Here is a 72,089-nt window from a genome sequence, read left to right as displayed (position 1 = left end):
GTTCAGCTCTGTAACTGAATAATTTCTCTATGGACGTTTAAATTTTCACATCCTTGTACATACATTTACCTGAGAAGACGCCATCTGTCAATTCCCTTCTTTGTGGATCCTTTCCATCTTAATGTTTTACCTTCCTGATACGGTTCTGTGTGTAAGGAAAAGGCACCTACATTCCATGCTACCACACTCTGATTCTGGAAAGCAGCTTAAAGAAAATATCTTTAGTTCATTACTTCTACATAGCAGAGATGCAAAAAACATGAAATTTTACAGAATGACCACCCTTAGCTTTTCCTTTCCTGTATTCGGAGGATCTGTTATTCTAGCAGATGGTGTTTATATCTACAACCTGAGTTTGTGTCTGCAGCACTATGCTTTAGGCTTTACACAGGTATTTTAAATTGAGTCTCATCCTTATTTAAAACAAAACTGATACCTACACATTTGAAACCGTGGCATCTGAGGAGTAGCCCCAGCTGAAAGCAATTCTCACACTGGGTAAGTATTATGCTTCCTACAGCAATGGTACAGTGGGATACGGATGCCTCAGCAATGTCTCAAAAGAGAATTCCCTTGAGTTTCCATACTGCAACATCTACTTCCACCATTTTACAGTTTTGCAGTTATAGAAAAACTACATTCTCTCATGTTTATTTTGAACAGTAAAAATGCATCTTTCAAAATACTGACTAATTCTGGCTTCTTGGATTAGGGGTTTGTGAGGGCCTTCTATAGCTTTTGCCTTATTTGAATTTCTGAATCCCGAGGCAATCTTTAATAAATGATAAACAAAGTATCAGCATACTAACTAATGGTTTTGAACCATGGTTCCCAAACGAGATACCCTTTGCATAAGAAGGTGTGGCCTTCCTGTAGTAGCTGTGGAGTATTTTGAGTTGGTTTTCTCTGCTTGTAAGCATTGAATTTTCAGATGCCCATGGCAGCCTCATGGTCTCTCTCTGTCTCTGTCTCTGTCTCTGTCTCTGTCTCTGTCTTTCTCTGTGTGTGTCTCTGTGTCTCTGTCTCTGTGTCTCTCTCTCTGTCTCTCTCTGTCTCTCTCTGTCTCTCTCTGTCTCTCTCTGTCTCTCTCTGTCTCTCTCTCTCTCTCTCTCTCTCTCTCTCTCTCTCCATGCTCCCCATGAATCATAGGTCTCCTTTCAGTGACATCTCTGACACATGACAAGCCTTGTTGTTTTCCTGGTTCATGGAAGAATGTTACTTAATGCCTTTCCTCTATCCTTGACTGTAAAATGATAACCAGGATGCTAAAGACTCTGCTTGCTGGAACTTAAACTTAGCCTTTTCATTCAATTACATCCTCACCAGATTCCTGTTTTCCATGGTTTCCTTCAAGGCCAAAAGTTGGCTGTACTGGAATTTACACTGCACATCTGATGGATATCAAACTCAGAGTTCCACCTACCTCTGATCTGCAGTGCTCTCATTAAAAGCATTCACCACCATGCCAATCTCTATTCTGTTCTTTAATTTGTTTTCACAACTTGGAATCTACTCTGTGTGATCTTGACCCAAGGTTAGCATACACTTTATTCCACCTCATTTATCTCCGGGAACCCCGTACTCAGTTTCATTCTACTTGTTGGTGCTACTTTTCTCCTCAAAGTGTACATTTTATATTTATTTTGCTCATCTGGCTCCTTTTCTTATTAATCTTTATTGGACTGAACAGTAGATAATAAATAACAGTGTTTGTACAGACTGTTTTGAGATTTCATTTGCTTATGGAATTAATCCAAAATTCTTCAATTTGGTATCACACAAACTCTTCAGACAAATAAAAAACTGTCTACTTCCTCCAAAAAATATCGCATGTTTATATCTAAGCCACATCCTAAAATTATTTTCCTGATATTTCTTCAGCCAGGTCCCAGAGTTAAAAATCTTCCAGTCTTTTAATATTATGACTGATATAGCAATACTTAAAGCATTCCACTGCTTTCCTAACCCAAAATACTAAAATCCTCCAAACCAAAACGTGTTCATGACTGTCTTGATGTTTCTCTTGCTGTGAGATGACACTGTGACCATTGCAACTCATCTAAAGGACAATATTTAATTGGGTAACACAACCTGAGAAAGCAACTGGAAGTGAAGTGTGACACTGGCATGGATTGAGCATTTTTGAAACAACAAACCTCCACAATAACACACTTCCTCAAACAACTCCATGTCTATTCCTACAAAGGAGAACTTTTTAATACTTCCAATCTTTTTTTCCAGCCATTTTCTTTGAAACTGCCCTACCTCCCTGAAGAAGCCTACAACACAGAATAGCAAATGGTCTGGTGTAATATTCTCATTGTCACTACAATGAGCAGAATATCTTAAGTTAATCCACTTGCAAGCTGAAATTCTGACCCACTTCAGAAAGTTTCTCTCATTATGGAAAACACTAACTGGGCCATATAACCAATGAAGTAGATCCTGGCCCCTATGCAGGCCGCTAATTCTTTTACTATGATAAATGGAAAACTTATTAAACAGCTACATGAATGGAAATCTTTCCAGGCATAAATTATTGCTAAAATATATTCTTCAGTTTTATATATATATATATATATATATTTTATATTGATATTTTTTATTAGAAGCAATCTCCTCTACATGAAAATCCCTGTTCCCTCTCCCTTGTCCCCAACCACCCAACATCCCAACCCCTTTCTGCTCCCCACTGAGGGCGAGCCCATCCATGGTGTATCTTCCAAATCTGTCATATCATTTGGAGCAAGGCTTCAAAACTCCCCTGTGTGTCTAGGCTGAGAGAGTATTCCTCTATGTGGATGGGCCTCCCAAAGGCCGAACCAGTCCTAGTGGCCCCATAGATTGCCTCACAGCAACACTCCGGTCCAGGAGCAAGTCCTTGTTCAGGTCAGCTGCCTCTATGGGTTTATCCAGTCTTGTCCTAGCCCCTTTGCTCAAGACTCCTCCCTCTCTGAAACTGGTTTCCAGAACATCGCTCAGTGTTTACCTGTGGTTGTTCACCTCTGTTTCTGTCAGCTACTAGAAGAAGGTTCTAGGATGGCATATGAGTTAGTCATCAATTTCATTATTGGAGAAGTGCATTAAAGTTATCCTCTCAACCACTGCTTAGATTGTTATTTGGGGGACACACTCTAAGATCTCTGGACATTTACCTAGTGCCAGAATTCTCTTTAAACCTATAATGACTCCCTGTATTACTATATCTCTTTTCTAGATCTCCTCAATTCTTCCCCTGACTAAAACATCCCACAGTCTCATGTCCTCCTCTGGCCACTCTTCTCCCCCTCTCTTTCACCTAGGTTGCTCTCCCCTCCCCCATGCTTCCAATCAGCTCAGGAGATCTTGTCCCTTTCCCTTCTTTGGGGGACCATGCATGTCCCACTTGGGGCCCTCATTGTTTCCTTTCTTCTCTGGTGATGTGGATTGTAGGCCTTTATTGCTTTGATCTATGTCTAAAATCCATATATGAGTGGATACATATGTTTTTTGTCTTTATGCGACTTGGTTACCTCAGTCAGGATGGTTTTGTATAGTTCCATCCATTTTCCAGTGAATTTCAATAATTCCTTGTTTTTTTTATTTTTTCCCATGAAGAGTAGTACTCCATTGTGTAAATGGAGTACCATAATTTTCCTTCCATTCATCAGTTGAGGGACATCTAGGTTGCTTTCAGGTTCTGGCTGTTACAAATAATACTGCTATATACATGGTGGAGCAGATATCCATTTTCTATGACTGTGCATCATTTGGGTATATGCCTAAGAGGGGATGGATGGATCTTGTGATAGACTGATCTTCATTTTCCTTAGGAATCACCAAAATGATTTCCAAAGTGGCTGTACAAGTTGGCACTCCCACCAGCAGTGAAAGAGTATTTCCCTTTCTCCACATCCTCTACAGCATAAGCTACTATTGATATTTTTGATTTTAGCCATTTTGAACCGAGTAATGTGGTGTCTCCAAATTGTTTTGATTTGCATTTCCCTAATGGCTATGTTTCTTTCAGCCATTTTTGATTCCTCTATTGAGAATTCACTATTTAGCTTAGTACCCCATTCTTAATTTAGTTGGTGTTTTGGTGACTAGTTTCTTGTGCTTTTGTATGTTTTGGAAAGTAGCCCTCTGAATAGATTAATAACTACAATAGAATATACACAGAGAGACATATATGGAAACATACTACACACATGTAACCTTATATTTGGCTTTTACAAGCATCTTCAGTGATATTTTTCCCTTCCCTTATATCCTCTAACATATCCTCATATAATTCCTAATTCAATTTAGTGGTGTACAGCTTATTGAAAAGTTTAAATATATTAGGACTTCTATATTTGTGGGATTACATACACACACACACACACACACACACACACACACACACACACACACACAGCCATATATATCCTTGTTTGTTCTGTGTTGATATTCTTAACTTGATCATGGTAAATATTATTTATTTCCTCATGTTTAAAAATGAATTTTGAAGTTAGGTATTCTCTGACTCTTTTTCTCCTCTCTTTTTATTTAAATTAGAAACAATTTTGCTTTACATGTTAATTCAAGTTCCCTCTTACTCCCCACCAGCCTATTAATACTTCTTTTTTCTGTTCTCCAGGAAGCATGAGCCCTCCCATGGGGTAATCTTCAAACTCTGTCATATTATTTTGATCAGCAAGTAGGAACTCCTTCTGATATCTAGGCTAAGAGAGTATTTCTCTATGTGTAATGGGCTCTGAAATTCCATTTTCAAACTAGGGATAATTACAGTTCCACTATCACAGGCTCCATAGACAGCCCAGGTCTCCTCACTGACACCCAAGTTCAGGGCATCTGGTCAGTCCTATGCTGTTTTCCCAGCTATCATTCTGGGATCCCATGTTCAGATTAGCTGCTGTTGTGGATATCTCTAGCATGCTCTTGACCCCTTTACTCATCATTCCACCCACTCTACAACTGGATTCCAGGAGTTAATCTCAATATTTAACCATGGGTGTCTGCTTCTGCTTCCATTAGCTATGGGATGAAGGCTCTATGATGGCCTACAATTTAGTCATGAAGAAAATGTTTTATCTTTGCACAATGGAGTACTAATTAGCAAGGAAAAACAATGGAACCTTGAAATTTGCACATAAATGGGTAGAAATAGAAGAAAGCATTCTGAGTACATTAACCCAGTCACAAAAAGACAAATATTAGACATAGAGAAAAGGATCACCAGCCTAAAATCCACACTGCTAGAGCATCTTGAAAGCCAGGAGGAAACTAAGAGAGACATACATGTTTTCCTGGAGAAGGTTAAAGGAACAAGATCTCTTGAGTAAATTGAGAGCATGGTGGGTGGTGAGAGGGAGTTAGGAAAAAGAGAAGGGGAGAAGAGGAGGGGAGAGGAGGACATGAAGAAATAGAAAGATTAAGTCAGGAGAAGAATAGAGGAGAGCAAGAAAAGCGATAGTAGTATAGAGTGAGCTACTATAGTTATAAAGAGAAATCTGGCCCTAAGGAATTGTCCAGATATTTATGAGAATGACCGTGTCTAAGAATATAAACACTTTCTGACTTTTTCACCATTTAAAATATGGAATTTTGTTAAAAGATTGATATTTATGTGAAGAGGAATATATATGATGCATGTTAATTTGTTAATACAGATTTGTGAATATTACTTTTCATTGCTGATATAACTGTGAGGGTGGTTCTGAGAGGTTCAACTAAGGACAGAAGAGCCACTGTAAATCAAGGTAATACCATCTCACAGATTGGTGTAGAGTCTTAAAAGAAAGGGCAAATAAAAAAATGAACTGAACAGACATTCTTCTCTTTACTTACTATGAACTCAACAATAACATATACCATATGCTCCTCTCACCACAACTCCATCTGGTAATGACATACTGAGATTTGCTAGGGAATTATTCAGCACTGAATCATCATCTGATGACTTTAAACTTCTTTAACAAAAGTAATGCAAACACCTAGTTTTCTCCCCTAAGTCTGCTTAACATGACATGTACAACATTGTGCTAGTAAGAAAATGAAATCATGAAATCTGATAATGGTTGCTGTCTTCATCCTCCAAACTGCAGTAGGAATCCTGGGCAATTCCTCTGTTCTGCTTTATTATGTAAACCCAGGATTACCTAGAAATGTGCTCATAACCCTGATTGTAAAGCTCACGATTCTCACCAACTCTGTGTCTATTATCTCTAGAGGTATTCCTCAGATAATGGCAAGATTGGGTTGAAGTATTTCCTGTTTGACATTGGGTGTAAACATGCACTTTACCTTTATGGAGTATAGAGAGGGATTTCATTGTATACCACGTGTCTTCTTAGTTGTTTCCAAGCAAACACAGTCACCCCAGCAAGACAAAGTAGGTGCAACTTAAACAGAGAGCCATCAAGTATGTGGGTCCTTCTTCCTCACTCAGCTGGCTTGTGGCATCTGCTTTGAATATCATGACTCCTCTGACCATGACTAGTCCTAGTCACTAGACTAGAAGGAATGCCACTAAGAAAGAAATTTTGGGTATTGATCTGCCTCTGTTTCTGGCACTATTGCAACTGCATTGTATATGTGGTTGCTCATTTTCTCTGATGGTGTGTGTTTGGCTCTCATGTCCTATTCAATGAGTGTGTAACTTTGTAGTCAACTTTCATAAAAGGAGAAGGGTAGAATAAAGAGCAATCAGGGGTGTGTTCAGATACTTGAATCATGAGAGTTATCTTTCTCACCATGAAACTTCTTTATGTGGGTGTATTTATGGCCAAAAGATGAGATAATGTTTCTCACTTAATTCACGAGCTCCTGGATAAACCAGGCTTTGTAAGACATTTGTATGAACCATGTGGATTCTCCCATTCTTTCTCTCATTTTACTTCTGCCTCTCTCGTTTTCTCATTTTCTTTTTCTAAGTCTTGTTATATAGTTGATTTCCCAAGGAGAGAGAAGTACAAAACTACATAAAAATTGAAACGTAACCTATACAGTACAACTACTGAGTCTCTCAAACTGGGTGATTTGTCTTGTTAACTGTTCATGTTGCTTCTTCACATTGTAGAGATGTACATTTTATTGCAGACTACATTTCACAGTAAACAGAAAGCATGTGAGAAGCTCTGCATTCAGATGGACTCTTGATGTTTGATGACATGCTGAGGATTATACTTAATGTTTCTCTGCTGAGGTTATCTGATTATGACCATGAACTTGACATTTTGTCTCTTCAGAAAAATTAATTTAGCTGAGTATATTGGTGCACTCCTTTAATCCATTCAGTCTAGAGGTGGAGGCAAGCAGATTTCTGGGAATTGCACGCCAGTCTGGTCTAGAGTAAATGTCAACCATGAAGGGATAACACAATAAGACACTGTCTCAAAAAGCCAAGTGAAAGATGTGCACTATAGTATCTATGATTTTATTATTTATTTAGAGCTTGTTTGAATAACTGAAATGGCATTGTTTCTTTTGCTACTGTTGTCCCTTTGTGTTATTTCCGTTCACTGGGGAACATTGCTTCTTGCAGCCTCTGAATATCTGACAAAGCATTTTAAAAATGTATTTTTACCAAGGAAAGTTTTATTTTTTCCCCAAGTCCATTGCATAGTTTTGCTGGCTTCTTGAGTTCTTTGTATATTTTGGAAATCAGCCCACTATCAGATGTGGTGTTGGTGAATATCTTTTCCCAGTTTGTGGGCTGCTGTTTTGACTTGCTGACTGTGTCCTTTGTCTTACAGAAGCTTCTCATTTTCTGGAGGTCGCATTTATCTCTATCTTGTTTTGGCTATCTAGGGTCTTTTGTTGTTCCAAATAAAGTTGAGAATTGTTCTTTCAAGGTCTGTGAAGAATTGTGATGAAGTTTTGATGGGGATTGAGCTGAATCTGTAGATTGCTTTTGACAAAATTGCCATTTTTACTATGTTGCTCCTACCTATCTAAGAACATTGGAGACAGGGTTTCTCTGTGTAGCTTTGGATCCTGTCCTTTCACTCATTATATATTTTATGCTGACCAAGAACTCACAGAGATCCACCTACCTCTGCCTCCTAAGTTCTATGATTAAAGCATGCACCACCCCTCCCAACATCTTTTCTTATTCTTTAATGATTACCTTTGCCACTGTGGTAAAAATGGATAAAATCTTGGATTTAAATTGTATATCTCACTGTGTAGTAAACGTGGATGGTTCTGCATCCATAAGTTTGGAAATCAAGAATTTAAATATGGATAAATATCTTTCTCTATAATTTGTCTTTCAGTTTTTGCCCTTCTTAAACCACTGGAAAGTATATTTTGGTAATAATTTATGCATAGAAAGATTTTATTTATGTAGCTTTTTAAAAATGTATCCATTTTTCAGAATAAAAGGATTGCTTTTCTAATAACAATAATCTACTCCTTTGGGGATATATGCATGTGAGTGGTTTCCATCATGAGAACTACTTTCTGAAGTGGGCAGATTTCAAACTTGAAAATAGATTAGTAATGAAATTCGGTTCACTATAGTACTAAGGAGCATATTATATCAGCACAGTTGCTATTCTATGTTGTAGCCTTCTTCAGTTAGGTTGGGTGGTTTCAAAAAATGACTTGCAAAAGGATTGACACTAATAGCAGAAATGGCTTTTTTGGAATATGGATGGTGTCATTGTAGAGGTGGGTTAGTTTTTTTTCATAAATGTTTAATGCATGTCCAGTGTCTCACTTCAATTCCTGTTGCCTTCTCATATTTTATGCCAGACAATTAAATGTCTTTCTTTATAACAGTTGCAGTAGTCAAGGTGTCAACTCATAGCAATACAAAACCCAAGACAGAATTTGGTATCAGCAACTGTGATAATATTTTAGTAGACAAGACAATGTTTTTGTTTGGAGGAATATGGATTTTTGGTATTTTGGGTAAGAGAAGCAGTGCAATATTTTACATGTTGCTAAATTAGCCATAAGCAAAGGAAATCTCAAAACAGCCTTATAAACACTGTTTTTTTTATTGTCTACTGTTCACACATACAAAGATTTACACTGTAAAGGAGCCCGTAGAGTAATGTAAATATTAAGTGTACATTTTGAGAAGAAAAGTACAACAACAAGTAGAATGGAGATAACTCCTGGGTTCAAGGAGATTAATGAGGTTGAGTACAGTATATAGTAATCTCAGGGCAACATCACAAAGAGTAGTTTCTAACTTTACAAAACATATTAAAGAAAAGCTTACAGTTTGGCATGGTGGTGCATGCTTTTAATATCAGCACTCCTGAATCAGAGGCATTTGGAACTCTGAGTTTGATGTCAATCAAATGGAGAGTATAAATTCCATTACACCCAAGCTTATGCATTGAAGGAAATCTTGGAAAATAGAAATCTGGTAAGGATGTAATTGAATAAGAAGGCCATGTTTCAGTTTCGGGAAGCATATTATTTGGCAACCTGGTTCATTCAGGCTTTACAGTCAATGATAGAAGAAAGGCATTATGGAACCTTCTTCCATGACTAAGATAATAGGCCAGTCAAATGTGATAGTTGTCACTGTATGGACTGTTATTCACAGGCACCATGAATAGAGAGAGACCCTGTGGCGGCCATGGGATCTGAAACATCAAAATTTCAAAGGCTACATCCTGAACACAAATCCACAAATAAACAAAAACAAAAACAATAAACCTACACATCTACTACTGGAAGGCCAGGCCTTCTCATCCAAGAGTATATCATTTGGGAACCAAGGGTTCAAAAATATTTCTCTGGTGATATATTTTTATCATTTAATAAAGCTTGACCAGGGATTTAGAAAGAAGTCAAGATAAGATATAAGAAACAAGGTCCATGCCTTTTATGCCAGCAATGATAATCTTGGTGGTAGTGGTACACACTTTTAACTTTGGACTCAGATGCATCGCAGTGCTTCCAAGGCCACCCAGGTCATCACAATAGTAAATCAGTCTAAAAGATAATTATAACTGACACCTTTAATACCTACATTAGGGAAGTATACGATATAGAAGCAAGATCTCTGAGAGGCATCATTATCCAGAGCAAGATGATACTGGCCAGCTGCTCTGCTTTTCTTATACTCAGCATGAAACTTGAATCCCAAAATCAGTCTCTGTGTAATTTTTTTTTTAATATCACACATTAGCCTAAGGGTACTATAGTCCTCAAAACAAAAACATATACCATATGAAATTAAACAATTTTACAAGGAAACAGTGTTTTTATTAATTAATAACCATGCAATGCAAATATGTAGAACTACATAGACAAAAACACATATGGGAACATACATACACTGTAATTTAAAGCAGTAAAATATTTGCTATATTCTAGTCATTGAAATGTCTGTTTGTTAGGTCGTTTTCATCCGTATTCAGGGTAACAAGAGTTGAATGTTTTTAGATAAAAAAATTCTTTCTATTGGAGGCAAGAATGCATAACCAACACATAGATGATAGGACGTGCTAATGTTAAGAACTGAAATCATGCTATGCAGATTGTTTCCTCAGGTTTTTGTTTGTCTAGGGTCAGAATGTTCTTCAGTCTGGTTCAACTTGTGTTTCTATGACAATCTAGACTTTACTAATTTAACACTGTGTGGAGAATCTTTACCACACTCTATTTGTAACTTACATTTCTGATACATCATATCCATGGCAGAAATTAATAATATCTGCATATCTTCAAACCTAGAAAGACAATAGAAACATAGATAATGTGAAATATTCCATATTAAATTTAATTTTGAATTATTACTATGTAATTCTTTAAAAGAATGAAGATATCCTGAAATTGGCAGTGTATGCCTTTAATCCCAGCACTTGGGAGAGAGAGGCAGGTGAGTTAGTGGCCAGCCTGATCTACAGAGCAAGTGGCAGGAGAGGCTCCAAGGCTACACAGAGAGATCTTATCTCCAAATCAAAAAAAAAAGAATCAATAAAGGATACATTTGTAATTCAATGCAATATCACAAAATATGTTCACATGGTATATTTTTGAAAAAAAAATGAACTAATTGAGAACTGTTTGGAAAAGAATGGCTATATTTAGGTGGATTTTGCAAACAATCAAACTTTCAACAAGAAAAACATAGGTGGTTGGAATTGGAGTGTCTTCATTAACAACCAAAACTATTAAATTGGGCACAGGAATGACATGTTTAGGTTTGACTAGACATAGCTTATGACAGTGAATCAAAAAGAGGCTTTTTCACTATACAAAATAAACTTGAGAGACAATCTAAACATTTGTATACCGGCAAACCTGGGAAATAATGGAATTTTTTTTTGAAAATGGAAATGAAAAGGAATGATTATTGGAGACATTAACAAAGCATCAGTTCCCCACTGTGCCTTGCCTGCAAGAAATATATTAATTAATCACCTGTGGCTACCCCTCAAATTCCATTGACTATTTGAAATACATGTGTCAGTTGGGATTCATTTGATCATCAAAGTCAATTGGAAAAGTGTGTGCAAAGTGTAAAGCAGTTTGCTGAATTCCCCAAACCAGGTGGTAGATAACCATTATCTGCTGGAATAATAGATCCTACAAATGCAACAGAGGAAAACCTAAGAGTTGGTCACTCTGTAAAAGTTCGTAATTTTTGCATCTCTGTTGTGGAACAAGTCACAAAGTGAGGATATTTTTTAATCTGCTTTCCAGGCTCTGAGTGTGGTAGCATGGAATGAAGTTCCTTCACCTTACACACAGAATAGTATCAGGAAGGTAAAACTTGAAGATAAATTCATTGAAAATATCCATAAAGAAGGGGATTGAAGATGGCTTGTTCTCAGGTAAACGTATGCACAAGAATGTGACAGGTCTAAAGTCCACAGAGAAATAATGTATTTGCACAGATCAACATTCACTGTAGTTCCTCATTGTAAGAAATCTGTTTTCAGGTTTTATTGTATTTTCAACAGAGATTCTTTATTAGCACTCTCATTTCTATGCTGTATCTCACTTTCCACCCTTCCCTGCCTCTTGTTTCCCAGTATGGCATATCTATATCCATGCATACTCTGAAGGATTTACAAAATTTCTGATACGAGAGATTAATATTGATACCCAATTCCTACTGAGGACAACTTCAGACGATATTTATCATTGAGAAAAGGCACAAAATTGATGAGGATTTTAGATGTTGGGTACTTTGTTCTCTTTTAAAAAGTCACAACATCCTCTCTCATAAGTTATTGATTTGAAAATTTCAGATTAATTACTGTTAGTACAGCAGCTCTTTAGTTAAATAATCTTTCCTGTGGGGAAAATTAAGGTCTTAAACCATCATTATAACGAGAAACAATTTTGATTTCAGAGTCTGTTGACATTCGAGGATGTGGCCATCAATTTCTCTAAGGAGGAATGGGAATGCTTGAATACTTCTCAGAGGGATTTGTACAGATTTGTCATGTTGGAGAATTACAGCAACCTGGTTTCTGTAGGTGAGAATAAATCATTTTCTGATTACTGCTTAACCCTAGGAATGTCTAACTTCCTGTATTATAATTTTAAATTGTTTTCTATGAATAATTACCAGCTCCCAATTATTCCTTGACATTGGTGAGTAAAATATTGGCTATTTTTTCTTATATTATTTTAAATGATCTTTTAATTTAGGCTAACATATAAGTCAATCCCCTATGATAATTTTGCAGTCATTCAGGTGCAGTGAAGTGTGAATACAATTTGAATCCAACAATTATATATTTGAAAATGTTTAATGGAAGGAAAGTTGAAGGTATACAAAATTAAAATTAATTTCTTAAAAGTTTTAAACACCTGTCAACTATGTACTGATAGGACTTCACTTAAGAGTCTTTCTATACATTCCTTTATGATCACTGTGTACAAGCCTGTGTTGTAAACCAAATATTTTCTACATTATGTAAAGAAATTTTCACATGTCTCTTATAATTCATAGGACTTTCTGTATCAAAACCAGAGTTAGTCACCTGTCTTGAATAAAATAAAGAACCCTGGATGGTGAATATAAAGGACTCAGAAGTCCTGGAACCAGGTAAATTGAAAGGGAACAATGGTTCATGTGTGAAATACAAAACAATAAATGTCCAACAACTGCAGTTTGATTAGCCCTGCTTCTTATTTGAAGTTATGTACAAGTATTCAATTCATGATTGTATACTAGGTTCTGGCACACAGAGATTGCTACATTGTTTTCCTTCATTTCATCAGAATAGTCACTCGATAATATTTATTTTTCCCATAGCATTTTGGCAATGTATGTATGGCTTTATTTCATATTCTAATATATATGTGAATTGTTCTGAAATATATCAGTGAACAATGGATTATATTTTCTAGTATTTTTCTATATTTTTGAACATTTTTGCAATATATCTGCATCAATTTTTTTTTCTTTACCTCCTTGCCTACCATCACTTTATTACATGAACCCAGCGTCATTACTTCCCTAACCCATCTTATTTTATTAGCACACGATCAGAAAATACATAAAAAATAGAGGAAAATGTGTTCTGGCCAAGTATTTTGGAAGAAAAGTATTTGAATATATTGCTATATCCTGGATTAAGCAAAAGAAAAACAGATTTTACTACTCCTGGGCATCAGGGACCACATATATGTTCCTATCTATGATTTATGTCTTTAGATCTCCTTTCCATGAAGAAGCTGACATTTTGGTTGTCTTGAGCTTGTGTGGGTTTTGGCCTTTCTGTCACAAACTTGGTAATTGTATGTTCCTGGGTCCTATACTTTTTGTAAGCTTCTGCTTCATTAAGTCATTCATTTACAGTTTCTTTCCTTTATGTTCTCTCTGAATTCATTTATTCATTGGTGCCTGCACCATGTTTGGAGTGGTAGGAAAAAAGAATCCCAGTTATAGCTTAATTTTCCAAAATCTGAATAATAAACTTTTCTAGTGAAGTATGAGAAAGCCAACAATCTATGGGTTCAGCAGTATATTAGTTTGGTGCCATGTTCCTTTAGTGGAATAACAATAGTTTTTATTCTAGTGCCTGAGCCAGTTTGGTCTCAGTTTCTTGGCTCAAATAACAGTGTCAAATACGGTTTCTAATAATGGAGTTGGCAGTAAAATAGTCAAACATTTATTAGTTATTGTGAAAACATCTGTGCCAGTTTTGTATATCTCTTCTAGCCTAGTCAACATCTGTGGCCACGTGGTCCATAACTTGGAAAATTGATGACTATGCTCTCCTTGTGTAGCAAATATAGTACTTTCAAGCACTTGAATGTATCCAGTTGAGTACAAATTTGATATAAATCCATTCAATTTTTTCAATATTCTGGCATCATCATTGAACTCTTGAGCATAAATAATTACAAGGGCAATATCATCTATGTTTGTGTTGTAACAACAGAAAATAATATAGGTCATTACTTATACCAGAGATTTTGTTTGTTGGCACATGATTTTAACTTTGGATATTGTCTACGCTGTAGAGGCAGATGTTCCCTCATCTGTTTTTGATCCTTCTAGACTGTTTTCTCTCTACCAACCATGTCCCTAGAGTCACTTATGAAAGAAAGATTCTGAGTCTTAATAACTAATTATAATTTTTTGTCCACGAGCTTAGTCTTCTTATTTGCTAGGGTTCTTTTCTTGTAAATTAAGCCCTCTATATTAATCGGTAGCTTTGGATTACATAGGTAATGACCTGGAGTCCTGCTTCTTGGCAGCTACTTGGCATCTGTCTTCCTTCTAACTACCTCTTTGTTCAGAATCTCTTCCTCGCTAAATTCTGCCTATATATTGTCCAAAAGTCTTTATTCATAAAACAATAATATATATATATATATATATATATATATATATATATATATATGTGTGTGTGTGTGTGTGTGTGTGTGTGTGTGTGTGTGTGTATGCTAAAGGACATCCTCCATGATCTCCTCTTTTCTGTCTAATTAAAAAGAAAGTTTTAACTTTGTCATAATAAAATTCTTATCAAGTAAGATTTATATTTATAATATTTAGCATATTTACATTTGACAAAATCTAATGTTAACAGTTTGTCATTTATCCTGTCTTTGTGTGTCTAAAATTCTATGTATAATTTATCTTTTATTATATCTAAGGGAAAATCTTAAATTTATGTCTTCAACTCAACTCAACAACTCAACTCCATCAAAGAACCCAGAAGGATATAAAATGATATAAGTAAACAGAGAGTGGGTTGTACTTAACTTTTAAATCTATAGAGTTGTCAGAGACATCTTGCTGCCTGTATAGTCACACAAAGTTCCTCTGTAATGTTGGAGCTTCCATCTTCAGCCTACATACATAGAGTATTCGACGACATTTCAGTGAGGAAGGAAATTTGAAGATCATTTTTTGTCTGATACTGGCAAAGGGCATCAATTGCTTTCTTTTTTGTACTTTTTAAAGCACCATATTTAATTATCTTAAATTACTCTTTAATCTCTGACCCTTACTCTTTTTCTTTTTTTGGTTTTTCGAGATAGGGTTTCTCTGTTGCTTTGGAGGCTGTCCTGGAACTAGCTCTTGTAGACCAGGCTGGTCTTGAACTCACAGAGATCCACCTACCTCTGCCTCCCGAGTGCTGGGATTAAAGCCGTGCACCACCAATGCCTGGCTCTTTACTCTTTTTCTATCAAGTTTATGTACGTCTTTTAAACACTATGTAACATATTTACATTTCTTTTTGTATGAATATGTCCTTATTGGGTATCCACAATTGATTTTATGAAAATGAGTGTTTTTAAGAAAGTAATCCATGCTTGTGTTAACCCTGGATAATGGTTACTTCCCTTTCTCTCTTTCCATATGTCAAAGAAATACCAGCTCTGGGAAGCAGTATGTGGAATGCCATCAAGGTTTTTTTTTGCCATGTTGCATACTGCTTGGCTTGGAAAAGTCTATGTGTACTATGGCATGAATCTGCCATGCTCTGTTCAAGCCTGAATGCCACAGCAGGAAGAAACCATTTCTTAAAAGCGCCTTGCATCTTATCACCAGCAGCAATAGAGTCTATCTGAAAATTTGTGGCTACCAAAAAGGTTTATTTAGGCTTTATGTAGCAATTTTTATCAAATCTTGGTACCTATTTTATTTTTGGTTGTGAGCCTGGCCTTTAATGGCTGAGCTATTCCTCCAGTCCATTGGTACCAGTTGTGGAGGAGACATTTCTCTGTCTGGGAAATGGTCCTACTAGATTACTTTCTCTCTGTATTCTGGGTCCACAATTTGGTTTTGAAATAACCACTATGAGGATTAATCTTTACTTATAATTGTTTGGCTAAGGTCTTAGGCTTCTTATTGGCTAATTCTCTCTAAGAAATTAATCATTTTCTGTTTTTCTTACTTTCCACATAAATTAAATAATTTCACCTTATGTAGAAATCTTATTTCCCTCTCCCTCACCTCCCCTTACTCTCCCTAAATGTGTACCTTCACACCACCTCCATTTAATCCTTAGAGAGGGTTAGGCCTCTCATGGGGAATCATCAACTCTGTCCCATTCCTGGGGGCAGAACACAACCCACCCATGTCTTGGTTGAGAAAGGACACCAATACACCACTATAAGTAATAGGGATAAATATTGATTCAAATGCCACTGGCCCATAGACTGCCCAGTGACCAAAATTGACACCCAATTTCAGAGGCCAAGTTGGGTTTTACTCCGATGTCCTAGATGTCAACTTGCAGTACATGAACTCCCACATGTTAAGGGCAGCTGTTTCTGTGGGTTTCCCCAACATGTTCTTGAACTCTTTGCTCATCTTTCTTACTTTTCCACAAATGGACTCCTGGAGTTCAGCTCAGTGCTTAACATTGAATATCTGCTTTCATCAGCTACTGAATATAAGCTCTCTAATGGAATAAATTAGTCATCAACCTCATTATAGGGGAAGGGCATTTATGGTGGTCTCTACAATATTGCTTGGACACTTAGATGGGGTCATCCTTGTGGATTTCTGGAAATTTCCCTAGTGCTAGTTTATATTTGACACCCATAATAGCTCCCTCTAACAATGTTTCACTATCATGGCTCTCCTTCTCTATTCTTTGCCCAACTCGACCTTCCTGATCCCTCAGATTCTCCGCCATCTCCTCCAAAGCCACTCCTCTCTCTCCTATATCCCAGCTCCATGTGACACTGCTCCCAGTTTATTCAAATATGGACCATTTCTCCTTCTCTGGGGTTCATGTTTGTCTCTCTTATGGTACTCCTTGTTTCCTAGCTTCTTTAAATTATACATTTTAGGCTGGTTATCCTTTCCTTTATCTAATATCCACATATGAAAGAGGGCATATCATGGTTGTATTTTTATGCCTAAGTTACCGGAGGCAGGGCAGTATTTTCTCTTTTTATTCATTTGCTAAGGAATTTCAAGATGTCATTTGTTTTAACCACCAAGCAGTAGTCAACTGTGTATGTGTGTCACATTTTCATTATTTATTCTTCAATTGAGGAGCATATATATTGCTTCCATGTTCTGGCTATTACTCTTAATTCTGGTATTAACATAGTTGAACAGATGTCTTTGTGGTATGAATGTGCATCTTTGGGTATATGCTCAAGAGTGGTATTGCTGTGTCTTGATGTACATCAATTCCAAATTTTCTGATTAACTGCAAAACTGATGTCCAAATGGGCTGCACTATGTTGCACTCCCACCAGCAATGGAAGAATGTTCCCTTCACTCCACATCCTCTCCAGAATAAGCTTTTATTAACATTTTTGACTTTAGCTATTCTGGCAGGTGCAAAATGGTATTTCAGGGTTGTTTTGATTTGCATTTCTCTGATGGCTAAGGATGCTGAGCATTTCCTAAAGTGCCTTTTGGCCATTTTAGATTCCTCTATTAAAAAATCTTTATTTAATTCTGTTCCCCAAATTTTAATTGGATTATTTGGTGTTTTGGTGCCTAGCTTCTTGAGTTCCTTCTATATTTTGGAAATCAGCCTTCTTTCAGATGTGTGTTCGATGAAGCTGTTTTCCAGTTCTGTGGGCTGCTGATTTGTCTTGTTGACTGACTAAGTCATTTGTCTTAAGGAAGCTTCTCATTTTCAAGAGGTACCATTTATTAAATGTAGATCTCAGTGAATGTGCTGCTGACTTTATAGTTAGGACACATTCTCCTCTCCCAAATTGTTCCAGGGTCCTTCCAATTTCTCTCCTAAGAATTTCAGTGTGGCTGGATACAAAATCTTCTATATGTCAGCATTCAGTTATGTGATCAACAATCGTCAAAGATGTTTGTTTTCCAGTGTATAATTTTAGCTTTTTGTCAAAAAATCCAGTGGACATAAGTGGATTGATTATGTCAGAGATTTCAATTAAATTCTATTGTTCTTCCTGTCTTTTTTTGTGCCAATAACAAGCTGTTGTAATTGCTATAGCTCTATAATAGATGATAAAGTCAGAGAGAGTGATGCTCTTAAAGTTCCTTTATTGCACAGGTACTTTGGCTATCCTTGTTTTTTCGTTTTTCCATATAAATTTGAGGATTTTTCTTTCGAGATTTTTGGAGAATTGCACCTGGATTTAAATGGGGATTGCATTGAATATGCAGATTGCTTTTTGTATGATTGCACATCTCCCCATGTTTACCCTAATTACCCAAGAGCATGATAGATCTTTCTATTTTCTGGTATTACTTTTAATTTCTTTCTTAAAAGAATCAAGTTCTTGTCGTACAGGACGTTCATGTTTTTGGTTAGAGAAACCCCAACATATTTTTGGCTGTTTGTTGATATTTTAAAGGGCAATGCTTCTCTGATTTCTTTCTCAGATCATTTATCTTCTTTATATATTAGGGCTACTGATTATTTTTTATTTTATCTTGTATCCTTCCACTTTGTTAAAGGTATTTATCTGATGTAGGTGTTCCCTGAAAGAATTTTTGGGGTTACTTATGTAAACTCACATATCATCTGCAAATATTGAAAGGTTGACTTCTTCCCTTTTGATTTTTAACCATTTGATCTTTTCTTGTCATTGCTCTAGATAGAACAGCAAGAACAATATTTAAGACATATGGAGAGAGTGGACAAACTTGAGTTGTTGCTGATTTTCAAGGAATCACATTGAGTTTCTCTCCAATTTGTTTGATCTTCACTGGTGGCTTGCTGTATGTTGCCTGTATCATGTTTTCTTATGTTAGTGTTATCCATGTTCTCTCCAAGATCTTTACTTTGAAGACGACTGGAATATTTTTCAGAGGCATTTAAAGCATTTAGTGTGATTAACACATGCTTTATTGTCTTTTATAGTATGTTTATATGGTGGATTACATTGATGTATTATTGTATGTTGAATCACCCCTGCATCTCCGGGTGAAACCTACTTGATCATGGTAGAAGATATTTTGATGTGTTCCTGGATTCGACTTGCCAGTATTTTATTGTGTATTTTTACATCAGTTTTCATGAGGGAGATTGTTCTGAAGTTCTCTTTCTTAGTTGTGTGTTTGTGTGGTTTGTGTCCCAAGTTATTTGTTGCTTCATAAACAGAGGTGTAAATGACCCTTCTGCTTCTATTGTGTGGAATAATTTTAGTAATATCAGTTTTAGCTCTTTTTTGAATTTCTGGTAGAATTCTACTATGAAACCCTCTGGCCCTGGGCTATTTTTGTTGGGAGACTATTGATCACTGATACTTTATCATTAAGGGCTATAGGTCCACTTAAATTGATTATCTCTACTTGATTTAAATTTGGTAAGTGATATAAACCCGGATAACTGTTCATTTCCTTTAAAATTTTCCAATTTTTTGGAATACAGGTTTTCTAAGTTCTCACCTGATTATTCTCTGCATTTTCTCGGTGTTTGTTGTTATGTTTGCCTTTTCATTTTGTTAATTTGCATGTTCTCTCTGTGTGATTTGGTTAGATCAATATAGATTTGTCTATCTTACTGATATTCTTGAAGAACCAGCTCTTTGTTTCAGTTGTTTACTATAGTGTTTTCTTTGTTTCTCCTTTATGGGTTTCAGCCTTCAATTTAATTTGCTGATGTCTAATTCTCGTGGATGAGTTTGATTCTTTTCCTTCCAGAGCATTCAGTTGTTCTGCTAAGCCACCAGTGTTGGAGTTCTCCATTTCTTTTATGTATGACTTTAATGCTATGAACTTTCCTTTTAGCATTGCTTTTAATGTTTCCCATACATTAGTGTATGTTGTGTTTCATTGATTTCTATGAAGTCGTTAATTAATTTCTTTGGTTCTTCCTGGACTGAGTGTGATGCAATTGAGCATTTTTCAATTTCTATCATTTTGTAGGCATTCTTCAATTTGTGTTCTTTTTGAATTCTAACTTTAAATAATGGAGATCTAATAAGACAGCATGTTATTCCAATTTTACTTTATTTTTTGAGGTTTGCTTTGTTGCTGACTATGTGGTCAGTTTTAGAGTAGGTTCCATTGGGTACTAAGAAAAAGGTATGCTCTTTTTTGTTTGCATAAAATGTTTTGCAGATGTCTGTCAAAACCATTTGAGTCATATCTTCTGTCAGTTCCTTTATTTCTTTATTAGGGTTTTGTCTGGTTGTCTGGTTCAGTGGTGCGTGTGGGGTGTAAATGTATTTCACTCTTACTCTAGGGGTTTAATGTGTGCCTTCAGGTTTAGTAAGATTTCTCTTTCAAATATATGTATTTGTATTTGGGGCAGAGATATACAGAACTGAGATTTCATCTTGGTCAACTCTTCCCTTGATAAATATGAAATGACCTTCTTCATCTCTTTTAATTGATTTTACTTTGATGTCCAATTTTTTACATATTAGGGTAACTACACCAACTTCTTTCTTAGATCCAATTGATTAGAAAAATTTTCTCAAACTTTTACTCTGAGGTAATTTTATCTTTGCAGTTGAATTGTATTTCTTATATGCAGGAGAAGGATAGATTCTGTGTTCTTGTAAATTCTAATAACCTGTGTCTTTTTATAGGCAAACTGAGACCATTGATATTAATAATTTTTGACAACATTTCACTGTTGATTCGTTTTTATTTTTGGATTTGTTGTTATTTGTGGTATTTTGTCGTGTGTGTGTGTGTGTGTGTGTGTGTGTGTGTGTGTGTGTGTGTTTCCCTTTTTTCGAATTTTGGTAATGTGGTATTATCTATTTTGAATGTTTTTATGGTTGTAGCTAACTTGCTTAGATTGGAGTTTCTCTTCCAGTACTTACTGTAAGGCTGGATATTGGGATAGGTTTTTAAATCTGGTCTTGTCATAAAATTTATGATTCTCTCCCTCTAAAGTAATTGATAGCTTTGAAGGATTAGTCTCTCTAGAACATGTATTGAAATCCTCTGGCTTTCAGATTTTCCATTGAAAAGTCAGGTATAATTGTGATCTGTCTGTTTTTCTATGTTTCTTGGTCTTTTTCCTTTGCAGCCTTTAACATTCTGTATTTATTTTGTATGTTTTGTTTTGATTAATATTTTGGAGGGTAATGTTTTGGGGTCTAGTATATTTGGTTTTCTGTAAGCTTCTTTTCTTTTCATAGGCATTTTATTGATTGGGTTAGAAAAGTGTTTTTCTATAATTTTTTGAATATGTTTTCTTTGACCTGGAGATGGACATCTTCACTTTGTATTATAACTATTATTTTCTGTTTTGTTTTGTTTTTTTTTTTTTTGCAATGTCAAAGATTTTCCTGGATACTTTGTATTAAAAATTTGTTGGATGTTTTGGCTTGTGGGAATGCTGTCCCCAGTTGCCTGGGTCTTAAGGAGATAGGATGGACAGGTGATATATCCCTGGCAACTAGGATCTAGAGGCAAAGGCCACCAGCCAGTGCTCAGGATGAGTGTGTCACTCACCTCTCTAGGTGGAGATGGGGAAAAACGGTTCAATGACAACAGATGTAATGGTGGATGATTTGTTGTGTGGGTAAGCTGCATCCAGGTGTCTGAGGATTCATTGAGCAGGGGTGAGGAGTACCATGTGACCCAGGCAATTAAGGTCAAAAATATAAGGGGCTCCAGTTGGGGCAAAGGCATTCACCTCTCCTGTTGTGGGTGGGGACAAGGCTCCAATGGTGGCAGATGTTGTGTTAGAGGTTTTCCTATGTCACCCATTTATATTAATCTATGGCTTTGGCTTGACTAGGTGATACTGAGGGCTACATGTTGTTTCTTCACAAAGTTTTCCTTCTCCCTGCCTTTTTGTTTGACATTAATGCCTAGCTAAATTCTGCCTTTCCATTGTCCAATAAATTCTTTATTCATCAATTGATAAGAGAAAATATGGATTCCACCCAGAAGAGGAAATACACAAGATCTTCTGGCCTATTTGTGAGTGGCGGGAGAGAAGTGGGTAGTCATAGAGTGAGCAGCAGAGAACAGTAAGAGGGAGGAGAAGATGAGTGATCCGAAATATAAAGATGAGGGAAAGACAGAAATAGAGAAGGAGGAATGCGAAACTTTCTTAATGGGAGGCATTAAAAGGTTGACAAGATATCTAACACTAAGGAAATTCCCAAAAATCCACAAGAGACACCCAAGTGATGAAGCTAAGCAATAATTTAAAGGGTATATTACTGACCTTTCCATAAAATCAAATTGATTACTACCAAATTTAACATCATGAAGCCTTCATCCACTAACTGATGTAACCAGATGCAGAGATCAACATCTAAACATTGTGTTATAGAGAGGCAGGAGTGCTAATATATGCAATGGAGTCATGATCCTGTTGGGGAATCACACAGAAACAGCTGAACCAAGCATGTGGGACCTCAGTGAGTCTAGTCTTGACAGCTGGGGAACCTGCATAACACTGAATCAGCGCCCTGAATGTGGGTGACAGTTAGGAGTTTGGGCAGCTTATTGGGCTGCTGGCATTGGAATCAGTAATTATCACAAGTGTATGAACTGGCTTTTTGGGACCCCACCTAGATACAGAGGGAAAGGCTTTGGACATGCCCCAAATTATGTGGCAGGCTTTGATGATTCCCCATGGAAGGTATCAACCACTCTGAGGATAGGATGTCAGTGGGGTTGAGAGAAGGTGGGGGAGTGATAGTATTCCAGGAAGAGGAAACTGGCACTGGTATATAAAATAACATTGTTTTAACAATAAATAATAGAAAAGAAAAAACAAAGGGAAACATATGGTCACAGCATACAAAAGGGCATGGCCTACCTCTATATCATCTATTTCTAATCACAGTTAAATTATTTTTACACATATACATATTTTAACAAGCATCCACAAAATAGTGTGCCTTATATTTTTCAAAAGATTTGTCATGTGGTCAAGAGGGATAACATACTGTATAAAGATGCTTCCCTTCAAATCCTATAATGACAATTATATTCCCAATACAGACAGTCGAAAAGAAAAGTTTTCAATGTCTGAAGTATGTGACAAGACTTTTACTCAGAGTTCAACATTTTCAATTCATCCAAGGATCCATGATGGAGAAAACCCTTATAAATGTAAAATATGTGGCAAGTCATTTAAGAAAGCCTCAAACCTTAAAGTTCATCAAAGAGTACACACTGGAGAGAAACCTTACAAATGTTCAGATTGTGGAAAGTCCTTTAAAAGAAGCACATGTCTTCAAGTTCACCAAAGAATACACACTGGAGAGAAACCTTACAAATGTTCAGATTGTGGAAAGTCATTTACTGATGGCTCAAATCTTAAAGTTCATCAAAGAATACACACTGGAGAGAAACCTTACAAATCTTCAGATTGTGGAAATTCAGTCACTGTTGACTCAAGTCTTTAAGTTCATCAATGAATACACACTGGAGAGAAACATTACAAATCTTCAGATTGTGGAAATTCCTTTAAAAGGAGCACACATCTTCAATGTCATCAAAGAATACACAATGGGGAAAAACCTTACAAATGTTCTGGTTGTGGAAAGTCCTTTAAAAGGTGACACAACTTCAAGAACATCAAAGAATACACACTGGAGAGAATCCTTACAAATGTTCAGATTGTGGAACATCCTTTAAAAAGAGCATACAACTTCAAGTTCATCAAAAGGTACATACTGGTAAGAACCCTGACAACTGTAATGTATGTGGGAAGTCATGTACAAAAGACTCAAATCTTCAAGCTCATCAAAGAATATACACTGGAGAGAAAACGTAATAATATTCAGATTGTGGAAAGTCCTTTAAACAGAGCTCAAAACTTCAGCTTCCTCAAACAATAAACACTGGAGAGAAACCACATAAGTGTAATGTATGAGACAATTCCTTTAAATAGAGCCCAACACTTCACATTCATCAAAAACTACATACTGGATAGAAGCTTTGAAATTTAAAAGCATGTGGCAAATCATTACTAAGAGCTCACTATATTTCATCAATGAATTTTCTATGAAAAAATGTTAAAATATACAAAGTGTGGCAAGTTGTGTGCCTAATGATTCTCATGTTTAAAAACACAGAACATCCAGAGAAGTCACAATCCTAATATTTCACAAGTCTGTTACATGGTATGTCCTTTTTCCATGACTCATCTGTGCAAAAACTCACTACATCCATATATTATAGAAAGCTTATAAATGTGAAGCACTTGGGAAAACCACTTCTGGGTGCTTAAGTCTTAATGATCATCACAGAATCCATACTAGAAGTACACACACAATATTAAAAATATGGCAAGATTCATGGAGTGCCCAGATAGTCAAACCCAACAGAGCATCGCCAATGGAAAGAAATATAACAAATGTATAGTGTTTTAAATTTTTTAAATGAAACTCAAAATTTAGAGCACATTTGAAAATTCATGAAAGAGACCAACTCAAAAAGGAATTCCTTTCCCCAAAATCATACAAAAATAAGGTTCTTTACATTGTAAGTAGTTCAAGAAACCTTTTATCATATGCTGAAACTTTATTGAGTTAGATGAGTGGCATTATGGAGCCTTAGGATCATTGTCATTTTAAAAGCATTATTCCAAGAAATAAAATAGCTCTTCACAGAAATATTTTGAAAACAATCTACATATGCAGCAATATATCTCTCTGTACTACCATGAAATCATTTATTAAAGTATTATAGGATAAATTTGATAATAGTTGAAATCACAAGTAATTTAAAATGTGAATTGTTATGCCAGTGTAAATTTACTGATAACCATCCAATATGACATCACTGCAGAATCTTGGTTATATTTTATGGAACAGAATATTGAACTCTTATTGATAATAGTTCTCATATAACTATCATTGTATTTCTATTGCTTGCAGTTTTATAGAATGTAATATAGCTTTCTAAAACTTAATGTTTATTACCATTTTCTCAATTATCAATAAATACTATATAGCTTGTGTTCAATTACTGCTGACTAGGATTGGTGAACATTCCTTTTATACTATTGTAGGGTAATAAGAGTCAGGAATTGCTATACAAAAATTGCCAGACATTATGAACTGAAAATACAAAACAAATAACTTCAAGAAAACTATAATAGTTTGCATCATTAGAAGTAAGTGTGTGGGGGAAAGAAGGCTTGGATATGTGAAGACCTGAGTGGGTTTGTGAGCAAAGTTAAGCTGTTTACAGAGTTAGGTCTATAGTGGGAAATTACAAATACGGAGTCAGGTAGAAATATAAGGGTATTTAATAGGGAAAAGCCTTACTTACAGAGCGACCTAGCCAGCCGGTAGCAGCAGCCTGTACAGCAACAAGCAAAAAGAAACCAAAACTGCAAATGCAGTCACACTACATCACTCTGACCACGCCCTCACAAGCGTGGTCAGGCACACCTGTAGCCAGCCCCTAAGATGGCATTGCTATAGCTTCCCCTACATAGGTCCCAAACCAGACACTGAGACACAGCAAAAATGTAAACTAACTGAAAATTATTTTCCCTCATCAAATGAAGCTATGAACATTGTAAATCCTTCTGTGTTTATGTGGGGTTTATGTAAACATTCTCCAGATATTTTCCTATCTTCAGATACTTTTTCCTTAACAGTTGAAGATTATAGAGTCTGAAATTACTGAGATAAGCCAAAAATGCCTACCTGTAAAGGTTTAGATAATAACCCTGCCACTCAAATATAATCAATATGTAATAACTCTTTGAATCTATTTGTATGTAGGTATTACAGGCACAGAGATTACTGGGTGTGGTTGTTTCTATCCAGAGAACTTGGAACACCAGATCACAGCTTTACTTTTGGGCCCTTTTTTATCTTTATGTATTTTCTTCATTCTTACACCACTCCACTTATATATGTCATTGGAGACTTAATGGAGAGAAAAGCAATAGCCTAATAGTCTTTATTCAAAAAGCAATAAGATATTTGAATGTGTGAATTTAATTGTATTCAAAATTTCTCATCCATGTAGAAAACCTCTTGATTATTAAGTACTAAGCAGTCTGAGAGTAAGAATTCCAAATAAAATTTTCTAGATAGTAAAATGAAGAACAACAATTGACAACTCTAACTATTCTTAGAATACTTGCCAGTAAATAACAATGTAGTCAGCAGACAAGAAAACAAGCTGGAACTAATTTTCACAACAGGAAAAAGAACTCAACTAACCAAGAAATTCTTGTTTCCTCAATGTCTTGTATCATACTTTGTGCATATATATATATATATATACATATATAGATAGATAGATAGTTAGATAGATATGTATAGATACATATTCATCTCTTTTTAAACTTGACAGTAATTTAATTTATTTTAGTTAATAGAGTGCATTATAATCATAGATATAATACAAAATCTGTATCTAAAATAGAGAATTCTACATATCACGTATCCTGCCCCAGAATTTGTACCTTATGAAAAATTTATTTTGTATTCTGTATAACTGATGCATCCTAGATGATTATTCTAAAAAAAACCACCTGAATAATTTTTCCTATATTTACTTGCACAGTGCTGGTTCAGCCATATCAAATAGAAATTGAAAAAGTCATAAAGCCATAAGAGCTGCTTAACAATTTCCAATAAAGTTGAGACATATGATGGTTGTCCTGTCATTTTTGGTTTTGATATTTGGATGTTGCACACTTAGGGAAATATAAATACTTGCACAATTTGGAGATATTAGATCATTGAAAATTTTTTATGCATCACTTTTGCCTTCCCGCAGAAGTGCTTCGTCTATATTTAAGGAGATATCCTTCCTTTTCTACATTTTCCTTACAAATTGGAGATTTTGACACATACAGATCCCAAAAGGTTACTTTGTGATACTTCAAACATCTGACTCAGAAGTTACTCAGAAACTAGATAATCAAAGCAAAGTAAGAAAAAGTTCAATCAGATTCAGTTAGCTGCAATTCAGATTGCAAGCCTATTCCCACTGTACAATCAGGTACTTATGTGGCATATAGAACAAGAACGTAAAATTAGCTGAAGACCAGTTGTCTACAGGAAAGCCTGCTCCAAGAGTATAGAAAAAATTCCACAAATTCTTCTAGGACTATATTTTTCTACTTGATGTGAAATAAGGAAATACATATTTTCTGATTGAAATTTTCTCTTTTAATTCATCTGACAAATCTCATTTTGAAAAATCTCTATCTCCACATAGCTACATTTAACAATATAACCACATATCTTCCATTACATAATGCATCTCTCTACTGCAAAGCCTTGAATCTCTGCACAGTCACACCTCTCTTCTGTGTAGCTTAAACTTTCTTGCCTCCACCTAGCTACAAGTAACCACGGAGTTACAGCTTTCACCACACAGCCACATCTCTTCCTCATATAAATCTCTCTAACATACATGTCTCTCTTCTATACAGCACATCTGTCAGATATCTGTAACCACCTAGGTAAATCACTTCATAGTTTTCTTTCACTTCTACTTAACATCTTTAACACTTCTGTCTTCTGTCAAACTTTTCTTTAACAATCAGCTACATCTCCCCTTACAGCCTGCTCATCCCTTTCTCAGGCTTCTATGCACATGTTTCTTGATTTTCTTTGCACACATCTCCTGTCCGGTATTGTGTACAACTCTCTCAACACATAGCTTTCTCTCTTTGTTGCACTCTCTTCTACTTAGAGACACATCTCCTCCCAGAGGAAAAACTCTGAACAAATGGGAATAATATTTTGGGGGTGACAAATTATTTCTTCAGTATACAATAAGGAAGAGTCATGAAAAACCAGTTATACCCAGGCTTGGAATGTCAGAATGGCCAGCCAGGGAGCAACCTTGCATGCAGCTCTAAGTAACAAGTATTCCCGATTGGCAGTAAAATTGAAATTCAGTTTATTATTATGTGTTTTCTCCCTCTCATCAGTCCCAGGTAATTATGTTTTACCACTTTAGAATAGGCTTAGTCCACTGATCCTGTTCACTCCCCCTTAAGCCTTGTGCTGCGGGAGACTTGTCCTCATTGAGGCAAAGTTTTTTCTATGTGGATACTCAACTATTTGAAGCACATAGCTGATTCTCTCCCTCATCATAGTTTTTTCTCATAATGTCCCCATGTTATTCAATACATTTAAAATTACTTTCCCCTGAAAAATAATTTTGTTGCTGTTTTGAGGTACAGTCTTAATCTATAAGGCAGGGTACCTGAAAAGCTTTGTCATTTTCCTTCCTCAGATTTTTTAAATTGATCTTAATGGCGGCTATTATTTAGAATGTATGTACTATGCACTGAGTGCATTTGCAAGCATACATATTCCCCCATAAACAGAATTTTGTTTGTCTTATATGATTTTTGCAGGCACGTGTATGCCTCTTTTTCAACTTACTGGTCCTTTGCAATAAAATAATTCTTAATGTCCCCATTTGCTACTCTTCTAACTTCTGTGTTTACCTTACTTTAAATGAGCAAATTTGAGCTGCAATCACCAGACCAAAGCCTTGTCAGACCTTTCCATCTGATCATTAACAATCTGGTACATTTTTCTATGCAAATTTTGCAATTATTTGTCATATTACATGGAAGATCTTCTGGGACCTTGCTATGTTTGATAGCCTGGTTTAGGGCAGGACTTGATTCTTTCCAAAATCATCTTTCCTCAAGGAAGAACATTGTCATTCCATTAATACTTATCTTTGGCTTTGTTCTGATCACATGATTTTCCTTCTGATTTGACAAAAAATTGATTTACATCAATATATAATTTGTGAAGTTAAATTTGCTTTCTATTTCCCCCTCTTATATGTTATTCTCATCTTCAATGAAGGATTATTTGAAGGGTGGGGAGTTGAGATGATAAGATTTCAGGCTCAACCTGGTAGCCACCAATCAAATATTCATGACGTTGTAATGCAGGAATTCAAATTCCTGTAAAATTGTGGACTCCAGGCATTCAGGTCCAGAAAGATTATTATGGCAGCACAAATATGGTAGATGGAAACTTTTTGTCTATTGATTTTGGGTGATTTTGTGTATATTGCCTATGTGCCTTGACAAGTTTCTCAGTACTAGGAAATACTCAGGAATGACACCTGCAATCTGCATTGAAAGAATCTATTCTTCCAGGAAGATGTAAAGGATATAAACTGCTGGCTTCTATAAATGACATGGCAGCTTAAGAACTCTCTGTAAAATCAATTAAAATATATCATTCAACTTTCCAACATAAGTGGAAAAGAGGAAGACAGAGAAAATGAAGTATAGGGAGCGTGTACACAGCATGGGAACCGGTTGTGATAAAAATTATTTGCATACATGTATGAAATTGTCACAACCAGCTACCAGACAAAATATGTAGATTTTATGAAAGCAAGAAGTCCATTTACTGACAGATTCTCTTTTGTAAAGTTTATGATTTCACATTCTATCGTCTGTGCTGATGCTTGAACCCAGGGCATCATGCAAGCTAGGCAAGTGCCCCACACTGAGTTAAACAGACAGCTGTGGCAGATGTCATTCTCAATAAAGTAAACCCTCAGATATAGTTTCACTTTTACAAAACAGGATGACATTTCCTAGTAATAAACTCACAAACAGAAAATGGTGTCATAAATTTGGTGCAGAAGATATGCTAGAAGCTGAAAACGCCTTTGATAAAATTCAACACCCCTTCATGATAAAAGTCCTGGAGAGATTAGGAATAACAGGGACATACCTAAACAAAATAAAATCAATATACAATAAGCCAACAGCCAATGTCAAACTAAATAGAGAGAAACTTAAAACTATTCCTCTAAACACAGGAACAAGACAATGTGGTCCACACTCTCCATATCTCTTTAATATTGTCCTTGAAGCTCTAGATAGAGCAATAAGTCAACAAAAGGAGATCAAGGCGATACAAATTCGAAAGGAAGAAGTCAAGATTTCACTGTTTGCAGATGATATGATAGTCTATATAAGGGAACTGAAAAACTCTACCAGGGATCTCCTACAACTGATAAAAACCTTCAGCAGAAAGGCAGGTTACAAGATTATCTCAAAAAAAATCTGTAACCCTATTTTATGCATGACAAATGTGCTGAGAAAGAAATCAGAGAAACATCACCCTTTATATTTGCCACAAACAACGTAAAATCCCTTGGGGTAATGCTAACTAAAAAAGTGGAAAACCTATATCATAAGAGTTTCGAGTCTCTAAAGAAAGAAATTAAAGAATATACCAGAAAATGGAAAGATCTCCCATGTTTTAGGATAGGTAGGAGCAACATAGTAAAAATGGCAATCTTGCCAAAAGCAATGTACAGATTAAATGCAATTCCAATCAGAACTCCAACACAAATCTTATCATACCTTGACCAAAAATTCCCCAATTTATATGGAAAAACAAAAGGTACAGGATAGCCAATACAACCTGTACAACACAAGCACTTGCGGAGGCGTCACCATCCCTGATTAGAAACTCTATTATAGAGCTATAGTCCTGAAAACAGCTTGGTTTAGGCACAAAAATAGATAGGTATACCAATAGAATCATGTTGAAAACACTGATATTAACCCACATACCTACGAACACCTGATTAATGACAAAGAAGCTAAAGCTATACAATGGAATAAAGAAAGCATCTTTAACAGATGGTACTGGCCTAACTGGATGTTTGATTGTAGAAGACTGCAGATGCATCCATGTCTATTGCCATGCCCAAAACTTAAGTCCAAATGTATCAAAGACCTCACCATAAATCCAGCACACTGATCTTATTAGAAGCAAAAGTAGGTAACACCCTTGAAGGAATTGATACAGGGGACTGCTATCTGAACATAACACCAGTAGAGCAGAAAGTGAGATAAAAAATTAATAAATGGGACCTCCTGAAACTGAGAAGCTTCTGTAAGGCAAAGGACACAGTCAACAAGACAAAAACGACAGTCCAAAAATTGGCAAAAGCTATAAACCAACCCCAAATCTGACAGAGGGCTGGTCTCTAAAATTTACAAAGAACTCATGAAGCTATCCTCCAAAACACCAAATAATCCAATTAAAAATTTGGGTACAAAACTAAATAGACAATTCTCAATAGAGGAATCTGACAGACACATAATAAAGCTGTCAGGGAAATGCAAATCAAAACAACTCTGAGATACTACCTTTCTCCTGTTAGAATGGTTAAAATCAAAATCCCCAGTGACATTTTATGCTGGAGAGGATGCAGAGAATTAGGAAAAATCCTACACTCCTGCTGTGAGTGCCAACTGGTCCAGCCACTTTGGAAATCAGTAGGGCGATTCCTCAGGAATACAGGAATCAGTCTACCACATTCTCAAAATTTGGCATTCCCAAAATTCCTCTCTTAGGCATATAACCATAAGGTTATATTCAAACAAGGATATCTGTTCAATGATGTTCATGGCAGCATTATTTGTAATAGCCAGTACCTAGAAATAACTTAGATGCCCCTCAACTGAAGAAAGGATAGAGAAAATGTGGTACAGTTACACAATTACTTCTACTCAGTGGGGGGAAAAAACAATGGAATTTTGAAATTCTCAGGCAACTGGATGGAACTAGAAGAATCATTCTGAATGAGGTAACCTAGTCGCAAAAAAGACAAACATGGTATGTATTCAGTCATATGTGGATTCTAGACTTAGAGTAAAGGATTACCAGTCTGCAATCCACACTTCCAGAGTCTCTCATAAACACAGAGGACCCTAAGAGAGTCATACTTGTTCCCCTGGAAAAAGGGAATGGGACAAGTTCCCCTGAGCTAATTGGAAGCATTGGAGCAAGGGAGAGGGAACTAGGAAAATGTGAAGAGGAGAAGAGGAGGGGTGAGGAGGACATGATGGGGCAGGGAGGTTGAGATGGGGGAAGAACAGAAGAGAGCAAGATAAGAGATAATATAATAGAGGGAGAAATTATATGTTTAAAGAGAAATCAGGCACTAGGAAATATCTGGAGAGCTACAAAGATGATACCCAATAACAACCTAAGCAACAGAGGAGAGGCTATCTTAAATGCCCTCTTCTGATAATGAGATGGATGACTAATTCATATGCTATCCTATAGCCTTCATCCAGCAGCTGGTGGAAGTAGACGCACACACCCACAGCCAAACCTTGAACTCAACTGAAATCCAGTTGCAGAGAAGGAGGAAGGGAAACCACCATTGGACTGATCCAGACCCCCTGTATGTGGGTGTCAGTAAGGAGACCTATTAGTGGATCAGTATTCATCAGTATTCATCCCTAGTATAGGAATGGACTTTGGGAGCCCATCCCACAAGGAGGGATAATCCCTGAGCCTAGACTCAAGGGGCTTGGCCTAACCATATTCTAAATGATATCACACACTTTGAATACCCCCTTGCAGAAGGCCTCAACCTTCCTGGGGAGAAGAAAGGGTATGATATAATTAGGTTATTAGTTGGGGGGTCAGGGGAACATGGAAGGAGAGGGGCATGGGATTAATATGCAAAATAATCTTCTTTCTAAATAAAATAAAAACAAAATTGTTCCTCAAACTTGGCTTGAATGTTGTGTTATCTATCTTCCTGCAGGTTATTTGCTTGTTCTAATTGAAAAGCCCTTTTCAAAAATATTCTTGGCAAACCCCTTCTTCTATCCCACCCATTGTCTCGCATAGTCTTTTTCTTTTAAATGTAATTTTAAATGTCCCTTGGAACCCTTTCCTAATATTTTGAGCAGTTTATGAGAAATTGGTATTGATTCTTTAAAAGTTTGATAACTTTCCCAGAAAGGCCCGTAGGTTTCCACTTCTTCTTATTACCAACTCAAACATTTTACTGAGTAGAATTTAGCCTGCTCTAGTTTTTAGTGTTGTGAATAAATACCATAATGAAAATCTACCTGTGGAAGAAAGGGCTTATTCCATGTTTTGGAGGATGGAGCTGATACGAAGACCATAGAGATGCCGCTTACCTGTGTACTCCTCAGGATTTGTTCAGCCTCAATCTTATAAAACCCCGGGACAGCAGAGAAAGCATTTACCACCCGCCATAGGCTGGACCCTCAATTATGAATGTTTAATCAAGAAAATACCTTATAGAGTTGTAGACCTAACAGAGCGTTTTTGCTCAGTTGAGGTTTTTCTTCCCAGATAATTATAACTTGTGTCAAGCTGAAAGACAGCTAATCAGGAAAAGTCTATTCAGAATTTCTTTGTTTTGGGTGTGAGTGTGTGTTTGGGAGTTTACAATATGTGTACATGCACATGAATGAGCATGTGCTCCTGTGTGTGTGAGAGAGAGAAAGAAAGAAAGACACACACACACACACACACACACACACACACACACACACACACAGAGAGAGAGAGAGAGAGAGAGAGAGAGAGGGAGAATGTTGGTTTGATTACTTCTCAGTCAGGTTTTACCTAATTTTTTGAAGTGAGGTGTCCTGGAAACCTTCTGCCATGAGAAGAAAAGTATCTGGATAGGACATACATATAGCGAATAAGGTAACCTAAATGCTTACAGTTCTGGAGGGAAACATATCTTGACTTGTTGAGATGTCATCTACAGTTTTGAAGAGAAAGTATCCTGTATACATACAGATATGAGGAGAAAGGTATCCTAACTTGTCAGGAAGTCAAAGCTTTTTCTGGGGGGTGTTGGATAATGTGCCCTCAAGATGTGGAAATAGTGCTCCACTCTGAGGGGGAGAGAGGCATTACAGCTCAGCTCTGTTCCACTTCCAAGGGAGTTTCCCAGCAGAGGTTTCCCCTTCTTCACAGCTAGAGCCCAATTGTTACTTCTGCTTCACTCTGATAAGCAGAAACCCCTTCAGAAATGTAGTAAACTGCTAAAGCAAAATGTTGTTAATTTTGCTCTACTCCAATTAGGAAGTTTCCAAGCAGATTTGTCATTTCCTTCATCTGCCCTTCTCCACTAAGGGAGCTTTCCAGCAAAGATTTTGTCCCATGCCAGCAAAATGTGATCTTCACTCAAGCTCTTTGGAGAGACTTATTTGGGAAAGAGGAATTAAGGAGAGTTGATACCTTTGCCATATTGGAAAAGAATAGCTGCCAAGTGAACACGCACAGGGGCTCATGTGGGGTTTCTTAGAGATGGAGGTTTTACAGGGCTAAGATTTTCAGGGACTTAATTAGTCAGATTTCATTTCCTTTGTGTTTGGACAATCTCAGACTGGCTGGATTTCATCCTCGTATATTGATTTCTTTTTCTGCTTAAGGATTTGGTTGGATTTCCTGCTCAGATATAGGTTGGTTTCATGTTCAGTTGGTCAGGGTAATTTATGGCTCTGGTTGAAGGGCCAAAGTGTTTTTCGTTTACTGGCTTTTTAGCCTTTGGACCCTAGTTTCAGGTCAAGCATGGCAGTGTTTCACTGGCTACAGTTTCAGAGTGAGTGTACATTTTTTTTTCACTGGTTCTGGTTTCAAGGCTATGGTTGGTTTAATTCAGTGACTGATTTCAGGTCCTGGGTGGTTTCTTTCACAGCTTCTAATTCAGGCCTAGGGTGCATTTGTTTCATTGGCTATGTGTTATGAATCAGTATGTGTTTGTTTGTTCATGGGCCATGCTTAAGGTGCTAGGGATTGTTTCTCTGGCTTTCAGGCCCGGGTTGGTTTCCTTCTGGCAATTATATCCTGCAAGCAACATGACACATGTGTGCAGGTCAGAGGACAACCTTGGATCTTTACCTTCCACCTCATTTGAAATGAGACCTCTTGGATAGTCTTCTGGTCCATGTGCCAGGACAGTTGGGTAACCAGTTCCGAATATCTACCTGTGTAAAATTCCTGTCTCCCTATTGTAGGAATGATGGGCTTCCAGACATTAGAACTACACTCAGACTTTTTAATGTGTTGGTTTTGGACATCAAACTTATGAACCACACATTTATTCATGAAGTGTGCTTGTCCATCTCATCATGTCAGCAGATCGTTTCCCCTTTTCTTCCTTGTAATTAGGAATGAAGCTGAGGTTCATCCCTACTAGGGAAGAGCTCTGCTACTGATACTCATTCATGCCAAGCACCTTTACACTTTTACTTTTATTTATGTTTCTTTATGTTAGAAACAAGATAGTTTTACATGTTAATCCCTGTTCCTGTTCCCTCTCCCTGTTCCCCTGCCCCCCTCTAACATCCTAGTATCAAATACCTATCTGCTCCCCAGGGAGAGTGAGGCCATCCATGGGGCTATTTAGAGTCTGCCATATCATATGAGATATGGCCTAGGCCATCTCCCATGTGTCTAGGCTGTGCGAGAATCTCTCTATGTGGACTGGTATCCCTGTCCTAACATTTATATAACAGTCTGCTATACTATGAAGCCTTGGGTTCAGGAAAGACATTTTCCTCATCCTGCCCTTCTTATAAAGAATGTCAACTACATATCCATTCTATGTTTTCTCTGTCATGAAAAATATATTTTTCTCTGAATGAGTCACATGATCTGGTGGTTTCTGTTCCCCAGTAGGTTTATATGTTCCTTCATTCTTCATATAAGTCTGAGACTCACTTTGTACCAGTCACTATTAAGAAATGTAATTATTAACATAGTCAACTGGATAGAATCTCCAATCAGCTACAAGACTCATGTCTGTACACACTGGAGAAGAAATTTCTAGATTGCAGAATCATTTCATTAGTTGGGTCCTTGACATATTAAAAGGGGAAAAGAAAGCTCAGAATCAGTTTTAATATTTTCTGTTTAGTGACTCCTGGCACATTGTGACCTGATGCCCCATGCACCTGCTGCCAAGATGGACCATCCCCTCAAACTGGAAGCTAAAACAAATACTTTCAATTCTTGATATTGTCAAGTATTTAGTCATAGCCCTGAGAAATGGGTACATGTGACATGGAGGGAAATGGGGGGAGGAAAGTGGAATAAAATTAAGGATCTATAAAGAATCAATGTTGAAACCTAGAAGGCCACACATTTAATATCCATATAAATAACTTATGCATGAAATGGAATAAACATAGTTCAGAAACAATGAATAACCAATGGACAATAAACTAAATCTATTTTTTAAGAAAATATGGCATGAACAATGGTAGACAGAGACTACACTCTGCAACACTATCATTCTTGCCTGTTAAGTCAGTTGTTCTTCAGATTTTAATGACAATTTCAAGAATGTTTGGGCATTTGAAAAGTCTCTCAACTTGTCCTATATTCCTCAACATCATGTTTATATCCAAGTATCCATGGAGGACAGAAGAGTGAGTTGGAATTTCTGGTATATCTGTGATCCACCAAGTGGAAGCTGGGAACTCTTCAGAGTCTCTTGCAGTGTAATAGCTAAAATAATTTCTTTAATTGTTAATTTCAAATTTTATTTAAATTAGAAACAATCCAATGTATCAATCACATTTCCTTCTCCCTCTGTCAGTGGAACCTGTATTTATCCCTAGTATAGGAATGGACTTTTCAAGCGCACTCCCCATTGAGGGATGCTATCTTAACCTAAATACAAGATCCTGCCCCAATAGATGTGACAGACCTCGATGATCCCCCATGGAAGGCCTTACCCTACCTGGGGAGTGGATGGAGGTAGAATTCGGTGGAAGTGTTGGAGAATGAGAGGGAGAGGGAACTATGAGTGATATGCAAAATAAGATTATTTCCAATTTAAATAAAAATTTAAAAAAACGTAGATTTATTTTGGGTCTTGGTTCTCTCTTTCCAACATGTGGGTCCCTGGTATGAATTCTAATTACTGGGGTTGGTAGAAAGCAATTTTAGATGCTGAGCCATCTTGCTGGCCCTCATCATTTTACTTTCTGAGTATTTGTGTTTGATCACTGTAGTTACAACAGCAAGGTGGAATCATATAGCAGTAGAACTGGTTATAACATTTAACCTAGGGCCTTGTTGTGGTTATTAACTATGTCTTAATAAGTATCCAAGTTCTTTTCAAAAGAAAAGTGCTATAATATTATATGAATATCCTGTTGTATTCATACAATTCATTGGTGTGGACATATGGGGCGTTTGCAACTTTTAGTTGTATTTTGAATGGGAATTCGATACCATTCCAGTCACATAACATTTAACGAAAATGTCCGGCCAATAAGATGTGCTGCTGCAATGTTGGCACAGTACTTGGGAGAGTGGCCAAACAATGATGGCTCTAATTTGATGGCCACACCACAAGAGGCTGCCCAATCCACAAAGACTGCCTGAATTACTAGGAATTTGAGAGTAGATAGCCCATAGTTTAGGATTAGTACCTAGTCCATTATTCATCAATGAGGCTGCATCCAGCAGCTTTTTTGAGCAGACAGAAAAAAATGTGGTACATTTACACAGTGGAGTACTACTCAACAAGGGGGGTGGCAGCAAAGGAATCTTGAAATTTGCAGGCAAATAGAAGGAAATAGAAGAAACCACCCCAATGAAGTAAACAAGTCCCAAAAAGACAAAAATGGATGTGCTCGCTCATATATGGATTTTAGATCTACAACAAAGAAATAGCAGCCTACAATCTTTACTACCAGAGAAACTAGGAAACACAGAGTAGCCCTACTATATACCAATGACACAGTGGTGAAGAAAGAAATCAGAGTAACATCACCCTTTACAATTGCCACAAATAACATAAAATACCTTGGGGTAACACTAACCAAAACAGTGAAAGACCTCTACCGTAAGAATTTTGAGTCTCTAAACAAAGAAATTAAAGAAGATACCAGAAAGTGGAGATCTCCCATGCTCTTAGATAGGTAGGATCAACATAATAAAAATGGCAATCTTGCCATCAAAGTACCAACAGAATTCTTCACAGACCATGAAAGAACAATTCTCACCTTTATATGGAGAAACAAAAGACCCAGGATAGCCAAAACAACCCTGTAGAATAGAGAAACTTCTGGAGGCATCGCCATCCCCGGTTTCAAGCTCTATAACCGAGCCATAGTCCTGAAAACAGTTTGTTAATGGTACTAAAATAGACAGGTAGACCAATGGAATAGCATTGAAAATCCTGCTATTAACCCACACACCTATGAACACCAGATTTTTGACAAACAAACCAAATTTGTATGCAGGAACAAAGAGAAAGTCTTCAACAAATAGTGCTGGCATAACTGGATGCACACATGTAGAAGACTACAGATAGACCCAAGCCTTTCACCCTGCATAAAATTTAAGTCAAAATGACACCAATATCTCAACATAAACGCAGCCACACTGAAACCTTGAATTAATTGGTACAGGAGACTGATTCCTGAACATAACACCAGTAGCACAGTCACTGAGATCAATAATTAATAAATGGTACCTCCTGAAACTGAGAAGCTTCTGTAAGGCAAAGGCACAGTCAGTAAGACAAAATGGAAGCCCACAGTCTGGGAAAAGATATTCACCAACCCCACATCTGACAGAGGGCTGAAATAAAAAAATATACAAAGAATTCAAGAAGCTAGTCTCCAAAACACCAAACAATCTGGGGTACAGAACTAAATAGACAGTTCTCAATAGAGCAATCTAAAATAGCTAAAGACACATAAGTAAGTTTCAACATCCTTACACATCAGGGAAATTCAAATCAAAACAACTCTGAGATACCATCTTACTCCTGTTAGAATGGATAAAATCAAAAACACCAATGACAGTTTATGCTGGAGAGGATGTGGAGAAAGGGGAACACTTTTCCACTGCTGGTGAGAGTGCCAACCTTTACAGCCACTTTGGAAATCAGTATGGCGACTCCTCAACAAAATGGAAATCAGTCTAACAGAAGATCCAGCAATTCCACTCCTAAGCATATACTCAAAAGATGCACATTCATACAACAAGGGCATCTGTTCAACGATGTTCATAGCAGCACTATTTGTAATAGCCCAAAACTGGAAGCAACCTTGATGCCCCTTTACCGAAGAATGGATAGAGAAAATATGGTACATATACACAAGGGAGTACTACTGAGTGGAAAAAAGAAAAAACAACAACGGAATCTTGAAATTTGCAGGAAAATGGATGGAACTAGAAGACACCATTCTGAGTGAGGTAACCCAATCAGAAAAAGACAAACATGATACGCACTCACTCATACGTGGATTTTAGACATAGAGTAAAGGATTAGCAGCCTACATTCCACACTGCCAGTGAAACAAGTAAATAAGGAGGACCCTAAAAGAGAAAAAAACATTGTCCCCTGCAGAAGGGGAAATGGCCAGGTACCATGAGCAATTGTTTATTTGAATTACAAACAAGATTGAATTACATGACAATCCCAGTTCCCTTCTCCCTCCTTTCCTCCCCTACCACTTTCCCAACCTACACCATATCCTTTCTTCTAATCTACACCTGACTCACTTCCCTGAGCAAATTGAGAGCATGGGAAGATGGGGGAGGGAACTTTGAGAATGAGAAGGTAAGAAGAGGAAGGATGCAGAGCTCATGTGGAAGCAGAAAGGTTGAGTCAGGTGATGAATAAAAGAAATGATATATGATAGATAGGGTTTTATTTGGGCTGGTGGTAGGGGAGGGAGAAGAGAACTGGGATGTCATGCAAATTAATCTTGTTTCTAATTCAAATAAAAAATGATTTTAAAAAATGAAATTGGTGTCCTGTTCCAATTTGTTCCAGGGTACCACCTACCTTCTCTTCTAGGATGTTCAGTGTGGCTGAATTTATGTTGAGTTCCTTGATCCATTTGGATATCAGTTTTGCTCATGGTCATATATAAGGATCTCTCTGCAATCTTCTACATGTACGAATCCAGTTATTCCAACACCATTTGTTGAAGATGCTTTTTTCCCCCATTGTATAACTTTAGATTCTTTGTGAAAAATCAGTTTTTCATGGGTGTTTGGATTAATCTGAGTTTTCAATTTGATTCAATTCCATATAGTCACCCTGTCTATATTTGTGCCAATACCAACCTGTTTTCAGAACTATGGCTCTATAATAGAGCTTGAAGTCAGTGATGGTGATGCCTCGAAAGTTCCTTTATTGTACAGGGTTGTTTTGTCTATCCTGGGTTTTTAGTGTTTCCATATAACATTGAGTACTGTTCTTTCAAGGTCTGTGAAGAATTGTGTTTGGATTTTGATGGGATTGTAACTGTCAGAATGGCTAAAATAAAAATGCTAATGAAATGCTGGAGAGGATGTGGAGTGGTGGGAACATTGTTCAATTGCTGGTGAGTATTGTGGGAAATTACCAATACAGAGTCAGGTAGAAATATAAGGGTATCTAATAGGGAAAAGCCTTACTTACAGAGTGACCTAGCCAGCTGGCGTGGTAGAGGTCTGTACAGCAAGAAGCAAAGAGAAACCGAAACCGCAAAATGAAGTTACACTACGTCACTCTGACCACGCCCTCACAAGCCTGGTCAGGCACACCTGTAGCCAGCCCCTAAGAAGGCGTGGCTACAGCTTCCCCTACAGGTGGGAGTGCAGCATTGTGCAGCCAATTTAGAAATCAGTTTGGCAGTTAATCATAAAATTTGGAATTGATTTGGAATTCAATTGTACCTCAAGACCCAACAATACCACTCTTAGGCATATACCCAAAGATGCACATTCATACCACAAAGAAATCTGTTCAACTATGTTAATACAAACATTAATTGTAATTGCCAGAAACTTGAAGTAATGTGTATTATCCTCAATTGAAAAACAAATAAAAAAAATGTGACACATCTCACAGTTGACTACGGCTCAGTGGTTAATAAAAACAACATCTTGAAATTCCCTGGCAAATGGATGAAAACAGAAAATACCTTCCTGCCTTAAGTAACTTAGGCCCAGGATGATGTGGTAGTCTTTGGGGAGCCCACCTGGAGTGCCCTACTCTGCCTGGGGAGTGGAGAGTAGATGAGGTATGGGGTAGGTGGCGGAGGGCAGGGATATGGAGAAGGGATTGAAATGTGAATTAAGCTTGTTCCTAATTTGATCTAATAAAAATTAATAAAATTATAAAGTATATCTGAAGTCAGAAATCTTTGACAAGAACATATGTGTGGTTCCAATGCCCAGGAGTAGGAAAATCTGTTTTTATTCGCTTAATCCAGGATATAGCAATCAGTTCCAAAGTCTTTTCTTCCAAATTACTTGGCCTGCCCACATTTTCCTCTATTTTTTTATGTATTTTCTGGTCATGTGCTGATAGAGAATAAAATGCGATGGGGAAGACATGACATAGGGTTAATGTCAAAAAGCGATGGTACATGAGGAGGTAAAAGAAAGCAAAATAAATAGATTCAGATATATTGTAAAACAGTTCAAAAATACAGAAAAACACTAGACAGCATAATCCACTTATCACTGACATACTTCAGAAAAGTCAGTCATATATTGGAAAACCAAACCAAACCACACTTACATTGCTATTGTCATACTAAATTTTATCTAATCACTATTCTGAAGAAATGAAGGAAAACCACATAAAATTTTCATGTGCCAGATCCTAGTATGCAATTCTAAAAGAAATAGGTGGCCTTCACTTCTAGTAAGGAGCAGGGCTAATCCCACTGCAGGTCATGTTTTATTCTTGTTTTGTATTCTACACATGAACCATTCTTTCCTTTCACCTTACCTGGTTCCAGTCTTTCTGCTTCCTCTATATTCACTTTCCAGGGTTCTTTGTTTTCTTCATGACAGGTGACTATCTCAGGTTTGGATTCAGAATGGCCTAAGAATTACAAGAGATGGGTGATAAATTTCATTCCATAATATGCAGAAGTGTTGGGTTGTAACACAGTCTTGTACTCAGGGAATGTAAAAGAATATAGGGAGACATTCATAAGTGAAGTCTTATTAGTACATAATTGAGAGGTGGTTAATACTCTAAGAAATTAATTTTAATTTTGTATACCTTCAACTTCCCTTCTATTAAACACTTACAAATATATAATTGTTGGATTCAAATAGTATTCACATTTTATTTCTCCTGAATGACGGCAAAACTAGCATATGGGATTGAATTATAGGTTAGGCTAAATTAAAAATCATTTAAAGTAATATAAGAAAAAATAGTGAATATTTCACTCACCAATATCAAGGAATAGTTGGGAGCTGGTATTTATTCATAGGAAACAAATCAAAATTATAATGCAAGTAGTTATATATTCCTATGTTTAAGCAGGATTCAGAAAGTGATTTATTCTCACCTACAGAAACCAGGTTGCTGTAATTCTCCAACATGACACCTCTGTACAAATCCCTCTGAGAAGAAATCAAGCAATCACATTCTTCCTTAGAGAAATTGATGGCCACATCCTCAAATATCCAGAGACTCTGAATTAAAAATTGTTTCTCCTTATAATGATGGTTTGAGACCTTAATTTTCCCCAAAGGAAAGATTATTTAACTAAAGAGCTTGCTGTAGTATCAGTAATTAATCTGCAATTTTCAAATCTATATGTTATGAGGGTGGATGTGGTGACTATTTAACAGAGATCCAAGTACCCAACACCTAAAATCCTCAGGAAATTTGTGCCTTTTCTCAGTGATAAATAACATCTGAAGTTGTCCACAGCAGGAATTGAGAATCAATATTAATGTCTCATGTCAGAAATTTTGTAAATCCTTCAGAGCATGCATCGATGTAGATATGTCATGCTGGAAAATAAGAGGCAGGGAAGGGTGGAAAGTGAGATACAGTATAGAATGAGAGTGATAATGAAGAATCGCTATGGAAAATACAATAAAACCTGAAAACAGATTTCTTACAATAAGGTGCTACAGTGAATGTTGATCTGTGCAAACGAATTATTTCTCTTTGGACTGTAAACCTGTCAGAAACTTGTGCACACATTTACTTGAGAACAAGCCATCTGTCAATCTGCCTCTTTATGGATCTTTTCAAGGAATTTATCTTCAAGTTTTACCTTCCTGATACTATTCTGTGTGTAACGTGAAATCACCTTCATTCCATGCTACCACACATAGAGACTGAAAAGCAGCTTAAAAAATATCCTCACTTTGTGACTTGTTCCACAACACAGATGCAAAGACCATGAACGTGACTAATTCATAGTTTTTGCCCTCCTGCATTTGTAGGATCTAGTATTCCAGCAGATAGTGGTTATCTACCACCTGGGTTTGTGACTTCAGTAACCTGCTTTATACTTTGCACAGGCATTTCAAATTGAGACTGATGTCCAATTAAACAAAACCAAGACATGTATATGAAATATTGGATGGAGTCTCAGGGGTAGCCACAGGTGAAAGTGTTTCTCATATTGTGTATGTAAGTAATTTATTTCTTATTGGCATGGCAGAGTGGGGAATTGATGCTTCACTAATGTCTCCAAAAATCATTCCCTTTCATTTCCATATTCCAATATAAAATTCCATATTTCCCAGATTTGCAGCTATACAAATGTTTAGATTGTCTCTCAAGTTCATTTTGTGTAGTGAAAAAGCCTCTTTGTGATTCACAGTCAAAAGCTATCTCTACTCAAACCTAAGCATGACATTCCTGTGCCAATTTAAAACTTGTGCTTTACTAAAGACACTCCAATTCCAACCAACTAGGTTTTTCACGTATAAAATTTGATTGTTTGCAAAATCCACCTAAATATAAGCACTCTTTTCCAGACAGTTGTCAACTTCCAGAGTTTTTGATAAGACACACCTGACATGAGCAGGTGGGAGTTTAAGGAGTCCAGAATGACAAATACGGAACTTGCCTAAGACTGAACTAGGCCTTCTGAGGGTGGGTGTCATTTGGGGTTCTCAGTCAGTCTATTGGGCAGCTTCTATCCCTAGTGCCTGAACTGAATTTTGAAAGTCACTCCCTATGTCAGGATACTCTCTCAGCCTAGATACAGGGGGGAGAGCTTCTGGTCCTACTCCAAATGGTGAAACAGAATTTGATGATTTCCCCATGGAAGGTCTCACACTCTCTAGGAGTGGATAGGAGGTGGGAAGGGAAGATGGTGGAGTGAGTGGGAGGACACAGGACAAGTGGAAGAGGGAACTCAGATTGGTATGTAAAGTAAGATGGCTTTTTTTCATTCACTTATTTAGCTCATAAATAAAGTCATGCACAATTATGATACACAATACAGTATGTTCACAATGGCATGGCTAAATTAACTTAAATTTAGAAATTAATACAAAGAACACTGGGCTGCAACAAAAGATGTGGCAATAACAAAAATACAGATAAAATCTAATTAGGAAAGAATAAATAAATAAGGAAAAAGTAAACACACACAAACCACATTGGTTAGGAGTGGAAATTTAACAAAGTTTTATCAAAGTACAATAAATAGGCAAGGAAGAAAGAAGGAATGAGTATATGGAAGAAGAAAAGAGTGGAGAATTAAGAAAAGATTCCATTTTCAGGTGGGAATGTATCAAAAATCATGTGTATTTATTGATGCCCAAAAGGTGAGATAATGTTTCTCACTTAGTTCATGAGCTCTTGGATAGACCAGGCTTTGTAAGACATTCATATGACACAGGTGGGTTCTCCCATTCTTTCTCTCATTTTACTTCCGCCTCTCTCTTTTTCTCATTTAATTTTTCTATGTCTTGTTATAAAGTTGATTTCCCAAGAACAGAGAAGTGCAAAACTACTTAAAATTTGAAACCTAACCTTTACAGTACAACTACTGAGTCTCACAAACTGGATGATTTGTCTTGTTAACAGTTCATGTTGTTTCTTCACATTGTAGAGATGTACATTTTATTGCAGACTACATTTCACAGTAAACAGCAAGCATGTGGGAAACTCTGCATTCAAATGGACTCTTGATGTTTGATGACATGCTGTGGATTATAGTTAATGTTTCTCTGCTGAGGTCATCTGATTATGACCATGAACTTGACATTTTGTCTCTATAGAAATGTTAATTTAGCTGAGTATGTTGGTACACTCCTTTAATCTATGCAGTTGGGAGGTAGAGGCAAGCAGATTTCTGGGAGTTGCAGGACAGTCTGGTCTACTTGAGTGAGTGTCAGCCCTGAAGGGATAACACAATGAGACACTGTCTCAAAAAGGCAAATGAAAGATGTGCACTATAGTTCCTATGATTTTATTGTTTTTTAGAACTTGTTTGAATCACTGAAATGGCATTGTTTCTTTTGCGACTTTTGTCCCTTTGTGTTATTTTCCTTCACTGGGGAACATTCCTTCTATGAACCTCTGAATATCTGACATAGCAATAACACTTTTAAAATTTTATTTTTATCATGAAAAATTTTATTTTTCCCACAAGTCATTGCATAGTTTTGCTGGCTTCTTGAGTTCTTTGTATATTTTGGAAATCATCCCTCTGTCAGAAGTGTGGTAGGTGAATATCTTTTCCCAGTTTGTGGGCTGCTGTTTTGTCTTGCTGACTGTGTCCTTTGCCTGACAGAAGCTTCTCATTTTCTGGAGGTCCCATTTATCCATATCTTGTTTTGGCTATCCAGTGTCTTTTGTTGTTCCATATAAAGTTGAGATTTGTTCTTTCAAAGTCTGTGAAGAATTATGCTGGGAATTTGATGGAGATTGAGTTGAAGCTGTATAGGGCTATGGACAAAATTGCTATTCTTGCTATGTTGCTCCTATCTATCAAAGAACATTGGAGACAGGGTTTCACTGTGTAGCTTTGGATCCTGTCCTTTCACTCACTATATATTTTATGCTGACTTGGAACTCACAGAGATCCACCTACCTCTGCCTCCTAAGTTCTGGGATAAAAGCATGCACCACCACACCCAGCTTCTTTTCTTTTTCTTTAATGAATACCTTTGTCACTGTGGTAAAAATGGATAAAATCTTGGATTTAAATTGCATATTTCACTGTGTAGTAAACATGGGTAGTTCTGCATCCATAAGTTTGGAAATCAACAATTCAAATTTGGATAAATATGTTTCTCTGTAATTTGTCTTTCAGTTTTTGCTCTTCTTAAATCAGTGGAAAATATATTTTGATAATAATTTATGCATAGAATGATTTTAATTTATGTAGCTGTTTAAAAATGTATCCATTTATTAGAATAAAAGGATGGATTTTCTAATAACAATAATCTACTTCTTTGGGGATATTGGCATGTGAGTGGTTTCCATCATGAGAACTACTTTCTGAAGTGGGCTGATTTCAAATTTGAAAGTAAGCATGTCAAATTCGGTTCACTATAGTACCAATAAGCATATTATACCAGAACAGTTGTAGCCTTCTTCCATTAGGTTGGTTGATTTCAAAAAAATGGCTTGGAACTAATAGTAGATATGACTTTTTTGGAATAGGGATGGCCTTGTTAGAGGAAGTGTGTCATTGTAGAGATGGGTTTGTTTTTTTTTTCATAAATGTTCAATCCATGTCCAGTGTCTCATTTCACTTCCTGTTGCCTTCTCATATTGTATACCAGCCAATTAAATGTCTTTCTTTATAAGATTTGAAGTAGTTAAGGTGTCAACTCATATCAATAGTAACACAATACAGAATTTGGTAACAGCAACTGTGATGTTATTTTAGTAGACATGATAATGTTTTTGTTTGGAGGAATATGAATTTTTGGTATTTTGGGTAAGGGGAGCAGTAGAATGTTTTACGTGTTGTTAAATTAGCTATAAACAAAGGAAATCTCAAAACAGCCTTATAAACACTGTTTTTTTTATTGTATACTGTTCACATATGTGAAGATTTACAGTGTAAAGGAGCCAGTAGAGTAATGTAAATATTAAGTGTAATTTTTGAGAAGAAAAGTACACCAACAAGTAGAATGGAGATAACTCCTGGGTTCAAGGAGATTAATGAGGTTGAGTACAGTATATAGTAATCTCAGGACAACATCACAAAGAGTAGTTTATAACTTTAGAAAACATATTAAAGAAAAGCTTACAGATTGGCATAGTGGCGCATGCTTTTAATATCAGCACTCCTAATTCAGAAGCATGTGGAACTCTGAGTTTGATGTCAATCAAATGGAGAGTATAAATTCCATTACACCCAAGCTTATGCATTGAAGGAAATCTTGGAAAATAGAAATCTGGTGAGGACATGATTGAATAAGAAGGCCATGTTTCAGTTTCAGGAAGCATATTATTTGGCAACCTAGTTCAGACTTTACAGTCAATGATAGAAGAAAGGCATTATGGAACCTTCTTCTATGACTAAGGAAAGATAATAGGCCAGTCAAATGTGATAGTTGTCATTGAATGGACTGTTATTCACGGGCAACATGAATAGAGAGAGACCCTGTGGCTGCCATTGGCATCTGAAACATCAAAACTTCAAAGGCTACATTCGCAACACAAATCCTCAAATAAACAAAAACCAAAACAATAAACCTCCACAGTTACTACTGGAAGGCCACATCTTCTCATCCAAAGAATATATCATTTGGGAACCAAGGGTTCAAAAACATTCCTGTGGTGATATATATTTATTATTCATTAAAGCTTGACCAGGGATTTAGGAAGCAGTCAATTACAGATATAAGAAACAAGGTCCATGCCTTTTATGCCAGCAAAGATAATCTTGTTGGTAGTGGTACACACTTTTAACTTTGGACTCAGATGCATCTGTGTCCAAGGCCACCCAGGTTACCACAATAGTAAATCGGTCTAAAAGATAATTATACCTACATTAGGGAAGTATAAGATACAGAAGCAAGATCTCTGAGAGGCATCATTATCCAGAGACAAGATGATACCGGCCAGCTGCTCTGCTTTTCTTATACTCAGCATGGAACTTGAATCCCAAAATCAGTCTCTGTGTCATTTATTTTTTAACATCACACATTAGCCTAAGGGTACTATAGTCCTCAAAACAAAAACATATGCTATATGAAATTAAACAATTTTACAAGGAAACAGTGTTTTTATTAATTAATAACCATGCAATGTAATTATGTAGAACTGCATAGACAAAAACACATAGGGGAACATACATACACTGCAATTTAAAGCAGTAGAATATTCGCTATATTCTAGTCTTTGAAATGTCTGTTCTTTAGTTCATTTTCATCTGTATTTAGGACAACACAAGTTGAATGATCTTAGATAAAAAATTTCTTTCTATTGGAGGCAAGCATGGATAACAATCATACAGATGATAGGACGTTGTAAAATTAAGAACTGAAATCATGCTATGAAGATTGTTTCCTCAAGTTTTTGTTTGTCCAGGTTCAGAATGTTCTTCAGTCTGGTTCAACTTGTGTTTCTATGACAATCTAGACTTTACTAATTTAACACTGTGTGGAGAATCTTTACCACACTCTATTTGTACCTTGCATTTCTGAAACATAATATCCATGGTAGGAATTAATATATCTGCGTATCTTCAAACCTAGAAAGATAATAGAAACATAGATAATGTGAAATATTCCATATTAAATTGAATTTTGAATTATTACTATGTAATTCTTTAAAAGAATCAAGATATCAAGAAGTTGGCAGTGTATGCCTTTAATCCCAGCACTTGGGAGAGAGAGGCAGGTGAGTTAGAGGCCAGCCTGATCAACAGAGCAAGTGCCAGGAGAGGCTCCAAGGCTATACAGAGAGATCTTATCTCCAAATCCGAAAAAAAAGAATCAATAAAGGTTACATTTGTAATTCAATGCAATATCACAAAATATGTTCACATGGTACATTTTTGAAAAATGAACTAATTGAGAGCTGTCTGGAAAAGAATGCCTATATTTAGGTGGATTTTGCAAACAATCACACTTGCAACAAGAAAAACTTAGGTGGTTGGAAATGGAGTGTCTTCATTAAAAACCAAAAGTATTCAATTGGGCACAGGAATGACATGTTTAGGTTTGACTAGACATAGCTTTAGACAGTAATCAAAAAGACGCTTTTTCACTATACAAAATAAACTTGAGAGACAATCTAATCATTTGTATACTTGCAAATGTCGGAAATAATGGAATTTTATATTGGAATATGGAAATGAAAGGGAATGATTATTGGAGACATTAGTGAAGCATCAGTTCCCCACTGTGCTATGCCTGCAAGAAATATATTAATTACATAATGTGAGAAAGGCTTTCACCTGTGACTACCCCTCAAATTCCATTCACTATTTTAAATACGTGTGTCAGTTTTGATTCATTTGATCATCAGAGTCAATTGGAAATGCCTTGTGTAAAGTGTAAAGCAGGGTGTTGAAGTCCCAAAACCAGGTGGTAGATAACCACTATCCGCTGGAATAATAGATCCTACAAATGCAGCAGAGGAAAACGTAAGAGTTGGCCACTCTGTAAAAGTTCGTGGTTTTTGCAGCTGTGTTGTGGAACAAGTCACAAACAGGATATTTTTTAAGCTGCTTTCCAGTCTCTGAGTAGCTTGGAATGAAGTTGCTTTCACCTTACACACAGAATAGTATCAGGAAGGTAGAACTTGAAGATAAATTCCTTGAAATGATCCATAAAGAAGAGGATTGAAGATGGCTTGTTCTCAGGTAAATGTGTGCAGAAGAATATGACAGGTTTACAATCCACAGAGAAATAATGTATTTACACAGATCAACATTCACTGTAGTTCCTCATTGTAAGAAATCCGTTTTCAGGTTTTATTGCATTTTCAACAGAGATTCTTTATTATCACTCTCATTTCTATGCTGTGTCTCACTTTCCACCCTTCCCTGCCTCTTGTTTCCCAGTATGGCATATCTACATACATGCATGCTCTGAAGGATTTACAATATTTCTGATATGAGAGATTAATATCAATACTCAATTCCTACTGAGGACAACATCAGATGATATATTTCACTGAGAAAAGGCACAAATTTGATGAGGATTTTAGATGTTGGGTACTTTGATCTCTTTTAAAAAGTCACAACATCCTCCCTCATAAGTTATAGATTTGAAAATTTCAGATTAATTACTGATACTACAGCAAGTTCTTTAGTTAAATAATCTTTCCTGTTGGGGAAATTAATGTCTCAGACCATCATTACTGGGAGAAACAATTTTGATTTCAGAGTCTGTTGACATTCGAGGATGTGGCCATCAATTTCTCTAAGGAGGAATGGGAATGCTTGAATACTTCTCAGAGGGATTTGTACAGAGGTGTCATGTTGGAGAATTACAGCAACCTGGTTTCTGTAGGTGAGAATAAATCATTTTCTGATTACTGCTTAACTATAGGAATGTGTAACTTCCTGTATTATAATTTTAAATTGTTTTCTATGAATAAATACCAGCTCCCAATTATTCCTTGATATTGGTGAGTAAAATATTTACTATTTTTTCTTATATTATTTTAAATCATCTTTTAATTTAGCCTAACATATAATTCAATCCCCTATGGTAATTTTGCAGTCATTCAGGATCAGTGAATTTTGAATACTATTTGAATCCAACAATTATATATTTGAAAATGTTTAATGGAAGGAAAGTTGAATGTATACAAAATTAAAATTATTTTCTTAAAAGTTTTAAACACCTGTCAAGTATGTACTTTTAGGACTTCACTTAAGAGTCTTTCTTTACATTCCATTATGATCACTGTGCGCAAGCCTGTGTTGTAAACAAAATCTTTTCTACATTTTGTAATGAAATTTTCACATGTCTCTTATAAATTCATAGGACTTTCTGTATCAAAACCAGAGTTAGTCACCTTTCTTGAACAAAATAACGAACCCTGGATGGTGAATATACAGGAATCAGAAGTCCTGGAACAAGGTAAGTTGAAAGGGAACAATGGTTCATGTGTGTAATACAAAACAATGAATGAACAACAACTGCAGTTCGATTAGCCCTGTTTCTTACTTGAAGTGATTCACAAGTATTCATTTTATGATTGTATACTAGGTTCTGGCACACAGAGATTGTTACATTGTTTTCCTTCTTTTCATCAGAATAGTGATTCTATAATATTTATTTTGCCAATAGCATTTTGGCAATGTATGTATGGCTTCATTTCATATTCTAATATATATGTAAATTGATCTGAAATATATCAGTGAACAATGGATTATGTTTTCTAGTGTTTTTCTATATTTTTGAACATTTTTGCAACATATCTGCATCATTTTTTTTCTTTCTTTACCTCCTTGCCTACCATCACTTTATTACATTAACCCAGTGTCATTACTTCCCTATCCCATCTTATTCTATCAGCACACAATCAGAAAATACATAAAAAATAGAGAAAAATGTGTTCTGCCCAAGTGTTTTGGAAGAAAAGACTTTGAATATTATTGCTATACCCTGGATAAAGCAAAAGAAAAACAGATCTTACTACTCCTGGGCATCAGGGACCACATATATGTTCCTATCAATGATTTATGTCTTTTGATCTCCTTTCAATAAAGAAGGTGACATTTTGGCTGTCTTGAGCTTGTGTGGGTTTTGGCCTTTCTGTCACAAACTTGGTAATTGTATGTTCCTGGGTCCTATACTTTTTGTAAGCTTCTGCTTCATTGAAGTCATTCATTGACAGTTTCTTTCCTATATATTCTCTCTGAATTCATTTGTTCATTGTTGCCTGCACCATGATTGGAGTGGTTAGAAAAAAGAATCCAAGTTATAGCTTAATTTTCCAAAATCTGAATAGTAAACTTTTCTAGTGAAGAATGAGAAAGCCAACAATCTATGGGTTCAGCAGTATAATATTAGTTTGGTGCCATGTTCCTTTAGTGCATTAACAACAGGTTTTCATCTAGTGCCTGAGCCAATTTGGTCTCAGATTCTTGGCTCAAATAACAGTTTCAATTATGGTTTCTAATAATGGAGTTGGCAGTAAGATAGTCAAATTTTATTAGTGATTGTGAAAACATCTGTGCCAGTTTTGTATATCTCTTCTAGGCCAGTCAACATCTGTGGCCATGTGGTCCATAACTTGGAAAATAGATAACTATACTATCCTTGTGTAGCATATATAGTACTTTCAAGCACTTGAATGTATCCAGTTGAATACAAATTTGATATAAATCCATTCTGGCATCATCATTGAACTCTTTAGCATAAATAATTATAAGGGCAATACCCTCTATGTTTGGGTTGTAACAACAGAAAATAATATAAGTCATTACATTTAGCAGAGATTTTGTTTGTTGGCGCATGATTTTAACTTTGGATGTTGTCTACACTAGAGAGGCAGATGTTCCTTAATCTGTTCTTGATCCTTCTAGACTGTTTTCTCTTTACCAACCATGTCCCTAGAGTCACTTATGAAAGAAAGATTCTGAGTCTTAATATCTACTTATAACTTTTTGTCCAAGAGCTTAGCCTTCTTAATTACTAGGGTTCTTGTAAATTAACCCATCTATATTAATCACTAGCTGTGGCTTACATAGGTAATGACCTGGAGTCCTTCTTCCTGGCAGCTACATGGCATCTCTTAACTCTGTCTTCCTTCTCCCTACCTCTTTGCTCAGAATCTCTTCCTAGCTAAATTCTGCCTATATATTGAATAGGTGTGTGTGTCTGTATATATATATATATATATATATATATATATATATATATATATTCACAACATGCTAAATGACATCTTCCATGATCCCCTCTTTTCTGTCTACTTAAAAAGAAAGTTTTAACTTTACCATAATAAAATTGTTATCAAGTAAGATTTATATTTATAATATTTAGCACATTTACATTTGAAAAATCTAAATTAACAGTTTATCATCTATCCTGTCTTTGTGTGTCTAACATTTTATGTATAATTTATCTTTTATTATATCTAAGGGAAAATCTTAACTTTAAGTCTTCAACTCAACTCAACAACTCAACTCTATCAAAGAACCCAGAAGGATATAATATGATATATGTAAACAGAGAGTGAGCTGTAAGTAACTTTTAAATCTCTAGAATTGGCAGAGACATCTTGCTGCCTGGTCAGTCACACAAAGTTCCTCTGTAATGTTGGGGCTTCCATCTTCAGGCTACATGCATAGAGTATTTGTCAACATTTCAGTGAGGGAGGAAATTTGAAGATCGTTTTTTGTCTTATACTGGCAAAGGGCATCAGTTGCTTTCTTTTTTGTAGTTTTTTAAGCACTATATTTAATTATCTTAAAATACTCTTTAATCTCTGACTTTTACTCTTTTTCTTTTTTTTTTCTTTTTTTGGTTTTGCGAGATAGCGTTTCTCTGTGGCTTTGGAGGCTGTCCTGGAACTAGCTCTTGTAGACCAGGCTGGTCTCGAACTCACAGAGACACGCCTACCTCTGCCTCCCGAGTGCTGGAATTAAAGCCATGTGCCAACAACGCCCGGCTCTTTTACTCTTTTTCTATCAAGTTTATATACATCTTTTAAACACTTTCTGACCTATTTACAGTCTTTTTGTATGAATCTGTCCTTATTGGGTATCCATAATTGATTTTATGAAAAAGAGTGTTTTTAAAAAATTAATCCATGGTTGTGGTTGTGGTAACCCTGGATAATGGTTACTTCCCTTTCTCTCTTTCCATATGTCAAAGAAATACCAGCTTTGGGAGGCAGTATGTGGCATGCCACCCATAAACTTTTTTTTTTCTGCCATGTTGCACACTGCTTGGCTTGGAAATGTCTCAGTGTGCTGTTGCCGGAATATGCCATGCTATTCTCAAGCCTGAATGTCACAGCAGGAAGAAACCATTTCTTAAAGGAGCCTTGCATCTTATCACCAGCAGCAAGAGTCTATTTGGAAATTTGTGGCTACCAAGAAGGTCTTTTTAAAGCTTTATGTAGAAATTTTTATCAAATCTTGGTACCAATTTAATTTTTGGTTGTGAGCCTGGCCTTTAATGGCTTAGGTATTCCTCCAGTCCATTGGTACCAATTGTGGAGGAGACACTTCTCTGTCTGGGAAATGGTCCTATGAGATTAGTTTCTCCTGTATTCTGGGTCCACAATTTGGTTTTGAAATAACCACTCTGAGGATTAATCTTTATTTATAATTGTTTGGCTAAGGTCTTAGGCTTCTTTTTGGCTAATTGGCTCCCTAAAAAATTAATCGTTTTCTATTTTTCTTACTTTTCACATAAGTTAAATAATTCCATCTTATGTAGCAATCATATTTCTGTCACCCTCACCTCTTCTTACTCTCCCTTAAAGTGTTCTTTCACACCACCTCCATTTACTCCTTAGAGAGGGTTAGGCCTCTCATGGGGAATCATCAACTCTGTCCCATTACTAGGGGCAGAAAACAGCCCACACATGTCTTGGTTGAGAAAGGACACAAAAACACCAGTATAAGTACTAGGGATAAATATCGATTCAAATGCCAGTGGCCCATAGACTGCCCAGTGACCAAAATTGACACCCAATTTCAGAGGCCAAGTTGGGTTTTACTCCGATGTCCTAGATGTCAATCTGCAGTTCATGAACTCCCACATGTTAAGGGCAGCTGTTTCTGTGGGTTTCCCCAACATGTTCTTGACCTCTTTGCTCATCTTTCCACCTTTTCCACAAATGGATTCCTGGAGTTCAGCTCAGTGCTTAGCATTGAATATCTGCTTTCATCATCTACTGAATATAATCTCTGTGATGGCATAAATTAGCCATCAACCTCATTATAGGGGAAGGGAATTTATGGTGGTCTCTCCAATATTGCTTAGATTCTTAGGTGGGGTCATCCTTGTGGATTTCTGGGAATTTCCCTAGTGCTAGTTAATATTTGACCCCATAATAGCTCCCTCTAACAATGTATCTCTTTCATGGCTCTCCTTCTCTATTCTTTGCCCAACTCCACCTTCCTGATCCCTCAGATTCTCCTCCATCTCCTCCAAAGCAACTCCTCTCTCTCCTATATCCCAGCTCCATGTGACCATGCTCCCAGTTTACTCAAATATGGACCATTTCCCCTTCTCTGGGTTTCACATCTGTCTTTCTTATGGTACTCCTTGTTTCCTTGCTTCTTTAAATTATAGATTGTAGGCTGGTTATCCTTTCCTTTATCTAATATCCACATATGAAAGAGGGCATATCTGTGTTTGTATGTTTCTTGGCCTTTTTACTTTGCAGCATTTAACATTCTATATTTATTTTGTATGTTTTGTTTTGATTAATATTTTGGAGGGGACTGTTTTGGGGTCCAGTATATTTGGTGTTCTGTAACTTCTTTTCTTTTCATAGCCATTTTATTCATTGGGTTGGAAAAGTTTTCTTCTATGATTTTGGTGAATATGTCTTCTGTGACCTTGAGATGGACATCTTCACTTTCTACTATAACTATTATTTTTTGGTTTGGTTTTTTTGGGTATTTTTTGCAAGTCCTAGATTTTCCTGCATACTTTGTATTAAAATTTTGTTGGATGTTTTGGCTCATGGGAATGCTGTCCCCAGTTGTTTGGGTTATAAGGAGGTAGGATGTACATGTGATATATCCCAGGCAACTAGGATCTAGAGGCAAAGGTCCACCATCCAGTGCTCAGTTTGAGGGTGTCACTCACATCTCTAGGCGGAGATAGGGAAAATGGTTCAATGACAAATGTTGCAGTGGTGGATGATTTGATGTGTGGGTAGGCTGCGTCCAGTTGTCTGAGGCTTCGGGGGGCAGGGGTGGATAGTACTATGTGACCCAGTCAATTAGGGTCTAAAATATAAGGGGCTCTGGTGGGGGTAAAGTCATTCACCTCTCCTGGTTTGGGTGGGGCCAAGGCTCCAATGGTGGCAGATGTTGTGCTAGAGGTTTTCCTATGTCACCCATTTAGATTCATCTGCGGCTTTGGCTTGCCTAGGTGATACCCCTGTGTCTTGCCTCACTGAGGGCTATATGTTGTTTCTTCACAATGTCTTCCTTCTCCCTGCCTTTTTGTTTGACATTACTGCCTAGCTAAATTCTGCCTTCCCATTGTCCAATAAATTCTTTACTGATCAATTGAGAAGAGGAAATACACAAGATCTCCTGACGTACTTTGGAGTGGGGGAAGAGAAGTTGGTAGTCATAGAGTGAGCAGCAGAGAACGGTTAGAGGGAGGAGAAGATGAGTGATCAGAAATATAAAGATGGGGGAAAGACAGAAAGAGAGAACAAGGAATGTGAAACTTTGTTAATGGGAGGCATTAACAGATCGACAAGAAACCTAGCCATAAGAAAATTCCCAGGAATCCAAAAGAGAGACCACAGTGAAAAAGCTAAGCAATAATTGAAAGGGCATATTACTGACCTTCCCCTAAAATCATATTGAATACTACCATATTTAACATTATGGAGCCTCCATCCACTAAATGATGTAACCAGATGCAGACATCAACATCTAAGCATTGTGTTGAGAGAGAGGAGTGATAATATGAGCAATGGAGTCAAGATCCTGTTGGGGAATCACACAGAAACAGCTCAACCAAGAATATGGGAACTCAGTGAGTCTAGACTTGACAGTTGGGGAACCTGCATAATACTGAAATAAGCCCCCTGAATGTGGGTGACAGTTAGGGGCTTGGGCAGCTTATTTTGCTGCTGGCATTGGAACCATTAATTATCACTAGTGTATGAACTGGCCTTTTAGAGAACCCACCTAGATACAGAGGGAAAGGCTTTGGACATGCCCCAAATTATGTGGCAGGCTTTGATTATTCCCCCTGGGAGTATCAACTTCTCTGAGGATAGGATGCTGGTAGGTTTGAGAGAATATGGGGGAGTGGTAGTATTCCAGGAAGAGGAGACTGGGATTGGTAGATAAAATAAAATTGTTTTTAAAATAAAACATAGACACGAAACAACAAAGGGAAACATATAGTCACAGCATACAAAGGGACATGGCCTAGCTTTATACCATCTATTACGAATGACAGTTAAATTATTTTTACACATACAAATATTTTAACAAGCATCCACAAAAGTAAAGTGCCTAATATTTTTCAAAAGATGTGTCATGTGATTAAAGGTGTAACATACTGTAAAAATATGTTTCCCTTCAAATCCTATAATGACAATTATTTCCCCAAAACAGGCAGTCAAGAAGAAAAATTTTCAATGTCAGAAGAATGTGACAAGACTTTTCCTCGGAGTTCAACACTGCAAGTTCATCAGAAGATCCATAATGGAGAAAATCCTTACAAATATAAAATATGTGGTAAGTCCTTTAAGAAAGTCTCAAATCTTAAAATTCATCAAAGAATACACACTGGAGAGAAGCCTTACAAATGTTCAGATTGTGGAAAGTCATTTACTGTTGGCTCAAATATTCAAGTTCATCAAAGAATACACACTGGAGAGAAGCCTTACAAATGTTCACATTGTGGAATGTCTTTTAAAAAAAGCACATGTCTTCAAGTTCATCGAAGAATACACACTGGAGAGAAACCTTACAAATGTTCAGACTGTGGAAAGTCCTTTAAAAGAAGCACACATCTTCAAGTTCATCAAAGAATACATTCTGGAGAGAAACCTTACAAATATTTAGACTGTGGGAAATCATTTACCAATGGCTCAAATTTTAAAGTTCATCAAAGAATACACAGTGGAGAGAAACTTTCCAAATGTTCACATTGTGAGAAGTCCTTTACCAAGGGCTCAGAACTTCGAGTTCATCAAAGAATACACACTGGAGAGAAACCTTACAAATGTTCAGACTGTGGAAAGTCCTTTAAAAGGAGGACACATCTTCAAGAACATCAAAGAATACACACCGGAGAGAGACCTTACAAATGTTCAGATTGTGGAACATCCTTTAAAAAGAGCACACATCTTCAAGTTCATAAAAATGTACATACTGGAAAGAAATCCTACAATTGCAATGTATGTGGCAAGGCATTTATGAAAGACTCAAATCTTCAAGGTCATCAAAGAATACACAATGGAGAGAAAACTTCATAATATTCATGTTGTGGAAAGTCCTTTAAACAGAGCTCAAAACTTCAATTTCCTCAAACAATACACACTTGAGAGATACCATAAAAGTGTAATGTATGAGACAATTTATTTAAATGGAGCCCAACACTTATAATTCATCAAAATTTCATACTGGAGAATAGCCTTGAAATTGAAAACATGTGGTAAATCATTACTAAGAGCTCACTATATTTCAGCAATGAATACTCTATGAAAAAATGTTAAAATATACAAAGTATGGCAAGAGTGTGCCTATGATTCTCATGTTTAAAAACACAGCACAACCAGAGAAGTCATAACATTTAATAATTAACAAGTCTGTTACATGGTAGGTCCTTTTTCATTGACTCATCTGTGCAAAAACTCACTACATCCATACATTACAGAAAAATTATAAATTTGAGGCACTTGGGAAAACCTCTTCTGGGTGATTAAGTCTTAATGATCATCATAGAATCCATACTAAAAGTACACAATATTAAAAATATGGCAAGATTTAAGGAATCCTCAGATAGTCAAACACAACAAAGCATTACCAATAGAAAGAAACATAACAAATGTACAGTGTTTTAAATTTGTTAAAGAAGCTCAAAATTTAGAGCACATTTGAAAATTTATGAAAGAGTCCAACTCAATACGGAATTGCTTTCTCAAAAATCATACAAAAATAAGGTTCTTTACAATATAAGTAGTTGAAGAAACCTTTTATCATGTGTTGAAACTTTATTAGGTTTGATGAATGGCATTATGTAGCATTAGGATCTTTGTCATTTTAAAAAGCATTATTCCAAGAAATAAAATGGCTATTCACAGAAATGTTGTTAGAAAACAATTCACATATGCACAAATATATCTCTCTGTACTACAATGAAAACATTTATTAAAATAATGTAGGATAACTTTGATAATAGTTGAAGTCACAACTAATTAAAAATATGAATTGTTATGCCAGTGTAAATTTACTAATAACCATCCAATTCGACATCACTGCAGAATTTTTTGTGTTTTTTATGAAACAGAATATTGAACTCTTATTGATAATAGTATTCATATAACTATCCTTGTATTTCTCTTGTTTGCTGTTTTATAGAATGTAATATAGCTTTTTTAAACTTAATGTTTATTCCCATTTTCCCAATTATCAATAAATACTATATAACTTGTGTTCAATTACTGCTGACTTGGATTGGTGAACATCCATTTTATACTACTATAGGGTAATAAGAGTCAGAAATTGCAGTACAAAAAAATGCCAAAAATCATGACCTGAAAAAGCAAAACAAATGACTTTAAGAAAACTGTAACAGTTTGCATTATTAGAAGTAGGTGTGGGAGGAAAAAGACGGCTTGAATATGTGAAGACTTGAGTGGTTGTGTGAGTAAAATTCAGCTGTTTACATAGGCAGAGTTAGGTCCCCAACCAGACACTGAGACACAGCAAAAATGCAAACTAATTGAAAATTATTTTCCCTCATTGAATGAAGCTATGAACATTATAATTCCTTCTGTGTTTATGTGAGGTTTATGTAAAAATTCTACAGATATTTTCCTTTCTTGAGATATGTTTTCCTTAACAGTTATTTGTATGTAGTTATTGCAGGCACAGAGATTACAGGGTGTGGTTTTTTTCATCCACAGAGCTTGGAACACGTGATCCCAGCTTTTCTTTCGGTCTCTTTTTCATCTGTATATATTTTCTTTATTCTTACACCATTACACTTATATCTGTCACTGGAGACTTAAAGGAGAGAAAAGCAATAGCATACTAGTCTTTATTAAAAAAGAAATAAGATATTTGAGTGTGTGAAATTAATTGTATTCAAAATTTCTCATCAATGAAGAAAACCTCTTGATTATTAAGTACTAAGCAGTCTGAGAGTAAGACTTCCAAATAAAATCTTCTAGACAGAAAAAAGAAGAACAACAATTGGAAACTCTAACTATTCTTAGAATATGTGCCAGTAAATAACAAAGTAGTCAGCAGAAAAGACAAAAAGCTGGAAGTAATTTTCACAACTTGAAAAAGGACTCAACTAACCAATAAATTCTTGTTTCCTCAATGTGTTGTCTCATACTTTTTAATTCATAAATTCATAAATTTTTATGAGTTTTTCATCTCTTTTTAAAGTTGATGGGAATTTAATTTATTTTAATGAATAGATTGCATTATAATCATGGATATAATACAATATCGATATCTAAAATAGAGAATTCTACATATCATGTAATTCTGCCCCAGAATTTGTACCTTATGAAAAATTTATTTTGTATTCTATAAAACTGATACATGCTAGATGATTATTCTATGAAAGCCCACCTGAATAATTTTTACTTGCACAGTGCTGGTTCAGCCATAGCAAATAGAAATTGAAAAAGTCATAAAGCTATAAGAGCTGCTTAACAAGTTCCAACAAAGCTGAGACATTTTTGGTTTTGATATGTGGAAGTTGCACAATTAGGGAACAATTAATACTTGCACAATTTGGAGATATTCGATTATTGAGAATTTTTTATGAATCTATTTTGCCTTCCCACAAAAGTGCTTCTTCTATGTTTAAGGAGATATCCTTCCTTTTCTACATTTTCCTTACAAATTGGAGATTTTGACACATACAAGGAAAGGTTATTTTATGAGACTTGAAACATCTGACTCAGAAGTTACTCAGAAACTAGATAATCAAAGCACATCTAAAAAAAAAAAATGTTCAACAAGATTCAGTTGGCTACAATTCAGATTGCAAGCCTTTTCCTACTGTACAATCAGGAAATTATGTGGCATATAGAACAACAAAGTAAAATTAGCTGAAGACCAGTGATCTACGGGAGTTCCTGCTCCAAGCCTCCAGGGTATAGAAAAAGTTCCACAAATTCTTATAGGGCTATAATTTTCTAACTCAGGTGAAAATAAGGAAATACATCTTTTCTGATTGAAAGTTGCTCTTTTAGTTCATCTGTCAAATCTCATTCTGAAAAATCTCTCTGTCTCCACATAGCTACATTTTAAAATATAACTACATATCTTCCATTACATAATGCATCTCTCTCCTGCAAAGCCATGAATCTCTACAATGTCAAACCTCTTTCTGTGTAGCTTAAGCTTTCTTGTCTGCACACAGCTACAAGTCAGCACAGAGTTACAGCTTTCACCACACAGCCACATCTCTTTCCTCACATAAATCTCTCTTACATACATGTCTCTCTTCTATACAGCTACATCTGTCAGATATCTGTAACCACCTAGGTAAATCACTTCATACTTTGCTTACACTTCTATTTATATCTTTCACTCTTCTATCTTCAGTCAAACTTTTCTTACACAATCAGCTACATCTCCCCTTACAGCCTGCTCATCCCTTTCTTAGGCTTCTATATATAAGTCTCTTGATTTCTTTGCATAAATCTCCTGTCCTATATTGTGTACAACTCAACACATAGCTTTCTCTCTCTGTTCCTCTCTCTTCTATTTAGAGACACATCTCCTTTCAGAGGAAGAACTCTGAACAAATGGGAATAATATTTTGGGGGTCAGAAATCATTTATTCGGTATACAATAAGGAAGAATCATGATAAACCAGTTATATCCAGACTTGGAATGTCAGAATGGCCAGCCAGTGAGCAACCTTGCATGTATCTCTAAGTAACAAGTGTTTCCCAATTGGCTGTAACATTGACATTCAGTTTATTTTTATGTGTTTTCTCCCTCTCATCAGCCCCAGGTAATTGTGTTTACTACCTTAGAATAGGCCTAGTCCACTGATCCTGTTCATTCCCCCTGAAGCATGTGCTGTGGGAGACTTGTCCTCATGGAGGCAATGTTTTGCTATGTGGATCCTCAACTATTTGGAGCACACAGCTGACTCTCTCCCTCATTATAGTTTTGTCTCAAAACTTCCACATGTTATTCAATACATTTAAAATTATTTTCCCCACAAATAAAGTTTTGTTGCTGTTTTGAGATACAGTCTTAATCTATAAGGCAGGGTACCTGGAAAGCTTTGTCATTTTCCTTCCTCAGATTTTTAAATTGATCTTAATGGTGGCTCTTATTTAGAATGTATATACTATGCACTGAGTATATTTGGAAGCCTATGTATTTCCCCATAACAGAATTCTGCTTGTCTTATACTATTTTTGCAGGCACTTGTTTGTCTCTTTTTTAAACTACTGGTACTTTGCTATAAAATAACTCTTACAGTCCACATTTGCTACTGTTTTAACTTCTGTGGTTACCTTACTGTAAATGAAAAAATTTGAACTGCAGTCACCAGACCAAAGCCTTGTCAGACCATTCCAACAGATCATTACCTATTCTGATACATTTTCATTACATGGAAGTAATTCTGGGACCTTGCTGTGTTTGATAGCTTGATTTGGAGCAGGACTTGATACTTTCCAAAATCATTTTTCCTCAAGCAAGAACATTGTCCTTCCATTAATACTTATCTTTGGCTTTGTTCTGATCACATGATTTTTCTTCTGATTTGACAACAAATTGATTTACATCAATATATAATTTGTGAAGTTAAATTTGCCTTCTATTTCCTCCTGTTATATTTATTCTCATCTTGAGTGAAGGATTGGTTTGAAGGGTGGGGAGTTGAGTTGACCAGCTTCCAGGCTCAACCTGGTAGCCACCAATCAAATGTTGATGACCTTGTAATGCAGGATTCGAATTCCTGTAAAATTGTGGACTCCAGGCATTCAGGCCAGAAAAGATGATTATGGCAGTAGGAATATGGAGGATGGAAACTTTTGTATATTGATTTTTGGTGATTTTGTGTGTATTGCATATGGGCCTTGACAAGTTTCTCAGTACTAGGAAACACTCAGGAATGAAACATGCAATCTTCATTACATGAATCTATTCTTCCAGGAAGATGGAAAGGATATAAACTGCTGGCTTCTATAAATGACAAGGCAGCTTAAGAACTCTCTATGAAATCAATACAAATAAATCAGCCAACTTTCCAACAGAAATTGGAAAGAGGAAGATAGAGAGAAAGAAATACAGAGAGTGTGTACAAAGCATGGGAAGGGGGCATGATCAAAATTCATTACATATATGTATGAAATTTTCACGACCAGCAACCAGGCAAAATATATGGATTTTCTGAAAGCAAGAAGTCCATTCACTGACAGATTCTCTTCTCTAAAGTTTATGATTTTACATCCTTATCTCTTGTCTTTGCTGATCTTTGAAGCCAGGGCATCATGCTTCAAAGCCAGGCAAGCACCCCCACTCTGGGTTAAACAGACAGTTGTAGCTGATGTCATTCTCAATAAAGTAAACCCTCAAATATAGTTTCACTTTTACAAACCAGAATGACATTTCCTAGTAATAAACTCACAAACCGAAAGTGGTGTCATAAATTTGGTGCAGAAGATATGCTCTTGTGTTACCAGCACTGGTTTGTGTCCACCAGACAGTCTGTTCAGAAACCTTTCTGAAAGGCTGTAAAAGGTATTATTTTAGATGTTTTAACAGAGTTGTTCCCAGTAAGACAGAAAAACGAGAGAAAGTACCAAGAGCCAGCTAGAAATATGGAGGAATTTCTCCAAAATGGCAAAAAGATGTGTTGGGAAAGTTGGAAGAAACCACAGCAGAAAGGAGGAAGCCCCTGTGCAAATCAAGTAAGTGGTGCTGTGCACTACCAACCCAGCAAAGCAGGGACAGGAAGGACATCAGCTGCAAGTATATGACTGACTGGCCATGCACAGCAAGAAAAGGAGACACAAAAATGTGGTAGGGCATTGTCAAATATTTCTGATCTTTGGAGAATCCCTGGAACTTTCAAGAGTTCAGATGAAATGCCCCTGTCATGGTTAACTCCTCCATCCCCTCATCATGTTTTCTTGAGACAATCCTTGCAAGTCAGTAATAAGTAACAATACACTTGAGAATGTCAGCAGCACAGAGGGCAAAAACCATACCTAAAAAACAATTATGGTTGAATGGGAATACACAATAAAGACTTTGAAGCTTTTGTGATTGACACATAACTGGGATAAGCACAGATAATCCATCCACATAATGCTAATAATTCAGCAAGAAAGTAAAGCCAGGGATACAATCTGAGCCTGGGTCTGTTAGTATATGACTTCGGTTTCAGCACATGGGAGCATGGGAGGTAGAGACACGTGGATTTCTGTGAAGTAGAGTTCAGTCTCATCTACCCAGCATATCTGGGACATCTAGATCAACATATAGTGAAACATTCTCAAAAAAAAAACTGAAGTGAGAAAACTATTCTGTTGATTGCTAAAAGTAAAGATAAATTAAGGAAAACAACCAAAATACTAAAGAGGATTGTCTGTTTGTGCCTGGTCACATGTAATGATCAGGTATCTGAGTCAGAAGGCACAGTAGAGGAATAAACACAAATGACCACACTATAATAACCAGGCCTGTAATCTCGTCACTTCTGTGTTGAGGGTGTAGGATGACCAGGAAAACTCGGCCAAACATAGCCACATAAATCAAAGAGAAGGAGCAGTAATGGGGAGAGGGAGGAAGGAAGGGGTAGAGGATAAAGATATAGGTTGGTGGAGAGAAGGAGTACAGGCAGACTGGGAGGGGAAGGAAGGAGGGAAGGAAGGAAGGAAGGAAGGAAGGAAGGAAGGAAGGAATGAAGGAAGGAAGGAAAGAAAGAAGGAAGGAAGGAAGGAAGGAAGAAAATCATTCAGCTCGATGTAGGATAGTGCTGATTTCAATTGCTGGGACTCCCATGGTGGACAATGGCAACCTACTGACCAAAATTGTGCTCTGACCCTTGCACTTGTACTGCTGCTGTGTTAAGCTTAGCAAAGCACAATTAATTTCCGCATATGTTTTGTTTGCATGATTATCCATAAGTTTGTACTGTGAATGTTTTCTGTCTTTATAAAAAATACCACTATTTGTGCTCAATGCGTGGAAACACATTTTCTTTTCAGGGGGTCCCATCTAGAAGCTGTAGAATATACGGTACAAATCTGTTTCATGTATTGAGGAACTAAATAGCCTGTTTGTCAATGTAGCTCTCTTATTTAAAACCTCAGCTGCTTTGTATAAGCTTCTGATTACTTAGAATTCTTCTACATAATACCTGACTTTTTAAACTGTACCTGTTCAAAACTGAGGATGAAGCGGTGTCTCCTGAGTTTGCTTTTCATATGTTTATTGATAATTTTTGTCTTTAAGAAAATTGTTCATCACCCACCCCCACACAGCACAGAGATGAGCTGCTTTGGCCCCTGCCTTGTGTCTATCTTCTACTTTCCTATGCTGGGACCTGTCATGGTGTCTGCAGGCAGGTCGACTCAGCACCAGAGGAACAAGCAACACAGAGGATGCTGACATTTCTGTGGTAGTCCAGTTCCCATCCACCTGAAGAGTGAGTGCCTCAGACCCACCTGCACACACCTTGAGACCCATAAGAGTATAAGACCCAATTCTGAAGAGAATCTTGGACCCATACACACAAGGAAAGGAAGAGCCACCTCCTGCACCCACTGGAAGAAGAGATGGGAAGACAAAAAAATAAAAAAACATCCAAGCATGAAAACCAGTAAGAAACCACCAGAGTCTAGGAACTGTACACCAGAAAGACCAGAACATCCCATCACAGATGAAACAAAAGCGAACAACCATAAAAACAACTTCATGCAGATGATAGAGACCCTAAGAGAGGAAATCAGAAAATCCTTCAGAAATGGAAGAAAAGCAAACCAAAAGATGCAAGTAATGAAAGAAAGCCAAGGATATACAATTAAACAGCTGAAGGAAACAGTTCAAGACCGGAAAACTGAAATATCGACAATAAAGAAAACACAAAGTGAGGGAATGAAGGAAGAGGAAAAGCTATGTAATCAATCAGGAACTGCAGATGCAAGTATAACCAACAGAATTCAAGAGACAGAAGACAGATTCTTAGAAGGTGAAGATAAACTAAAGGAAATAAATTCATTAAGTAAAGAAAATCTTAAGTCCAACAAATCTGTAGCACAAAATATACAGGATATGTGGGACACCGTGAAAAGACCAAACCTAAAGATAATTGGTATAGAAGAAGGTGGAGAAACCCAACTCAAAGGTGCACAAAACATTGAAGAAAAACGTAGAAGAAATTCACAAGCTAAAGAAAGACATGCCAATGTAATTACAAGAAGTTAACAGAACACCAAATGGAGTGGACCACAAAAGAAAGTCCTCTCCTCAAATAATAATTAAAACAAAATGACACACAGAATAAAGAAAGAATATCAATAGCAGCAAAGGAAAAAGGGCAAATAACATATAAAGGCAAACCTATCAGAATTACACCGAACTTCCCCATGGAAACTCTGAAAGCCAGTAGGATATGGATAGATTTTCTACCAACTCTATAAGAACACAGATGCCAGCTCTGACTATTATACCCAGCAAAGCTTTCAGGCACTATATATGGAGAAAGCAAGATATACCATGACAAAACCAGATTTAAATAATATGCAAACAGTAAGCCAACCCTACAGAAAGTACTCTAAGGAAAACTCCAACCTAAGGAAATTAACTACACTCACAAAAACATAGGCAATAGATTATCCCACTTTACAAGAACCCAAAAGAAAAAACTGGGAGAATCTACATACAATACCAGTACCAACAACAAATCAAAAACAAACAAGAATAAGCACTCAGTGGTCCTGAATTTCCATCAATATTAATGGAACTAAATCGCGTATTAAAAGACACAGTCTAATAGAATGGATATGAAAAGAGAATCCATCCTTCTGCTGCATGCAATAAACACACCTCAACTTCAAAGACAGACATTACTTCAGAGTTAAGTGTTGGGATAAGATATTCCAATCAAATGGACATAAGAAAGGAGCTGGGGTAGCTATCCTTGTATCTAACAAATTTGACTTCAAAGTAAAATCAATCAAAAGACATGAAGAAGGTCATTTCCTATTTATCACAGGAAAAATCAATCAGGAAAAAGTCTCAATTCTAAACATCTATGTCCCAAATTCGAAGGCACCATCGTTCATAAAAGAAACATTATTAAAACTCAAATCACAAATAAGACCTCACACAGTTAAGTGGGAGACTTCAACACCCCACTCTCACCACTGGACAGGAACCCTAGACAGAAACTTAACAAAGAAACAAAAGAACTATTAGATATTATGACCCAATTGGCATTAACAGACATCTATAAAACATTGCATCCAAATACAAAAGAATATACCTGCTTTTCAGGATCAAATGGAAACTTCTCTAAAATCAACCACATTCTCAGCAACATAGCAAACCTCAGCAGGTACAAAAAATTGGAATAACTCCCGGTGACTTATTAGACCACCATTCTTTAAAGTTAGAATTCAAAAACATCACAAATTGTAGAAAACCATCCAACTCATGGAAATTGAAAAATGCGCAATTGCACCATTCCTAGGTCAAGGAAGAAATAAAGAAGAAATTAAAGACTTCCTAGAATACAATGAAAATGAAGACACAACATACCCAAACTTGTGAGAAACTTTGAAAACAGTACAAAGTGAAACATTCATAGCTCTAAGTGCTCATATGAAGAAACTAGGGAATAGTCACAACAGAGAGTTTCCATCATATCAGAAATGTCTAGAAAAATGGAAACAAATTCACCCACATGGAGTAGACAACAGGAAATTATCAAATTGATGGCAGAAATCAATAAAGTCTAAACAAAGAAAACAATTCAAAGAATCATTGTAACAAAGAGTTAGTTCTTCTAGAAAATCAAAAAAAATAGACAAACTGTTATCCAAACCAACCAAAAGGCAGAAAGAGAACATGAAAATTAACAAAATCAGAAATGAAAAAGGGGACACAACAAAGGACACTGTGGAAATCCAGAAAATCTTCAGGTCATACTTTGAAAAACTGTAATCCAGAAAATTGGAAAATTCAAAGGAAGTGGACAATTGTATGGGCAGATATCATTTATCAAATCTGAATCAAGAACAGAAAACCACATAAAACAGACCTATAACCTCTAAGGAAATAGAAGTAGCCATAAAATTCTCCAAACCAAAAACACCCCAGGACCAGATGTATTCAGTACAGACTTCTACCAGAAAATCAAAGAAGAGCTAAGACCAATACTCCTCAAATTGTTCAACACAATGGAAGCAGAAGGTACATTGCAAAACTCTTTTCCCAAGGCTACATTTAACTTGGCATACAAGTAACATAAAGACACAACTAAGAAAGAAAACTACAGACCAATACCCCTCATGAGCATAGATGCAAAAATTCTCAATAAAATACTGAAAAATCGTATCCAAGAACAAATCAGACATATCATCCACTATGATCAAGTAGGTTCATTCCAGGGATGCAAGGATGGTCCAATATATGAAAATCCATCAGTGTAATCGACCATATAAAACGGCTGGGGAGAAAAAACCACATGGTCGTCCCACTAGATGCTGAAAACACCTTTGATAAAATTCAACACCCCTTCATGATAAAAGTCCTGGAGAGATTAGGAATAACAGGAACATACCTAATCATAATAAAATCAATATATAATAAGCCAACAGCCAATGTCAAACTAAATGGAGAGAAACTCAAAACTATTCCTCTAAAAACAGGAACAAGACAATGCTGTCCACACTCTCCATATCTCTTTAATATTGTCCTTGAAGTTCTACATAGAGCAATAAGTCAACAAATGGAGATCATGGCGATACAAATTCGAAAGGAAGAAGTCAAGATTTCACTGTTTGCAGATGATATGATGGTCTAAATAAGTGAACTGAAAAACTTTATTTATCAGGGATCTCCTACAACTGATAAACACAACATTTGTTTGTTGTGTGTCTACAGGATGAGTTTTGTCACACAGCAAGACCTCACTTTGGGGTAATATTTACCTTATACAACAAAACAGTAGGAAATGAACCGCGACAACAAGCATCCCCATCAGAACCTGGTGACACACACAGCTTTAATGATACCACTATGCAGGAAGAGAAAGATGAATCTCTGTGAGTCCTGGGACAGCCTGTTCTGACTAAAGTGTTCAAAGAAAGACAGGAATACACAAAGTATCATGGTTTAAATAATGAAGAAATGAAAGAAAACCAGTAGGTTTTTATTTTAACATTAAAAATAGAATAGAGAATTAAAGAGGTATAGTCCAAAGATGTAACACAAATGGCTGAGCAATTATTTTTGACAGTTTAAACAGGCCTGTGTGGTGGCTCACTGCTTTAATCCCAGAAATCAGGAATTAGAGGAAGGAGAATCTTTGTTACAGTCAACACTGCCTGATATACAGAATAGCCAGGTCCATTTGTAGAGAGACCTTATTTCAAACAAAACAAAACAAAACACATGATAAAGGCTGCACAATGATGGCTCTCAACTTTAATCTCAGCACTCAACCAGCAGAGGCAGGAGGTCTCTAAGTTTGAGGTCAGCCTGCTTTATCAAGGGGGTCCCAGGAGATAGAAACATTATTACACAGAGAATAATTATGTCAAAGGAGGAAATATGTAAATAAATAAATAAAATGAAGAAATTTGGGTAAGAGTATGTTTTTTTAAATGCTACAAGAAAATACTTTATATTTTATTTAATTAACATATCATCCAATGATAGCTAATGAATTTCTAAAATTATCTTTAAAACAGTCTCACTATGTGGACCACACTGTCCCAAAACTAATACAGATTAGCCTGCTCAATCTGCTAAATCCTGGGATTAATGGATTGCACTGAAATCCCATATTAATTTTTTGTGTTTAAGAGTTTTGAATATTTATGTATGTTCCTTGGAATGTGGCTGCCTTGAGTGGATTGTGCTGGAGGAAACCTAGAATAGTGTTTTAGAGCCCCCTTTGCTTCTTATACTCAAAAAGCACTGAATTTGTTGAAAAGATAAATGAAACTATGGGATATGTTTACAACACAAAACTTACCAAAAGAACCTCACATTTACCCAGGCATTAAGCATAGACCTATAATCTCAACAGTCAGGTTTGAAAGGTTCAGGCATTATGCTGCCTTGGCAAACAAGTCATACAAAGACACAACTAAGAAAGAAAACTATAGACCAATACCCCTCATGAGCATAGATGCAAAAATTCTCAAAAAAATGCTGACAATTCATACCCAAGAACACATCAGAGATATCATCCACCATGATCAAATAGGTTCATCCCAGGGAGGCAAGGATGGTTCAACATACGAAAATCCATCAATGTAATCCACCATATAAACAGACTGGGGAAAAAAAACACATTATCATCCCCCTAGATGCTGAAAACACCTTTGATAAAATTCAACACCACTTCATGATAAAAGTCCTGGAGAGATTAGGAATAACAGGAACATACCTAATCATAATAAAATCAATATACAGTAAGCCAACAGCCAATGTCAAACTAAATGGAGAGAAACTCAAAACTATTCCTCTAAAAACAGGAACAAGACAATGCTGTCCACACTCTCCATATCTCTTTAATATTGTCCTTGAAGTTCTACATAGAGCAATAAGTCAACAAAAGGAGATCAAGGCGATACAAATTCGAAAGGAAGAAGTCAAGATTTCACTGTTTGCAGATGATATGATGGTCTAAATAAGTGAACTGAAAAACTTTATCAGGGATCTCCTACAACTTATAAACACAACATTTGTTTGTTGTGTGTCTACAGGATGAGTTTTGTCACACAGCAAGACCTCACTTTGGGGTAATATTTACCTTATACAACAAAACAGTAGGAAATGAACCGCAACAACAAGCATCCCCATCAGAACCTGGTGACACACACAGCTTTAATGATACCACTATGCAGGAAGAGAAAGATGAATCTCTGTGAGTCCTGGGACAGCCTGTTCTGACTAAAGTGTTCAAAGAAAGACAGGAATACACAAAGTATCATGGTTTAAATAATGTAGAAATGAAAGAAAACCAGTAGGTTTTCATTTTAACATTAAAAATAGGAAACTGAACTAAAGAGGTATTGTTAAAAGATGTAACACAAATGGCTGAGCAATTATTTCTGACAGTTTAAACAGGCCTGTGTGGTGGCTCACTGCTTTAATCCCAGAAATCAGGAAGTAGAGGAAGGAGAATCTTTGTTACAGTCAACATTGCCTGATATACAGAATGAGCTACAAAATAGCCTGGTCCATTTGTAGAGAGACCTTTTTTCACACAAAACAAAACACATGGTAAAGGCTGCACAATGATGGCTCTCAACTTTAATCTCAGCACTCAACCAGCAGAGGTAGGAGGTCTCTAAGTTTGAGGTCAGCCTGCTTTATCAAGGAGGTCCCAGGAGAGAGAAACATTACACAGAGAAAATTATGTCAAAGGAGGAAATAAGTAAATAAATGAAGTAAATAAAATGAAGAAATTTGGGTAAGAGTATGCTTCTTTCTTAATGTTACAAGAAAGTACTTTATCTTTGAAACAGTCTCACTATGTGGACCACACTGTCCCAAAACTAGTACAGATTAGCCTGCTCAATCTGCTAAATCCTGGGATTAATGGATTGCACTGAAATCCCATATTAATTTTTTGTGTTTAAGAGTTTTGAATATTTATGTATGTTCCTTGGAATGTGGTTGCCTTGAGTGGATTGTGCTGGAGGAACCCTAGAATAGTGTTTTAGAGCCCCTTTTGCTTCTCATACTCAAAAAGAACTGAATTTATTGAAAAGATAAATGAAACTATGGGATATGTTTACAACACAAAACTTACCAAAAGAACCTCACATTTAATCAGGCATTAAGCATAAACCTGTAATCTCAAAAGTCAGGTTTGTAAAGTTCAGGCATTATGCTGCCCTACCCCTGTTACCTGGCAGAGCAGGCAGTACCGTGGTCAGCCCAGGGTTCCTTGGGAACTAAGTCTGCACGCAGGAGCAGAGAACCCCTTTAAAAGACAGACCCTGCCCATTTATGCTCTCTCTTTGCTCTCTCTTCTCTGCTCTCTCTACACTTCTCTATCTACACTCTCTACTCTTCCCCTCTTCTTTGTATGCTTCTGCTTCTCTTCTCTCTCTATGGCAATGAGACATGGCGGTCAGCCATTTATCCTTCTCCTCTTCTATCTTAGTCTCCCTACTCTGCCAGGCCTATAATAAACCAATTAGAATATCTAACATGTCTCATTCACCTTCTTTTCTTCTT

At 36.5% G+C, this 72,089-nt stretch overlaps 1 pseudogene; it reads left to right on the top strand.

Moving 5' to 3' along the window:
- The first annotated feature begins 11,774 nt into the window (after nucleotides 1-11,774).
- On the top strand, nucleotides 11,775-52,055 carry LOC113838800 (annotated as a pseudogene).
- Nucleotides 52,056-72,089: the final 20,034 nt, after the last annotated feature.

The sequence above is a fragment of the Cricetulus griseus genome, chromosome 9 (assembly GCF_003668045.3).
Source record: "Cricetulus griseus strain 17A/GY chromosome 9, alternate assembly CriGri-PICRH-1.0, whole genome shotgun sequence".
NCBI lineage: Eukaryota > Metazoa > Chordata > Mammalia > Rodentia > Cricetidae > Cricetulus > Cricetulus griseus.
This window is presented reverse-complemented; position numbering and strand designations above follow the sequence as displayed.